The 51,134-nt window shown below is 45.2% G+C and overlaps 1 protein-coding gene and 1 pseudogene across 1 annotated transcript; one reads left to right on the top strand and one right to left on the bottom strand.

Moving 5' to 3' along the window:
• Positions 1–1,125: 1,125 nt before the first annotated feature.
• Positions 1,126–41,656, bottom strand: ZNF341 (zinc finger protein 341). The gene is made up of 15 exons (XM_090286253.1): positions 41,604–41,656; positions 35,537–35,647; positions 34,182–34,378; positions 31,047–31,196; positions 27,690–27,941; positions 24,538–24,733; positions 22,991–23,081; positions 21,651–21,844; positions 20,052–20,242; positions 14,832–15,040; positions 9,065–9,161; positions 7,372–7,504; positions 4,412–4,523; positions 4,090–4,157; positions 1,126–2,365 (listed from the first exon to the last, which is right to left on the bottom strand). Exons 1-15 carry the CDS (start codon positions 41,632–41,634, stop codon positions 1,833–1,835), a joined length of 2,565 nt encoding a protein of 854 aa, XP_090142379.1. The 5' UTR covers positions 41,635–41,656; the 3' UTR covers positions 1,126–1,832.
• LOC150003446 (large ribosomal subunit protein eL8 pseudogene) lies at positions 16,499–19,859 on the top strand (annotated as a pseudogene).
• Positions 41,657–51,134: the final 9,478 nt, after the last annotated feature.

The raw sequence follows: 51,134 nt of genomic DNA, 5'->3' as shown, positions 1-51,134 counted from the left end.
ATTCCAACAGAGCAGAGTGGCTAACAGCACATGGAGACAGGCCTCCCCAGCCTGAATCCCAGCTATGACTTACTAGCTGTATGAACTTGGGCAAAGAACTTTGCCTCTCTATGCTTCTGCTTCCTCATCTGTAAAATAAGAAAAGTAATTTCTCACCTAATGGGGCTGAGGTATGTGAAATAAAAGGCTTAGTATAGTGTCCATAATATGCCCATGTGGAGGCTTGAACATATCAGCGATTAGCACGATCTCCACCCTGGACCATTCACTGGCACCGGAATACAACAGGCCTTGCATTGTCATACCTCGAAGTCATTGCTCATACCTTGCCTCCCCCTAACTAGCCACACGTTAAAACACTGTATGAAGGCCCAACTCAAACTTTACCTCCCCCAAAGAGACTTCCTGTCTCTACCAGTCCCTCCCCTGGCTTTTATGAGGGCTGGGGACACTTAAAGTCCTCATCCCCTCAGCTGTGCACTACTGCCTCATTTGTCCCTGCCATTGCATCCTACCCGTCCTGAGGATGTGGCAAAGTCAGGCTTGCTCTGAGTGCCAGCCCTGGGCCCCAGTACAGATGTTGGAGGGATGTGCCAGCCTTCAAGGAAACTCAGTTATCAAACTGAGCCCAATAGTTCTGTCATATCCTGCCCTGTCCCATCTTGAGCCTCAGTTTCCTCTCCTGTAACTGAGGCAGTGTAGCCCAGCAAGGTGGTTATGAAAATGAATGAGGAAACTCAGCCAAGGCCTCTTTTCTCTCTCCCTGCCTCCCAATGAGCCTGGTTTGCTCCTCCCAGACTGCTGGGGATGGGGATGGGGAAGGGAATGCTTGGTGCAGGGGCATCTATGGCCATCCAGAGGCTGTTCAAGTTGGACCTCTGGCTCTAGTCGGAGTTTCTGATTCCAAAGGGTTTGGGGGCAAGGCCCAAGATCCTGTATTTTCAAAAGCAAGTAGAAACTCCTTCTGTTGGGTGTTTCCAAGGGCTATGTTCTGAAATAGTTATTCTGGGAACACAAAACCTCTCCATGGCTAATGGGGCAGCAAGGTCCTATGCGAGGGTCCATGGAGCCCTCAGCCCCCACACACCCTGGAGGGGAGAATGCTGCCACATAGGGACTGCCACGGCCTGAGCTATGTGGATACACATTTTGATAAAAACATTTATTGAGCACTTTCCCTGCGCCAGGCACTATGTGAACCCTTTGCATATTTCATCATACCAGATCCCCATGACAGCCCTCTGAGGTAGTATTGTTGTAAGTCTCATTGCACAGATGAGGAACACGGGGCTTAGACAGGTAAAGTGATGTACCCAAGGCCACAGAGCAAGTGAGTGATAGCACGCAGATTTGAAGCCAGATCTGGCTGATAGCTGCACTCTAACCACGGCATTTGAGTGCCTCCTAAATGCCTACATCACAGATTCATCTGGGGATGCTGTGAGGAACCACATGTAAAAAGGTACAGCAGATAAGGGCCCTGACCACGTCAGGCTGCCCCTAAGGCAGCCCAGAGCAGGATGGGCAGGCCTACCCTGTCCGCTCTGTTAGGCAGCCCAACCCCAAGCCTGGACCCAGCCAGATCCTGAGCGCCTCAACCTCAGCCATCTCTCTTACCATCACCCCTGCCTGGAAGCCATAGGCCCTGCCCCAGGTCCCAGAATGCTACAGAGCTTTTCAGAAGGATAGGGGACACAGCAAGGTGGTCACGGGCCAGGGTTTATGAGTGACATTCCAAAAGGTTTCCCGCTGACAGCTTGCTTCCATTGGGAAGGATCTGCAGTCTGCCCTCAGGGGCTATGGACCCGAAGGTGAGCATCATGCTGGGCCCATCACTCCGAGGCCTGGATGTATACAGGCACAGCAAGCATGGCACAGGGGCCATCAGCCCCTGCCTGCAGCTCTGCCAGTGCCAGGTTGGGGCCCAGCCCCTCGCCATGCCCAGGCACTACCAGCTCAGGCTCGCTGCCCACTGTGCCACCCACAACAATAGACAGCACGGCGTCCGGCTCTGAGAAGGGTGGCTTGCCTGGGGCAGCCTCGGGCACTGGCCCAGCACCGGCATCCTTCAACTCCTCCAGCCCCAGAGGGTCAGGCAGGGGGGTCACCACCTTGTGCCCACCACTGCTGCCACTGCAGGGGGCCACCCTCCTCCGGGAGGGCCGTCGGGCTTGCAGGTCCTTATCCTTTTGGGGGCCGAGGCGACAGCGGTGATCCTTGAGGTATTTGTGGCGGGAAAAGCCCTTGGCGCAGCCAGCACAGCGGAACTTGTAGTTGCCTGTGTGGGCGCGCTGGTGCTCGGCAAGGTGGGCACGACGGCTGAAGGACTTGCTGCACAGGGCACACTTGTGGAGCTTCATGCCTGGTCGGGAGGGGAAGTCAGTGAGAGACGCCCAGACCCTTTACCGTGGCCCTGCATGCGGAATAAAACCCAGTCTCTCGGCTTGCCTACAAGCGTCTGTGTGATCTGGGCCTGCTACCTCCAGTCTCATCTCTCACCTTCTGTCAGCCAGTCAGTGCCAGCCACACTCGCTCTTTTCAAACACATCAGGCTGGCTCCTTCTTCTGAGCCTTTGCGCCTGCTGTTTCCCTCTGCCTGGAACAGTCTGTTCAGTCCCCAAACCTTGGCTAACGTTCCCAGGTCCATCGTCTCTCTCCTCTCTGGTCTGCCTGCCTCACACTGGCCCCCTAAGACCATTCCCTATAGGGCAGCTGGTGACATCTTTGTAAACACATAAAGGATCATGATATTCCCTGCTCCAAAGCCGTTAATGATTATCCAAGTTTCCCACAAGCCCTGTGCAGTCCGACTACCCCTTCCCCGCTCAGCACCATCCCCTTCCTCCCCACAACTTGTTATCCGAGCTCTGCGCCTCCCTCCTGCCTTTCCTTGTCTCAAACAGCCCCAGTCCCTTCCCTGCCCCAAGGCTTTCCATTTGCTGCTCCCTCATTTCCTGACTCTTCATGCCACCCCCGCTCTTCATTCTCTGCCCCATCACCCTATTTATCTCCGTCTTTGCACTCGGCATACTTTGCTGCTACATACTTATTTGTCTGCTGTGTATTTTCAATCTCCCCTACCAAATCTAAGCTCCCCCAGGAGAACAGGGTGGGATTCCGCCTGTCTGATTCCCCCAGCACCCCTAGTGCCTCACACATGGTAGGTTCTCAACAGTCACTCACTGAATTAATCATTGGTGTCTCCACGCACACATGGAGTCAACTCCAGCCCACACTCAGCCAGAGCCAGAGCCCCCTCAGGCTCCCTGGCTTAGAGAGGGGCAGTGACTTGCCTGAGGCAAGTGGCAGTGCCAAAACTCAAACCCAGACCCTCTGTCTTTAAGTCCCGGACACAGTCACAGTTTTCAAACTTCCTTTAGTCACTAAGTCCTTTCTGTAAACCAGTGGTTCTCAACCAGGGGTGATTTTACCCCCCAGGAGACTTTTGGCTTGTCCCCTGGAGATATTTCTGGTGGCTATAAATATGGTCTTGGGAGATGCCACTGACAACTACTGGGTCGAGGCCAAAGATGCTACAAAACATCCTACAGTGCACAGGACAGCCCGCTAGGACAAAAAATTATCTGGCCCCCCAAATCAATGGTACTAAGGTTGAGAAACCCTGTTTAGACCAAATGGTATATGGAAAGCCAGCCAAGCTGCTCTGGAGAAGCTTTGTGAAGCTCCTAGGAAACTGAGGAGTGGTGTGGAGACCCCTGGATCTATATCCCAGCTGCCCTGCTCTGCCAAGGGGACCAAAGAATCTTCCTGGCTTTATCTTGGGCCCAGTCAGAAACTGATCTCCCTCCACACTGGATCCACACCTCTATCATACTGGGAACCTGACTGATTTACAGTTGTCCTCCCTCAGGTCAGCTTCCCCTTCAGCCTGGGGAACTATATCTGACCCATCTCTGTGTACTCCGAGGACCCTAACATAGGCCTGGCTCATGGCTCACATGAGCAAAAGTCTGTTGGCTGGAATGTACCAGACAGGGATAATAAGCCTTATGGGTTATCTGGGGAGCCTGCCCCAGGGGGCTTAAGCTGAACCAGACCGTCCTGGCAGGCCTGAGAGCCACTTACCAGAGTGGGAGAGGATATGAGCCTTCAGCTTATCGGGCCGGTTGAACTCCTTACTGCAGCCTGTGTGTGTCCTAGAACGCAAAGCCACTGGTCAGGGGATGCTCACCAAGTTCAGGACCCTCTTCCTGGTCCATCTGCTAGCTCCCTGCATGATGACCCTACTGTATCCTAATGGCCAGGAGAAAAGCAGGGTGGGGAGTAAAGCCAGCAAGTGGGGCCCAGGATAGGATAAAAGGAGAGAGCCTTCAGTCCTCAGGCCTGACAGACATCTTTCTGTCCCACCACTGGGTAAACATGCACCCTCTCCATGCCAGTCTCTACTCACGAGAAGGGGCATTTGTATTTCTTGAATGGCTCGTGGATCAACATGTGTCTCTTCAGTTTGTCTTTGCGGTTGAATGCGGACTCACACACTGAGCACTTATAGGGCTTCTCACCTGTAGAAGGAGACGTAGACAACAGGGATGAGGATCCCATGAGATGGAGTCTGAACATGGAGTACAGGGGTCCCTATTAGAGGGCAGCAGCCCCTCTGGGGAGATAGCCTAGGAGAAAATAGCCACTCTCATGCTTCATGACTTCATTTTGCCAAGAAGAGTAAGCCAATTTCAACAGAGTGGTCAGGAAAGGTCTCTTGGGTGGGCAACGTGAGGTGAGACCTGAGGTAATAGGCAGCAAGCCATGTGGAAATCTGGGAGTGAGGGTCCTGGACAGAAGGAAAGGAGGGGGCACTTAGGGTGTTTGAGGAACAATAGGGATGCCAGTGTGGCTGGAACTGAGTAGAGTGGTAGAGAATGAGGCAGAAGGTGAGGTCAGTGAGGCTTCCTGGCCCAAGAGGGAGGGCCTAGATGACCAAGGAAGGATTTCGGCTTTTACTCTGAGCCAGATGAGAAGCCACCAGAGGGACTGAGCATTGGAAAGACAGGATATGACTGAACAGTTTTACAGGCTCCCTCTGGTTGTGTGTAGACAATAGACTGGGGTGGCGCGGTGGGAGCGGGGAGGGAAAGAAAGGAAGGATGCTGATACAAGAAATGGGCAAGAGGTCAAGTACAGGCTATGTTTGGAATGTAGACGTGGCAGCCCCTGCCAATGGATTGGCTGTGGGGTATAAGAAGAAGGGAAGAATCTAGAATGAGACTAAGGTGGGACAAGTGACAGAGTGGGTGGTCATGGCATTTGATGAAATGAGGTCCACCATGGGGGATGGGATAATTACATCTTGTCCAATTGGATCCTTTCAACTACCCATGAGGTAAGTACTATCATTATCCCTTTTTATAGATGAGAAAACTAAAGTTCATGGTCTGTATCTAGCGGTTGAGGGAGCTAAGATTCTAGCCCAGTAGTGTGATCCAGAGTCTCCCTTCATAGCCCCAGATTGTTCTGCTGCAGAACCACTGGGGGTGAGGGGAAGCTCTCACCTGATAGGGGTCAGGGGTCATAACCTGCCCTTAGGAAAGGATTGTTACTAGACTGTTTTGATTTCCTGCCATTGTTTCCTCTCCATTCTCCCTCTGGAATAAATGAAGTACTTTTGAAAAATGCCATCCCCAAGCCAGCCATGAAGGAAATTCTGGTCCTTATAATGGAATGCTTTAAAGCCATTAAAAAGATTAAGGTCATTCGTGTTTCTTGATCTGGAAGTATCTCCTAGACATATTGCTAAGGGGAAAAGAAAACTGCAAAAGAACTTAATACAGTCCCCATTTTTGTTAGAAAAAAATACAATCCCCACACTCCAAAAATGCCCAAGCCAACATGTTTGTATATACACAGAATAAGCAGAAAGAAGATTTTGGGAGGGTACGTGCCAAACTGTCCATAACAATTAGGATTTGAAGGGAGAATTTAACATTTGATTTTATGTACTTCTTCTATACTGCTTCCATTTTTTACAATAAGCATGTATTACTTTTGAGTAATAATTTTTAAGAGAGAGTGACTTGGTAATACCTGTCAACACTCCTAATGCCTATACCTTTTTTTCTTCCTTTATTGTAAAATATACCTAATATAAAATTTACCATTTTAACTATATTTAAGCGTACAGTTCAGTGGTGTTCACACTGTTGTGCAACCATCACCATCACCTGTCTCCAGAACTTTCTCAGCATCCCAAACTGAAATGTGGTATTGCATATACATTTTAGCCTAGCACTTCTGCTGCTAGGAATGGAATTCACATTATAGGTGTACTACCAAAAGCTTGCCAAGGGACCCACACAGCATTGTGTGTAAAAACTAATAGCTGAAAAATAATTTGTGTCTATCTATAGGAAAATGGTTAACTAAGAGATGGTAAATACAGAGGAATACCATGAAGCTGAGAAAAAGGTGTTATTAAGGAACATCCGCAAGGTATATTGATAAGTGAAGAAAAAAAGGTACATAACAGAATTATATTACGCGCTTATTGGTGTAAAAGTAAGCAAATATTTTATATAGATGTAAAATAAAAGTACAATGATGCATGCAGGCTATGCCGCTAATAGCTGTTGTCTTGGGGGAAAGGAGCTGTTGCCCTTGGTAGGAGTAATTTTCAAACTGCAAACTGGAGTCACAAGCTGTTGGTGGTTATTTTAACAACTAAGATTGAACAAAAAATATTGCTTTGGGAAACTTTTGTTTCAATATATTCAATCTATATAGATGTATTTCCTGGGTTGCAATATAAAATGTATTTTTTACCATTGGTCATTGTAAAAATGAATTGAGAAACATTTGGATTGTCCATCTGAGTTGAAATGTGGGTTTATTTTCATTTATATATGCTTTTATATTGTCAAGGATTTTCTCCTAAGGTTTTCTCAATCTTTTGATCCTTTTCAATAAAAAAGAAAACAAGAATTTTTCATCTAATAGAAAAAATTATAAAGATTAAAAAAAAAATAAAGCCAATGTGTCTGGATTTGGGAACCAAAATGAGGGGGTCCAGTGCAGATTTGCATGCTAATTTTGTAGTGAGAAAAGCGCCCCCATCCCCAGGGACTCACGGTGTTCTGAGGGGACTGACACCCAAGGGGCAGAGCCAAAAGAAGCCCTCCGGCTTCCAGGGGTTGATCTCTGCTCTGGTGTTGGTGGGAATCTGTTGGTCACTTCAGAGGGCAGGTTGGTAGGGGGCCAAGAAGGATATGGGAAGAAAAGGGGGAAGAAGGGAGATGAGGAAGACAGCAAAAGGGAGATGGGGAGGAAAGCCAGAGAAGGATGGGAAGGAGAACAAAGAGGAGGTTGGGGATGGGGGAGGTGAAGTAGGCAGGAGTTGGTGGGGAGCTGGGTACCCACCTGAGTGGATGTGAGCATGCAGTTTGAGGTAGTGCTCCCGCCGGAAGAACTTCTTGCATACTTGGCACTTGAACCTGCCCCCACTGCCATGTGTGGGCAGGTGACGCCGAAGGTAGCGTTCACAAGTAAACACCTGGCAGAAGAAAGGAGTCAGTTTCAGGTGTGACTCACCAGCCCTCACCACCATGAGCTCAAAGGACTTCACATTTCCAGCCTTTCCTTATGGAAACAACTTCCTTTCTGCTCACCAGGGTTTAGGGCCCACAATGTCAGGCACAGCCCCTAGAACATCATGGTTCCCATTACTCACCCATAATCCCAGTCAAAAAATGCCTGCTCTGAGCTTTTGTCCCGGCTGTTTTTTCTACCCAGAGGGCCTTTCTCTCTTAGCCTGACAAATTCCCACTCACCCTTCAAGACCCAGCTCAGATGTCACTGCTTCTGTGAAGCCCTCTCTGACTCCACATTGCCACACCAGGCAAAGCAAATTCCGCCCTTGAATACAGACCCACATTTTTAAAGTCAGCGTTTAACCCACTGAATGAATTATAGCGCTTTGCTAATTTGGGGGCTCCAAGAAGACAGAAAGGGGCTTTCATTCCCCAGCACAGGGCCTGAGTCAAATGATTGACAAGTAAAAGAATAAATGAAAAAAATGAACAAATAACTAAGGAAATGAAAAGGTAATAATGAGCCAGAAAACACAGAAGCCATTCACTTTTTTCATTCATATGGTATAGAGAAGTGGTCAAGGGCACAGACCCAACTGCTGCACTGCAAATTAGCCCTACCACTTCCTAACTGGGTGACCTTTTCTGTGCCTTGGTTTCCCATCTATAAAATGGGAGAGTAATAATATGCTTATCTCCTAAGGTTAAATGAGTCGATTCATGTAAAGTGCTCAGAACAGCAGTTGCCACATCGTTCTTGCTCAATTTATGAATCTTTTACTTGGACCACAAATTCCAAAGCCAAAATTAGACTATATAATTAGAAATATCTATAAGGAGGCTGAAGTGGAACCAGGGCTGTCCTGGAAACTCTCCCATGTGAGGTTATAAGAAAATGAGTAAAACAAAGAAACAAGTTAAACACCCCAGGGAGATACAATCAACAAAATCCAGACTTTAGAAAACTCCACAGGACAAAAAAAAGGGAAAAAAGGACCAATAGTGTGGGGAACCTAGCTATGAAAAGAAACTTTGTTCATATCAACCAACTGTGATATACAGACCTGATTCAAACAAACTTTACAAAAATTATGATGTTTTTGAGACAACTGGAAATTGGAACATGGCCTGGATATTTGGTGATATTAAGAGACAGGCTTCAGTGAGGTCTTTCCAGATTTGCTAAAAACAAGTAATCATCATAAGGATAATAACACATCAGGAAACTGGTGGTCACTGTTCAGATGCTGGGCCTGGACCTAGGAAGGGCTTCATCCCATGTCAGCCCAGCACGGCCTAGCCTGGCCCAGCCCAACAGCAGCCCCAGATGGTCATGTGTGGTGTCTGAAGGGTAAGACAGGCCAGGCAGAGCTCTTGCTCTTCAAAGATGAAGTGTCATCTGTGGAGACAACCCCAAGCTTTGCCTGCATGAGGTAGGAGGAGAGGAGGGGAGGAGAGGAGAAGGAAATGGTGAGGTTTTCACTCCACCACCTCTTGCCCTGTGTGGTCGTAGGGGCACCCACCTTTTGGCAATGCGGGCAGGGGAAGTTGTGAGTAGCAGTCTGTAGGTGGTGCTCCAGGGCCTCAGGAGTTGAGTATTTGTTGACACATTTGACACACCTAAATGGGAAGGAGCAGAAGTGAGAGAGTAGTGAGCTGGACTAGCCCAGCAGGCTCAGGAATCAGTCACTCCCCTTCTGTAGGGTCAACATTAAATTTGTTCTCAAATTAGTCTACTCTTCTCACTCACCACTGTCTCCAACATAGTCCAAGCTGCCATTCTCTCTCACTGGGACATGTGCAGTAGCCTCCTCACTGGCCTCCCTGCCCCACCCTACCCTCTATAAGGCCCATTACCCACAGGGAGTCAGCAGTGCCTTTAAAAATCGAAATCAGCCCTAGTTGGTATGGCTCAGTAGATGGAGTGCTGGCCTGTGAACCAAAAGGTCATTGGTTCGGTCCCTGGTCAGGGCACATGCCTGGGTTACAAGCCAGGTCCCCAGTTGGGGGCATGTGAGGGGCAACCAATCAATGTTTCTCTCCCTCTCTTTCTCTCTCTCTCCCCCATCTCTCTGAAAATAAATAAATAAAATCTTTTAAAAAAATAAACATAAAAATGAGACCATATCACATCCTTGCTTAAAAGTCCCCACCTTGATCTAAAGGCCCTACTGGCCTGACCCACTTCTACCTCTCAGACTTCATCTTTATCTCCTGCCCAGCTCTCTGACTCTGCTCTAGCCACCCTGCCCTCCTTAATGTAACTCAAACACACCAGCCTGATCCCACCAGGGCTTTTGTACTTGCTGTTTCTATGATCTGGGACACTCTTCCCCAAGTCTTCTTCTGCGCAGCACCTTCTCATTTTTCATGTCTCAGCTCAGATGTCACCTTCTCAGAAAGACCCTCCCTGACCACCCTGTCTCAAGTTGCCACCCTTCTGCCCACCCCCGCTCCTATTATGGCACCCTGATTTATTTTCTTCTTAGCACTTATTACCCGGGATTATTTTATTTGTTTGCTTACTTGATTGTTATCTGTTGTCTCCTCCACCAGCAAGTGGACTCTGGAGACAGGGACCATATCTGTCCTTTTCACAAACTGACAATCTGTTACATAAAAGAGTCAGAAAGACAAGGACCCAGGCCTGGTTCTTTCCCATCTCTGACCCTCAGTTTCCTCATCTATAAAATGGTGGGAATCCCAAATGAACCTGCCTCTCGTTCATTGTTAAAGAGTATCGTGAGAGTCAAAGGACACAACTGTGCTAAACAGTTCTTAAACCACAAAACACTATAGACACAGTCTTTACTATAAACTGTCTTTGTATCACTGTGGCTATCATGCCTTCAAAATAGCAACTTCAAGCCACAAACTTCAAGAGCACCCCATTGTCTCCCCACCACGAAAACACTTGCCAGCAGATAAACCCATTTATGATGCCGTACCAATGAGTAAAGCCTAAGGTAAGTAGGCAATTCTTGCTAAAAACAAAAACATGGGCCCTGGCATCTGTATACCAGGACCACCGTGGGAAACCACAGGCAGGCTGCACCTGTGGAGGACAGTCTCATACCACATACTGAAAACAGGCTAAATGCTTCCGCAGCAAGACAGAAAGAGGAGGTGGGTGGGAAGAGAGCCACCAGAGGGCAGAAACCTCACGAGCTGGTGGCCTGCTTCAGTGGTGAGGAGATCCAGGTTTGCGTGGCAAGTAGTTTAGCAATACCCACTAAAATTAAAACTCCCTGCCAGAAACACTACCCTAACTTAGTTGTCATTCAAGGTCACATCCCCAGCAATGGGGAAAACCAGCGTCATGGGCCTCCTGATACAATGCACTGAGGACACAGCCTCACCTTGTGTTATTCCTGCTGAAAGTTCCAATCTTGGATCTAGACAAATCCAAACCAAAGACATTCCACAGAATAGCTAGCCTATCTATACTCTTCTAAAATATCAATGTCATGAAAGACAAAGACAGAATGAGGACCTGTTCCAGCTTCAAGGAGACTAAAGGGATATGACAACTGAGTGAAATGTGTGAGTCTGGACTGGATCCTGGGCCAGAAAAAAATTGTTTTTCTTTGTCTATAAAAGATGTTATTGGAACAATTAGAAATTTTTGAGTAAGGTCTGTAGATTAGATAACAGAAATGTATTGCTTTCACTTCCTGATTTTGATAACTACACCATGCCTATGTAAGAGGTTATCCTTGTTTCTAGAAAATATACACTAAAGAGAAAGGTAAAGGAGCATCATGTAGGCAAATTATTCTTAAATGGCTCAGAATAAGATAAAGCAAATGTCATAAAAAGTTAACTTTTGGGAAGTCCAGGTGAAGAGTATCTGTAGGAATTCTTTGTACTATTCTTATAACTACTCTGGAAGTCTGAAATTATGTCAAAATAAGTTGAAAAGGAACACTTCCTTAAAGCAATTGTGTGTGGAATGGGGAAGTGGGTCAGGGTAGACAGGGAATTCCTTTTCATTCTATGCCTTTTTGCGGTTTTTAAACATCGCATTGTATGCATATAACAATTATTTTTTGCAGTAGGTAATTAATTTTTTTTAAACCTACCTTTGCTCTTTGACCTGCAAAATCACTATCAGGAACTTATCCAGAAATGCATGAAGATGTATGTCCAAAGTTGTTCCCTGTAGCTTTGTTTATAATTATGACAAACTGGAAATAATCCAAGTAGCCCACAATAAGGAACAAGTTCAATAAATTACTGTAGGTCCACATATAATGTAATACTAAGTAGCTGTTTAAAAGGATGAGACAAGTCTGTGCTGAAATGCAACAATATATGTATTATAGTTTTATGTGTAAAAGTTTTACGTGACACCATCAAGTGTATAGTGTGAGTCTATTCAGTTTCAGTCTGTTGATCAGAAGTTGTGCAATAGGAAGATGGTATGATAAATTTTCACCAAATTCTGCGACTGTGTTTGGGATGATCTGACTCAACTATAGCCTGTGATATCTATATCCATGTCTATAAACATGCTTATTACAGACATGTACCAAGAGGCTAATGGGTGTTATCTTGGGTGACAGGGTTTTGTTTTTTGTTTTTGTGTGGGTTTAAAAAAAATCCTTTTCTCTGCATTGAACATGAATTTTGTAATTAAAAAATTAATAAATCATATTTTTAAAAAGAAAAAGTAAATATATAGCATATATACTACTGACAAGCATGAATTTTACTTGAGGGGTTTGGGGAGCCACCACAGTCAAGCCAAGGCAATATGGCCTAAAGCAGACCAGCCAGACCAATGGGGCTTGGACCCCTGAAAATAGGATGAAGACACCACATCTATATCTAAATTAAACAAACAGAAATTACAGCAATCATATTTACTGAGCACTATTATTTTCCAGGCACCATGTCTAAGTGCCTCATACTCATCTTACTTGATCCTAATAAATAATCCAATAGAGCAGGCACTATCATATACTCATTCCACACATGAGAAGATAGGCTCAGAGTGGTTGAATGCCTTGCCAAAGTCATCCATCAGGTTTGCAGTCAAGCTGAGATTTGAGCACAGACAGGTGGCTTCACTGCCTTTATCATTACCATGACACCACTTCACCTTTAGGCCACCCAGATAGTGGCCTGCTTTCTGCACCTTACTTTTGAGCCAGCAATTCCAGCAGCAAAAGAAGTGACTGACTGCAGGCACAGGCCATCAGCATTGGGTTCAACCCTCAGGCTGCAAACTACAAGACCAGAGCTATGAAACATCCAAGGTCCTGGACAAGAGTTTGAATCCCTGCTGATGTTGTAGGCAGGTCAATTCTCCTACCTGAGTCTCAGTGTCCTCATCTTCAAAATGGGATAATATCACTATGGAGTAAACTGTGTCACTTCAAAATTCATACGTTGAAGCCCTGAAGCCTTGACCCTTAATGTAATGGTATTTGAACATGGGACCTTGGAAGGTGATCAGGGTTTGATGACATTATGAATATGGGGTCCTCATGATGAGATTAGTATTCTTATAAGAAAAGACCAGAGAGATAGGGCACCCCTACCCCCATCTCTCTCATGTATGTGTCTATGGTATTTTGTTATAGCAGCCCGAGCTGACCGATACAACCTACATCCCAGGATTGTAGAAATCAATGTCCCTAAGTTAGAGCTTGGCACATAGTAGGTGCTCCATTCCTTTGACTTGGCAACTCAGTCCAGAGGACCACACAGCCAAAGGAATTACAGATAATCCACAGGTTGGAAGAGCAAAAACAAATGTCCTCTGAGTACAAATCTCCATCCTCTTGGCTGGTAAAAGCCTCACCTGGCTTTCCTGTCTCTCTGGCCCCACTTCCCAATTTCTCCCAGGGCCAGTTGCCCTACACCCCATTTCATTAGTCCCAGTTCCCCTGCCAACTTCTTAAAGCTCTTATGATTTCTACAAGACCCTCATACCTTAGCCCTACTTTCTCCCCCAACCTTCATCTAAATATCACTTCCCACTTCTACTGTACTCAACAGTCATTCCAAACCACTGCTATTTCATTTTATATTGCTATACTTGTTCTTCCTGCTAGGAATGCACTCCACCCTACCCACTGCCAACCTGGCAAACTCCTACTCATCCTTCAAAACCCAGTTCAGATACCTCCCACTGTGGTACTTCTATACTACATATGCATATATATTAGAGACATGCATATGTATGATATCTGTAATAGCATTTTATCACAGTATATTATAAACATATTTATATATTTGTCTCCCTAAGCAGCCCATGCATGCTAAACTCAAGGTCTATATTTACTTATCTCTGAACCTCATAAGTTCACCCAGGAATTACAGCAGTGGCCTCTTAACAGAGGTCATCAGCTGAGTCCCCGCAAGTACAAGTTTGTACAAAAAAGCAAAAGCCATTTAACATGAAAATATTCCCTAACGACTAGAAGGAGTCCTCAAACATATTCTTGCTTTTCACCAAGATCTATCTCCACATACTATGTGCTGGGCTTTGTGAGGTGGCAACACAGGGCAAGTACACAGCAAAATGACTGCAGAGCAAAAATGCAGGACTTACTAAAGTTACAAAAGGGATATTGGGTATCTACAAATAACACCAGCAATGAAGAGTCTGGAGGAGAGGCTGGAAAACAACTGAGGATGAGAAACTCAAAAGGCTGATCATAAGAATGATAGCTCCAAAGAGAATGATTTGAGGATCTCAGGATTAAAAGCATGTGGCAAAACTGAGGGAACCCTCCATCATTTCTGCCAAAGGGACCCCCTTTATGACTGTAACAGAAAACTAAGGTGATGTAAAGGACTGTCAGAAAAAATGACCCCAAATCAGAACTACACTTGATGCATTCCTTGTTCATTCTAAGAACTAGCATATAGCTTCAACTTTAACCTAAACTTTATCCATTATAAAAAAATAAACTTATTTTTATGATTTGTGCTTTCAAATGTGCTTGTTCATTCTTTTTTTCATTCTAAGAATTTGTATACCATTCTGACTGTAACCTAAATTTTGTAGATTATCAGACAAAATAACATTTTCATAATATTTTTAGTATATTAATAGAAAAAAATCAAATCTTTTTTCCACTGTAACAAGGAAAGACTGGTTTCCCTCTTTTAGGACGTTTTTTAGGATAAATGTCTGCCAAGTTGAAGAATGCTCTAAGGAGGGCTAGCGTCTTTGCTCCCACCAGTGCCAAGGCCCAGAACCCACTCTGCCGGGCTGAACCCCAAGGACGCAGACTGCTGGGCTCCCTGTGGGAGAGGAAGTGGGAGGACACATACTTGTAGATCGTGCTGTCCTTCTTGGGGCTGTGCTGTGGCAGGAGGCTGTGGGAGTACTGGTGCACGCCCAGGTCGTATAGCGAGGGAAAGTCCTTGCCGCAGAGGTGGCAGCGGTAGCTCAACTCCTCCTGGTGGCTCTTGATGTGCTCCAGAAATGTGTCGAGCTTTGGGAACGTCTGGGCGCAGCTTTTGACCACACACTTGTACACCTTGATGGCAGACGTGGAGCAGGTAAGGGGAGGCAGGAGAGCTGCCTCCACGGCCGCCCCCTGCCCTGTGACATCTGCCTGGAACACTGCTGGTGAATGACCCTACCTCTGTTCCCCTGCTCCCCTGAAGCTAGAGCTCTGGTTTTATTTTGGTTGGAGGGTCCTCGCCTCCCAGTCAGTCACAATGACCCCACTACCCTTTCCCCAGGCTCTGTGTGGTCTGGGTATATTTAGAAAAATTACCTACAGGGCAAAAAAACCCACGACCTTTGAGGTTATCTTTTCTACCTGACAGAAATCATTTATATCAGATCAATTTTGCACAAGTTAATAATATTAGAGCCTGAATTCTAATCAGTGGTAAATAGTCAAAACACTGTGTATGCCCCCAGAGAGTGAGATTACCCTAGGCAGTCTTGTTAGCAGTTCTCGAAATGAGGTCCCTGGATCAGCATCACCTGAGTACTTGTTAGGCTGCACATGTTCAGGCCACCAGACCTGCTGAATCAGATTCTCTAGGGATGGGGCCCAGCAATCTGTTACTGTCATATGCTCTCAAGTTGGAGAGCCACTGCCCTAGTATGACATTGGAAGACACAATGTCATCTTTGTACTGTATTTTCAGATGTGGGAAATTAATCAGATTTGTACCTAATTTAACACTCTTACTTCAGTATTACTTTTTTCTCTGAGAGTTACACATATAGGCATGAATATCAGTGTCTCATTCCCTCTTTTGAACTGATTTTGTCATCCTTCCAATTCCCTCATTAATGAGTTATGTAAAATTCTGACTCATGTTCACTGTGTTATTTACAGGCAAATTATGTTTTTAACAGTTTGAAAATTATACTTTGACAAGTGGTACAAACTCCTAGTTGCCTGCACAATTCCACATGCTCCTTCCTCCTAACAAAGTGAACCATGATTTGCTCAGGGTGGCAACATGCCCAGTTAAAACATTCAATCTCATTTCCCTGGCTCCCTTGCAGCTAGTGTCAGCGATGTGACTTTTCTTACCAATGATATGTAGGTGGTAGTCTTTAGAGAAGGCATCATTCCCAGAACAAAAAGGCAAAAGCTCCCTAGAAGAAATCCCTTTTGCCTTTTGCATTTGTCCTGACTGGAATATAGATGAGATGGCTGGAAATAGAGCAGCTACCCTGGAATCTTGAGAATAAAAGCCACATGCTAAGGATAGCAGAACAGAAAGCCAGAAAAACCCTGAGTCCATGAGAACATATCTGACCTGCTATATAAGCTTGATACTGCCTACTTATGCAGTTGTGATGTGAGACAAATAAAACCCTAACTAGTAAGCCAGTTTTCCCTTATTTGCAGCAGAATAATGCATTCCTAAAGGACAGAGCACATCCACTGGCTCTGACCAATAAGAGATGTTCAAGGAAAGGTTTCCTTGCTCCTAAAAAAGACAGAAAAGATAGCCCCGTTTTGCTCATGGATAAGACAGGGTCTGGACCTAAAAAGACTGGCCACCATTCCAGTACCACAGGTGAGCCATCAACAGAGAACAAGGTCACATGGTAGAGATGGTGGAGATGAGTTGAAAAGACATGGGGTCCTTGATACTGGGTTGTCAGCTGACTATTTCAGGCCTGGAACTGCCTTATCATGAGTTTCTAGTTATGTGAAATGACAAACTTCCTAATTGTTTTAGCCGGTTTGAGTCTAAGTTTTCTACAATTTGCTCCAAGGATATCCTAACTAACTCCCATCAACCCCTATGCTAGGAAGCTATCATAACAAAAAAATCAGGGATGTGAACAAAGATTTGATTACAATGATCTCACCATGGTTTTGTTTATAAGAGCAAAACTCAGGAAATAACCTAAATGTTCAACAATAGGAGATTTTTAAAAATGTAATCATTAAACTTATGTTTTCAAAAATAGTGATTTGAGATACATATTTCCCACAATTCCCTTTTCTTTGTCTCTCCTTCTGCCACCCAAGCTAGGAAAAGAAAAGAAGGGTAAGAAGAAGGTGGCTCCAGCCACTGCTATTGTGAAACAAGAGGCCAAGAAGGTGGTAAGTGCCCTGTTTAAGGAAAGGCCCAAGAATTCTGGCATTGGACAGGACATCCAGCTCAAAAGGGACCTCACCTGCTTTGTCAAATGGCCCAGCTACATTCAGCTGCAGTGGCAAAGAGCTATTCTCTATAAGTGTCTGAAAGTGCCTCCTGCCATAACCAGGTCACCTAGGCCTTGGATCACCAAACAGCTACTCAACTCCTTAAGCAGGCCCACAAGCACAGGCCAGAGAGACAAAGTGAGAGAAGTGGAGGATGGTGGCCTGGGCTGAGAAAAAAGCTGCTGGCAAAGGGATGTCCCCCCAAGAGGTCACCTGTTCTTTGAGCGGGGGTTAACACTGTCACCACCGTGGTGGAGAACAAGAAGGCTCTGCTGGTAGTGACTGCACATGATGTGGATCCCATTGAGCTGACTGTCTTCCTGCCTGCCCTGTGCCGTAACATTGGGGTTCCCTACTGCATTATCAAGGGGAAGGGGCAGCTAGTCCACAGGAAGACCTGCACCACTGCCACCTTCCCATGGGTTAACCTGGAAGACAAACGAGCTCTGGCTAAGCTGGAGGAAGCTATCTGTACAAATTACAATGAAAGATATGATGAGACCCATTGTCACTGGAAAGGCAAAGTCCTGGGTCCAAGTCAGTGGCTTGCATTGCCAAGCTGGAAATGGCAAAGGCTAAAGAACTGGCTACATGTACACTGTTGAGTTTTCTGTACATAAAAGAAATAAAAATTGTCCTTAAAAAAAAAGTGATATGAGAAAATACTCAGAATATAAATTAGCTTAAAAAATTGAAAGCACAAATCTTAAGAGAATTTATACTGAGTTAAAAAGGCCAATCTCAAAAGGCTACATACCAGATGATCCTATTTATACAACATTCCTAAAATGACAAACTTATAGAGAACTGATCAGTGGTTTTGGAGGGAGAAGTATATATGTCTAATAAGCAGCAGCACAAGAGAGATCTCTGTGGTGACAAAATAGTTCTGTACTGTGATTGTAGTCGTGGCCACACAAATCTATAGAGGCGGTAAGATGGCACAGAACTATAGAAACATTTCATTCCAATGTCAGTTTCCTAGTTTTGATATTGTGCTGTAATTATGTGAGATGTAACCACTGAGGGAAACTGACTGAAGGGTATAAAAGACCTCTCTGTGCTATCTTTGTAACTTTATGTGAGTATACGTTTCTTTTAAAATAAAAACATTGAAAAAAAAGCTATCTCAAGAAAAAGTATAATTCAAAATTATATGTATATATAGATCCTAATTATAAGTTTTAAAAATTACAGAAACTCCACAAAATACACTGGATTTTGTGTTGCATTCTTGGGAGACTGTATTGCAAGGTGGTTAACATGAAGTTTGGGGTCAAATGAACCTGGCTTTGAGCCCTGACTCAGTCACTTACAGGCAGTGTGATTCTGGATGGGTCACTTCACCTTTCTGAGCCTCTGGATATACTGAAAATGCCTATTCAAAGGTTCTTATGAGGAGTAAATAAAATATTAAATATAAAGCATTTAGCAGGGTATCCAAAATGTAATAAATAGCAAACATTAACCTATACATTATTTAGACTTTTCTGAATTTTCTAATTCTATATTGGGCACCTGATACTTTTATAAGGAGAAATAAAGTTTCTTGTAAAAAATAAACACTGGAATACAGTTACCATATAACCCAGCAATTTTGCTTCTACGTTTATACCCAAGGGAATTGAAAATATATGTTCATGTAAAAACCTGTACATGAATGTTCATAACAGCATTATTCATAAGAGCCAAAGAATAAAAACAATCCAAATGTCCATTACCTGATGAAAGGATAGACAAAATATGCTATATCCATACCATGGACTATTATTCTACCATAAAGAGCAATCAAGAACTGGTATATGCTAAAACATGAATGAAAGTTAAAAACATTATCTCAAGCCCTGACAGGTGTGGCTCAGTTGGTTGGGCGTTTTCCTGCAAAGCAAAGGGTTGCTGGTTCAATTCCTGGTCAGGGCATGTGTCTCGTGCAGGTTTGGTTCCCGCCCCCCGCCGCCCACACTGGGGAGCATATGAGAGAGAACCAATAGATGTTTTTCTCATATCGATGTTTCTCTCTTTCTCTTTCTCCCTCCCTTCCCCTCTCTCTATATATAAATAAAATCTTTTAAGACAAACATTATCTCAAAATACCACATACTGTATGAGTCCACTTATATTAAATGTCCACTATAGGCAAATCCATAGAAACAGAAAAGAGATGAATGGTTACCAGGGATTGCGGGCAAGGGGTGACTCCTAATGGGTACAGGGTTTCACTTAAGGGTGATGGAATGTTCTGGAATTAGTGGTGATGGCTGCACAACCTTATGAATATATTAAAACCACTAAACTGTACACTTAAAAGGGTGAATTTTATGGTATGTGAATTATATCTCAATTTAAGAAAAAAGATTGTAATCCTAAATTCCCAGAGGTAGTTTTTTAGACATTAGATCTTCTCAGGGTATTAAAATTTTTTCTTGCCCTGCCCGGGTAGCTCAGTTGGTTAGAACATTGTCCCAATATGCCAAGGTTGTGAGTTGGATTTTCGGTCAGGGCACGTACAAAAAGCAATCAATGAATGCATAAATAAGTGGAACGACAAATTTATGTTTCTCTCTCTCTCAAATCAATCAATCAGTTAATCAATCAAAGAATTTTTCTTGTCTCTGCTTCTTTCATTATATGACCATCAAAATGTGGGCTTCCTCCCGCAGCACCATAATGGCACAGTAAGCTGGCCCTACCCAGGCAGAGTAAAGGGGGAAGCTTGGCCCATCATAAGTAGTTAACAGTAGCTCAGACCAAATGAGGCCCACCCTTGTCCCTTTCTTGGCCATGTTCAAGATCCCAGCACCAGCCAAGACTCAGGACTAGGATGGAAGTGCCTCCCACAGACTGCCTACTGGCCACCTACCTGCTCATTCTTATGCTGGGTCATGTGGGACTTGAGCTGGAAGTAAGTGCTGAACTTGCTGGGGCAGAACTGGCACAGGTAGGAGCTATCAATAAGGACCACCTGCTTGGCCTCCAGCTTGTCCCCCTCATCTTCACCTGCTGTGGGCAAGGCCTGGGGCTGTGGGGCACTTGACAGCGTCTGGCCCAACCCTGTGGAGAAAGCCAGGGAGAGAAGTCACTGAGAAGAGAAGAGGAAGAGGTCAGGACAGAGAGCCACAGCATTCAGGAAGGATGCACAGAACATTTCCTGTGTATTTCACTGTGTGCACCCCACCATTCACCACATGCTTGGGGTTGGACACTGTACTCAAGACACTGCACTCACATTCATCTGGTGTGCACTGACACCACCATTCCATGTGCTAGATTACTAGAATACTTATGTTCTTATTGATGAATAACTATTGCCTCCAGTCTCTCCTCCCTGGCCTTCCCCTTGGACACTCTAGGCTTCTCCACATTTGTTAAAAATCCTGACCACCACCCCTAGCTGTACTCATCATGGCTCTCCAGCTCCTTGTTCTAATTACACTCATTTGTTTAGTTGTCTTTCCTTCACATTCCCTGAGGACAGGGGCCTGGCATGTAGTAGGCCTCTATAAATGTTTGCTAAATGGTTGAACCGTTGGGGCCAAGCATGGCAGGAATTTCAAAAGAAATGGAAAAAATGGTTTCTTCCCCAAGGAACTCACAAGGATTAAGAGTGCACACACAGAACGGATAAATACATAGTAGGGCTAGTTCTAACAGGGAGGTGATATAAAAGTGGCCATGGTTGCTTGTGCAGCAAAACACTGCCTTCATTAGCTGGGGTGTGGCAGGTGCTGCACAGGAAAGCCCCAGCCTTACACTGTCCAATACAGTGACCACAGGCCACATGTGGCAAACAAGAACTCAGAATTTGGCCGGTCCAAATCTAGATGTGCAATCAATGCAAATACATCCTGGATTCTGGAAACTTAGCATAAAAAAAGAATATAAAATACCTTATTGATGGTTTCTTTATATTACATGCTTGGGTTAAATAAAATATATGATTAACATTAATTTCATCTTTTTTAAACTTTTTATATAGCCATTAGAAAATTTTAAATTGCATATGTTGCTTATATATTTTTGTTGGATAGTGCTGCTCTAATTAAACTAACATTAGGGAAAAGGTCATTAGCTCAGACACAAGCGATGGCTCTGATGACAATTTTACAAATTATAAAGAGCTTAGGAAATCATCTGCCCATATATGCCAAATAGATTTCAATTTCTGATCAACTGAGAGTGACTGCCTAGAGCAATATACTGAAAATAGATTCTGAGGCAGTATCCAAGCTCAGCAAAAATGGTAAGTGATTGATTAGTGAGGTCTGCCATGGGTACAGCATTAGAGCAACACCACACATGTTATGTATCTGTCATGCCTCCTTTCATCTTATGCCCCATTTTATAAATGAAGCAGACTAAAGCCCAAAGAGGTCAAGGAGGTTGCTCCAGGTCACACGAGCAACAAAACCCAGGAAGCTGCAGAGGCGTGGCGAGAGTGGTGTTCCGTCTCCCAACCCACCTGTGCTTTCCTCATCCTCCTGCCGGCTGGGGTTCAGGGCCATGACCTGTACAGTCACAGAGTTGCTAGAGACGGTACCACCACTGCGCCCTGGAGGCCACACCTTGTGAGTCTGCATGTGTTTCTTGACATTAGACTTCTGGGCAAAGGCACGGCCACATGCAATGCACTGGAAGGGCTTCTCACCAGTGTGGCTGCAGGAAACAAGGCTTATCAGCAACTGCTGTGTAGGAATGAAGATGTGGCCTCAGCCCAGGAGCTCACGGCCACCAGGAAGGCCCAGACAAAACAGTTAGATATTGCTGTCCACCAGATTCTGCTGTCCACCATTCTGACACCATGAGGACAAGCTGTCTTGCAGAGGTAGGCAGGCCAGAGAGAGAAAAACCCTGTGCGCTTGGTGACATTACTGAGCTGCTGAATCAAACAGGCCTGGAGCTGCCTTTCTTCATAGCCAGCTCGTACTGTGAGATGAAACATTTCCTAATTATGTAAGCCCATTTAAACAGGGATTTCTATTATTTGAAGGAAAAAAATATCCTAGCTGTTACGGCACAGCACTTGTGCTGTAACATTATTTATATATATATATATATATATATATATATATATATATATATATATATATAATATATTAGTATTTACATCATTATTTAATATATTCCTTCAAATCAATTCTGTTTTAAAACTTAAAATATTTTAGGACAGACTAGCATCAAATTGAGGCTTTCTCCCTTGATTCTCCAAGGACTGAAGTAAATGAAAAAGACAATAATTTTCCCACTATGTCTTTCAGAACTTTTCTAAACCATACGCACAAACCACCTAAAATCATCTCATGTACTAATTACCACACTCTGAGAAACACTGAACAAGTCCACCCCTCCACAGAAGAAAAACCTGAGGACCAGAGGGGTTCCCTGCCTGTTCTTGGACAAGAGGTACTGTGGTTAGTCCTGAGTGAGCAGACAGAATCATATTCACAAAGCACGGCAGCCCTTGAAGCCAGCCCATTCTGCAGAGGTGAGGACGGAGGCACCCCTCCTGCCCTCAAAGCCCCTATCAGTTCAAGTACATTTCTCCCCCGACCTCGCCCCATTTGGATCCTCGCCATCATAGTGGGCAGGCCTCGCAGCTTTCACAGATCCCTCCCACTGTTCGTGGAAAAGAAGAGGGAAAAGCGGCCTGACCTGGACTAAAGTTCTGAGAACCATGACAGGACAGATGGGGCCTTGGTCACTACCCAGGCGAGGGTGCTGAGGAAGGAGCCTTGCTTCCACTGCAGATGGCTCCCCAGCCAGGGCTGTTGGGAGCCGCCTGCCCCCACCACGCCTGGGTACCTTCGGATGTGCTGCTGCAGGTCGAAGTTTTTGGTGAATGACTTGTCACAGTATGAGCACTTGAGTTTCTGAGCCTTTGGCTTCCCTGAAGCTGAAAGACAAAGTGGGAGGAGAGGGATGGTGAGGCTGGGGGTACAACTATGGGTGCCAAGGGCAACCTCCAGCCACTCTACTCCCTGGACCTGGGGCCAGAAATGTCAGACCCTGGGGGGTCTACACTCGCGGACAGTCAGGGGAAGAGACATAGGGCTCTGCATTCTCTGCTTCCTGCCAACCTCATTATTCTCTCCATCTAGCTACAGCAGACTCCTTGCTAACTTTGAAAGACCTCAAATATGGTCCCACCTCAGGACCTCTGAATTTGCTATTCCCCCTTGCCTGGTATGGTTGTCCCTCAGATAGCCATAAGGCTGTTTGCCTCTCATCCCCAAGTGGATTAGTAGCATCATTTCCCAGCCTCTCCCCAGTATTCTCAATCATAATACCCTGTTAACTTCCTTCCTAGACTAACCCATAAATATTTATTTATTCCCTGTCTGTCTTTCCAATTAAACTGTGATAACTGAGGATAGGCAACTCCTGGACCAAGATGCTAGATCCCTAATGCCTAACACGAAACTCAGCACATATTTGTGAAAGAAAAGCAGTATGAAAATAGTTGGCTGGAAGACCCTGAGAAATTCTCAATTTCTCTGCCCTCCTCACTCCCAAGCACCTTCTGACACTGTTCCCAACCCTATACTTAGCATCTCCAAAGCAGTGGCAGACAACTGCTGCATGCCTAATATCCATTCTCCCCTTCTTCTTTCCTCTCAAGTGCTCCACCTGAGAAAAACATCAATGTTCCTGGCAAAAAGAGATATTTCCCACCCTGACCGGTGTGACTTGATGGTTTGGGCATCATCCAGCAAAGCAAAAGCACAGGTTCAATTCCTGGTCAGGGCACATGCCTAGACAGGGTGCATACAAGGAAGCAGCAGATTGATGTTCCTGTCCCTCTGTTTCTCCCTCCCTTCCCCTTTCTCTAAAAAGAAATAAAACCTTGAGAGAGAGAGAGAGAGAGAGAGAGAGAGAGAGAGAGAGAGAGAGAGAGAGAGAGATTTGCTGCTTCCTTTGCCACTAGATATGCTCATGTGACTCAGTTTTAAGCAATGAGATATAAGCAAAAAGCATCATGCAGAACTGCTAGAAGCTGGAAGATATCCCTCTTATCCTTACTGCCTAGAATCTGAAATTGATGACTGGAGCTCCAGTAGCCATCTTACACGATGAGGCACCCTGAAAACAGAAGCCAGGTACCAGGAATGCTAGAGCAGAAGGATTAAAAACTGTGCGTTCCTGGTGACCACGATCTCCTGATTGCCTACTTCTGGCCTTGCTTTGCACAGGAGAAAAACAAAATTCTATCATTTTGAAGTCACTCTTATTTTGGATTTTTCATTACATGCAACCAAACTTATTCCTAACCATCATAAAAGGGAAGACCAGAACTAAGCAGCCTGTGGATAGGCCAATGCTGAGGAAAGATGCTCAGGCTGTGGGCTCACCTGCTGGGAGTCCACCGGCACCTTTGGCCCGTCGGGTCTTCAGCGCTGGTGGGGAGTCAAAGGTGGCCACTGTGCCCCCAGTGGTGTTGGTCATGGGGGCAGTAGGATTGGGTCCTTTTGGTTTGAATCCCTGTTTGCCGGGGCTGTACACTGGGGGGGTGGGGTATACTGGAGCCTCCACACACTGGTTTGGCACCTAGAAGGACAGCATAGTCAGGGAAAGAGCTCTGAGAAGGGAGAAGAAAAACCACCCCAGCCAAGAGGACCCTCATGGTGGCCGTGGCTGATCTCAGCCACTCCCCGCCTATAGTGCCACCCTAATTCCTCCACCTAGCTCAGTCACCCCAGTAACTTCCAAGACCCCTTTGAACTTCATGAAGTCAGAAGGCTAGAAGCAGCTTTGAAGCCAGGTTGCCTGGGTTCAAATCTTGACTCTGCTATTAAGTTTTTTAAAATCTAAGAGATCTTGGGTTAAGTCTTTAAACTCCTCTGTCTCATTTCCCACATCTGTAAAATGGTGCTAATCATAGTAGCCCTCTTATGGAGTTGTTGTGTGGATTAAATGAGCTAATGAGAACATAGAACAGTGCCTAGCATATGGTAAGTACTCAATAAATATTAATTGTTATTGCCATTATCACTGTTATTGTAGTTTGTTTGCACAAAAGAACCAGGAAATCAGAAGGGTCTGTGCCCCCAACAGCTACTCCACTTCTTAACTAACCCTGCCAGACACCATACCAGCAGGCATCCCTCAACTGAGAACTGACAATGAATTCTGAGCCACTTTAATTTAGTTAACATTAAGCTAACATCATGACACTGAAGCATTGTGAAGAATTCACCTATTCGTTCATCTATTTATCATTCATTGTCTTCCTGGGCTAGTCTATCCAAAATTAAACTTCCTATCCTTCTCTTCTTTATCTTTCTCCTTCGACTTATCATTCGCTAATGTTATGTATTTTACTTACTAATCTTCTCTATTATCTGCCTACTTCCATGAAGGCAGGGACTTTTATTTTGCTTCTGTTTACTGCTATGTGCCAGGGCTACAGCAATGCGTGGCACAGATTGAGCAATCAATAAATATTTTTTAAATGAATGAATTCAAATACGCATGCATGGGGCATCTGATGTGGCACCAGGTGCTTCTGCCAGATCTTGTCTGTTGGCACACCCTTCATGCTCTCCCCTGAAATACAGGGGTGGGAAACTTGGAACAGCATTTCCAGACTCTCTTGTCGGTATGGTTCTGAGCACAGATTAAGTTCTGCCCATAAGAAGCATGAGATGTAGAAAGCAGAAGGGAGGGAGTAACCCATTTCCAGCAGCTGTGGTGAGAGGCAGGCAGATTGACTCATGAGTTTTGGAGTCACTGGCTCAATTCTATGTCTCCTTCCCGAAAACCAGCCCCAAGGGACAGCAAGCCAGCTGGAATATCGGCAACAGAATCCTACATTGCCTCGCCTCTGGGTGTAGCAGTAGTGCCCTGACTCTCAGGACCAAGCACCAAGAGTGAATCTGAAAATCAGTGATGCCCACCAACTTGACTTTTGTTCCTCTAGCCCCTCCATCAGCTGTGAAAGCACCTAACTTCTTGTATTTAATCCCTCTGCCAGAAATACCTATTTTCCTGACCAATACCGCACTCAATAAATATTTGTCACATGAATGAATTACCCATCATTCAAGAGCAATTATGTGACTGCCACTGGGTTAGCTCTCATTATCCTCAGCAGCTCTGCAAGGGGAGTTCCCATTTTAGAGAAGAAACTGAAATCTATTTCAGATATCTACTAAAGGCCAGGTACTCTGCTAAGTGCTAAGGATGCAAAATCAAAGAAGACTCAGGCTCTGACCTCAAAAGTCACCCTCATCTACATGGAAAATAAAAAGTGGCAGCTCCCCCAGTGCTGGCCCCTCTGCCTACCATGCCATCACCCTCTCAGCATCTTACTGGCTTAAGTTTTCTTTTTTAGTTCAATAGTGTCCTTAGAGGAATTGATTTATTCTCCCAGACTAGAGTAAATCCTCTTGCAGCCTCTCAGAACATCACATGTCTAGTGGTAGGATTTCCTCACTGGTCTGGTTCTCCTTACATATAGATGCTACCTGACATGGGATGTCTATATGGCTGATTCTAGGGTGACTCTGGGATAATGTGACCTCAAGTGCAGGCAGGCTCCTTCTGTTATAACCATGCACCTAGCACTGGTGTCTAGGAAGATTCTGAACACTTATCCCCTTGAGAATAGACTACTTGCAGCTCAGAGCTCTTCAGCAGGGATTTAGTATGGTATGTATGGTGCGCTGGTTGCATAATGGCCTCAATCCTTTACCTCTCTGTGTGCCCATGCCCTTTGCAGTGTGACTGTGCAGCTTTTTCTATTAAGAGATGGCATCTGTTGCCTTATTTCTTAAATCTAAGCTAACCTTGGATGCGCTTTGACCAACAGAAGTGATGGTGTCACTTACAAGCGTAAGCCTCAGGAAGTCTTGAGCACTTCTGCTTGCACTCCTGTATCTCCACCACTGCTGTGAGAACATGCCTGGCTAACCCGCTGCAGGATGAAAGATGCATGGAGCAGAGCTGGGTTACCCCATTCATCCCACCCCAGGCCATGCTAGAGCAGCCAACAGCCAGCCAACCTCCAGACATGGGGGAGCCCAGCCAAGATCAGCAGAGCCACCACACTGACCACCACAGAAGTGAGAACAAGAAACAGTTTTTGCTACATACCACTGAAGTTTTGTGGATATTTCTTACAGAGCCATAGCTGACTAATATGCCTAGCTAGTTAAAAAAATATAAGAGACATATAGATAATTTTGGGAATCCTCTCCCCCAAAACCCAGGTATTCTCTGACCGTCCTGAGCACTCCCTGAGGGCAGCCTCTATTTATGCTACACCCTCCACTTCACACCACTTTCTCATGGTTTGCATTTTACATTTATAGCTATGATGGCTTCATTAAAGTCCTTCTCTCCCATGATGTAAGATTCTCCAGGATCCGGTTTTGCAAACCCCGACCATGGTACCTCCAGCACAATGTCAGGCACACAGCTGGTGCTCAGGAAAGGTCCAGGTTACCCATGATAACCATGACCAGTTTCTCCCCCTTCACCCCAACCCCCAACCTCTGCTCACCTCAAGAGGTGGGTAGGGCTGCATTCCCAATGCCTGGATCTCCACGGTTCCACTTCCAGCCAGGGGTGCCGTGGCACTGTACACCTCCACCACACCATTCCCACCGGGGTTGGGACGCCCAGGGGCACCCAGGCTCTGAGGTGCGGGTGGTGGGGGTTGGGGTGGTGGGGGTGGGGGCAGTGGTGGAGGTGGTGGAGCGGGTGGCGGAGGCTGGGTGAGGTAGCTGGGTGCAGAATGCATGCTCAGGCTGCTCTGAAATCAGAAGAGAAAATTAAAGCCTCTTGACACTGGCTGTCTTGTTTATCAGTGAAGGACATTTGCTTTAACTATGTGGAAAGAACAGCCATTCACAAGGCAGCTCAGAGGATAACGCTGAGGTGAGGGCAGGGAAATAGTTATGGGAGAATTCAGAGAAGCCATCAGCCAGGTGCTTCCATCCCTTTTCTTTATAAAAGTCAGTAAAAATGACCCAGCTTGTGCAGAAACAAGTTCATACAGCAGTCCTAATGTTGCTGCCTTTAGAAAGGCTTGCTTGTAGGGCTGGCTTTTAACTGGCATCTGAGAACCTGCCTTGCAGATGGTTTCCTATGTTGTTAAAGCTCTTTTGTCCACCTGGGGCACAGACCATACTGTATCAACTTGCCTAGACTGTCTGCACAAACAATGTGATTTATGGTGGACGCCTCCTTCCTATCTGGAAGCCTGGAATTTTAATCATTATGGCTGGGTGTCTGTGACCAATCCCCAATAAAAGCCCGAGCCTTGGAGTCTTAGATGTGTGTCCTTGGGCAGAAACACTGCACATGTCTTGTTGCGCTCCACTACTGGAGAAAGAAGTGTGTTTTGTGCAGCCTCTCCTAGCTGCCCCAAGAGGAGAACTTTGGAAACCTGCACCTGGATTCCTCTAGACTCCAACTGACATGTCTTTTTCCCTTCTGACCCTGCTAAATATCCTTTGGCTGTAATAAACCACAGCCATGAGTATAACCATCCTGAATCCTGGGAGTCTTTCTAGAGAGTCAGCAAACAGGTGGTTGGCTATGGACCCCTAAATCATAGCAATTGATTCTAGAAATTTATTCTACAAAGAAATCAAGCAGGTGGGCAAAATTACCTACACATGGATGTTATTTCAGTAGTTTTTATAACAGCAAAAAATGGCAACAACCTACACATGTCTATCCACAGAAGCCTGACTAAACGGAGGATGATCCATCCACATAATGGAATCCTTTACGGCTGTTAAAACAATGATGCTGAGCAGTATTTCATAAAGGGTGCTCCTTAGCCCTGACCTGTTTGGCTTCATTGGTTGGGGGTCATCCGGCAAAGCGACATGTCACCTGTTCAACTCCCATTCAGGGCACATGTCTGAGTTGCAGGTTCGGTCCCCAGTTGGAGTATATATGAGAGGCAACAGATCGATGTTTCTCTCTCACACCAAAGTTTCTCTCCCTTTCTCCCTCCCTTCCCCTCCCTCTTAAGTAAATAAATAAATAAATAAAAATAATAATAAAGGGTGCTCCTTTTAACTGCTCTTCTTTCAGTTCCACAGTCAAATATGTTTGGCAAAAAATTGGGATGACAAAATCAAAAGTATTTCTTGCCCAGACTGATGTGGCTCAGTTGGTTGGAGTGTAGTCCCATACACCAGAGGGTCAGGTTTTCGATTCCCGGTCAGGGCACATACTAGTCTGTGGGATCAATCCCAAGTCAGGGTGCATATGGAAAGCAGTCAATCAATGTTTCTCTCTCACATCAATGTTTTCTTCTCTCTCTCTCTCTCTCTTTCCTCTCTCTCTAAAACCAACTTTTTAAAAAAATCAAAAGTATTTCTTTACTGCAGGAAAAACCGAGAGACAAAGCAAGGGAAGAAGTAGAATGCCTCCAGAGGCTGCTCTAACCAGAGGTCCTTATTGTATTGGAAAATCCCAAGGAGCCAACTATTCCAAAGAACTTTTTGGGAAATACTGATGCAGAGTTATAGGCATAGAGAATGAGGTTAAACAAAAGGCAAAGTAAGAAAAGCAGATTCCAGAACAGTGCATATAACATGACCTGTTTATGTAGGTGTGTATACTATGAATATACAGGGGTGGACAAAAGTAAGTTTACAGTTGCACTGTGACAATCTTTTGAGTTAATAATGCTCTTATTGTAATAATAACTTGCATGTCATTTTCCAGACAAACAACTGTAAACGTACTTGTGCTCACCCCTGTATTTATTTATTTTTTAAAAGCTATTTCTATTTTTATTTGCATTCAAGGAGATCAGGAAGGCCAACATTTTGAGTGTTTTCTTTAGTGCAGGGAGTGTGGGTAACTGAATGATTGATTTCCCAACTTTTATTCTGAAAAATTTTAAACCTACAGAAAGATTACAAAAAGAATGCATAGAACACTCTTTATACTTCATCTTATTCACTCAGTTGTTACCATTTTGCCACATCTGCAATATTTGTGTGCATATGTATAGAGACATACATACACATATATTATTTCATCAAGCCACTTAGAATTAGTTACAGACATCATTACACTTGGTTCCTCAGATGCATCGCCTAAGAACAGAATATTCTCCTATATAACCACAATTTAATCATCACACTCATGAATTGAATATTAATATAATACTATTATTTAAAATATTCAAATTCCTCCATATTCTAATTTCCCCAATAACGCCTTTATGGCTTCCCCTCACCCCCACCCATAACCCAGGATCCAACCAAGAACTGCACATTGCAGTCAGATAAAAATATCTATTTTACAAGCTCTGGCTGCTGTGGCTCAGTGGATCGAGTGTCGGCCTGTGAGCCAAGTATCGCTGATTTGATACCCAGTCAGGGCACATCACTAGGTTGCACGTTAGGTCCCCAGTTGGGGGTGCAAGTGAGAGGCAACCACACAGTGATGTTTCTTTCCCTCTCTTTCTCCTTTCCCCTCTCTCTAAAAATAAATAAATAAATAAATAAATAAATAAATAAATAAATAAATAAAACAAAAAAACAAAAAAATCTATTTTCCAGACTGTGAATAATTAAACTTTTTTATTTTTTTAATTTTCTTGTGTATTTTTTAATGTTTTTCTAATGGACATGGAACACTTTTGTTAAGAATAAAAACAGGAATTAAAATAGCTGACTGTGGCTATGAAACTCCAAAGTCACATTCTAGGTCCCCACTAATGTGGCAGCTTTCCCACCCATAGCAGGGCTGGGCAAGGGGAGGCTGTCTCCTCAGCATGGGAGTGAGCTGGGACCAAGGCCCCTTCTTTCTACAAGAATCTGAATCTGCAGGAGTCAATGTGCAAACCTGGAATCAAGATCTCGTAAGAAGCCAGTCCCCTCCTTACCTGCACAGGTGGGGGGCCCTGGGGCATGGGTTGGTCCAGGGATGTGAAAGCTGACATAGCAGACATAAGCATGTCATCGCTCACCAAGATGTTGCCCTGCACCAAGGTCTGGATCAGCGGGGATGGGGGCACTGTGATGTACGTAGAGATCTGGAGAAAGAAAGAGAATGAGAGAAGGGAGGGATGGAAGAAGGGAAGGATGGAAGGAGGGAGGGAGGGAAGGAGTGAAGGGAGGAAATGAGGGAGGGACGGAGGTGGAGAGAGTGGGGAGAGAGAGAGAGAAAGGACATGCGTGAGGCACTGGAAAAAAGTGGAAGTCATGATGCAAAAGATCTGGATTCCGATGTCCCACAGACCTGAAATCCATTTCCACCTCTGATGCTCCCTGCTGCTGTGTGACCCTGGGCAAGTCACTCCACCTCTCTGAACATCCATTTCCCCATCTATCAAATGAGAATAAGTCACACCTCCCTGTAAGGCACATACTCTATGACCCAGCAATAATACTTTCTGGCATCTATCCTAGAGAAACACACATGTCCACAGGGAGTTCATGAACAAAGTATTCTGCATAGTGTTGTTTCTCATAACCTCAACGTCTCTCAATAGAGGAATGGGTTAAAAAAAATACAATATGATTGTGGATAGAATACTACATAGCAGGTAAAACCTAAAAGAATACTAGAATATAATTCCTGTGGATACTTAAATAAGTATGTGAAAGTATCTTAAAAGTTTGAGAAGGATATCCATCAGTAGTTACCTGGGGGCAGTGGAGAGGAATAGTGCCAAAGGTGCCTTGATTTGTAACACTTTTTTACAAAGGAGAAGGGAAACATGTATTACTTGCAAATATACAAATGAATAATAAAAATAATAATATGCTCTCAGGTTAATAGTGAGGATGAAAGGCAGACCTTACAAGAGAATGTCAAATGTGCAGTGACTGCTTCTCTCAGTAGATGGAAAGGGTGTTTTGTTTACCTTGGAAAGGTGGCTTTTCTTTACTGGCAGGCCCTGGGCATCTTCCCAGGTCACCTGTGTCTCTGTAGGACCTTTGGGGACAGCAGTGACTCAAGTCTCTGAACCCAGAGTCTCTGTTTAAATAGGATGTCCTTGCCTTCAACCAAGTAAGGACAGCCCAGGCAAGTTAGGAATGCCCCATATTATGGCCAGGAAAGGCAGGGTAGACCCCGGCTTACATGTTTTTCACAATGTCACATGTGCTAGGCTGAAATGAAAAATGGGAAATCATATTCACATCCATTCAAGCCACTTAGGCAGGGGGATTCATGTTTCTCCATAACCAACCGCGTGTGTTCTGAGATAACCTGTTGATTCTTGTATGTGCCCTTGACTAGGAATGGAACCTGCAACCCTGGTGTATGGGAACGATGCTCTAACCAACTGAACTACCCATCCAGGGCCTGAAGGCTTTTATTTTGATGACAGAAATTATGTCTATACAATGGATGAAGATAATGTTTTAAAGAAACAAGGAGCCCTGGCTGGGTAGCCTCGGATGGTTAGAGTGTCGTCCTGAAACGTTGAGGTTGCAGTTCGATCGCTGGTCAGGACACATACGACAATCAACCAATGAATGAATGCATAAATGAGTGGAACAACAAATTCATGATTCTCCCTCTCTCCCTGTCTCTCTCTGCTTGCCCTTCGTCTCTCTTTAAAATCAATAAATATAAATAAAAGAAAAAAGAAAAGAAGGAGACAAGTGGAAGTCAAAGGGAAATTAAACTCCTTGACCTGGCATCCTGAGACATGTCCAGCTCCCTTTATGAGGATTCTTTGATCCCTCTATGAGCCCCCCACCCAGGTGTCCTTGCTCCAGAATTGTGTTGCTAACTGAGGACTCTGGAAGCTTCTCCAGATACCTCCAGCCTGACCCTCTCTCCTGACCTCCAGACTTGTGTACCTGAATGCACCTTCACTGCCTCCACTTGCAGGTCCAATGGGCATCTCAAATCCATCATGCCAAGCTGAACTCCTGACATCCCCCCAAATCTTCTCCTAGCCTTTTCCCCACTTTGGTTAATGGCAACTCCAACGCTGGAGTCACACTTGATGCCTCTTGGTCTAAAACCCCACACCCAATCTATCCACCAGCCCTGATGGCTCCACCTTCAAAACATTTCCAAAGTCTCATCATTCTCCTGACCTCTGCCACCACCACCCTGTCTGGATTTGTACAGTAGCCCACTAATGGGTGTCCTGGCTTTCTCTCTTGACTGCCACCAAAATCTATTCTCTATACAGCATCTAGAGTGACCGAGTTAAAGTGTAAATCAGACCCTATCCTTCTTCTGCTCAAAACCCCCCAATGGCTCCCATCTCTCAGAGTGGAAATCCACAAGTCCCACATCATCTACCAAGATCCCCTTGTTGCGTCTCTGACCTTGTCATCTCCAACTGTCCTCCTCACACATTCAGCTCCAGCCATTCTCTCACCTCCTTGCTGTTCCAGGAATAAACCCAGCACATGCCTGCCTCAGGACCTTTGCACTTTCTGACCATACTTCGTGGAATACTCTTTCCCAGATTGGTTGCTAGACTCATTCTCTCACTTCCTTAGGTCTCTATTCAAATGTTACTTCTTCACTGAACTCTTCCCCAAGTACCATGTACAAAAATGGCAAAAACTCCCACCCTTGTGCTGGCATCCCCTATCTGTCTGCATTTAACAACCTGAAAAAAACCATAACTCTACAAATTTGTTTGGATACTATCTAACTCATTTAACTCCATGAGGATAGTGTCTTGATCTGTTTGTCCATCACTGTATCCCTAGTGCCTGCACAGTGCCTCTGATATATAGTGAGTGCTCAGAAAGATTTGCTGAATGGAGGAGCAAACAATTGAAAGAATACCTGGCCCTACCTGGTATGGCTCAGTGGACTGGGAATCGTCCTGTGAACCAAAAGGTCACCAGATCAATTCCAGGTCAGGGCACATGCCTGGGTTGTGGGGCAGGTCCCAGTTGGGGGAGTGCAAGAGGCAACTGATCAATGTTTCTCACATCTCACATCGATGTTTCTTTCCCTCTCCTTCTCCCTCCCTTCACCCTCTCTAAAAAAGAAATAAAATCTTTAAAAAAAAAAGAAAGAAAGAAAGAAAGAATACCTGGCGATTTGCAGGAGGTGGAGCCTGCTGGACTGCTGTGGGGGCTGCTGAAGGCGTGTAGATGCTGTTGGTGGCCAGTGAGACTGTGGCCAGGGGCGGGGCATTCCCCTGGCACTGTTCCCGCTTGTGGGTCATAAACGCCGGCAGTGAGTTGAACTGCTTCTTACACTTCCCACAAAGAAAGACATCCTCATCATCTAGGGGTCACACCGCAGAGTAGCAGGAGGGGAATAACAAAAAAATAGGCAGGAATAAAAGAGGGGTATTACAGTGAGAAAATGGGAGAAGTCCTGTATCTGGACCAGAATAACAGTATTCTGTGATTCCATGTGCATGGGTCAAGTGCCAATTTTGTGCTTCGTGGGAGCTTTCAATATCATGTAGCACCTGTGAGAGTATCAAGCATGTGCATGAAGGCATCAAAAAATTAGAATCAGGAAATAGTAAAGTGGGTTTGCTTCAAAGTTGAGAACTTCAGATTCTTTATCCTGTATGAATTTATTCATCAGTCACCAAATATGCCACGTGATGACACTCTGTGGCTTTGCAACCTGTTTTCCCCTATCAACTCATTCTATAAGGCTCAGTTCAGATGTCACCTCCTCCAGGAAGCCCTCCTAAAGCAGTGGCCACAGTTCCTTCCTCTAGATCCGCCTCTCATATCACACTTTCCCATCACCACCAGACTGTGAGTCCCCTAAGGGAAGAAAATACGTCTTGCTTTTCATCATAACTGTAGTATCTCCTGGGTACAGAGGAGGCCCTCAGTGGATGTTTGTTGAATGAATGGAAAACTAAATGATTAGCTAGAGTTAACACCACCCATTACTGAGGGCCTACTATAGGCCGTGCACTGTGCTAAGCACTTGACATGATGTAGCAGAAATGTCTAATTGTCATTTGACATTCACTCTCAATACAAATTTTAGTGGGAAACATGGCTGCCTATTAAAGACTATATTTCCCAGCCTTTCCTTTGCCCTCTCTGTGTCTTAGGGGCATGGCCTGTAAATTGGAGAGATTCATTCTCAGCCTGTTCTTTCCATAGAGGAAGGACTGAGAAGTGACTTCTGGGTCAAAGTTACAAGCATTGCCAAGCATCAGGGCTACTTGCCATTCTGGTGTCATGATCCCCACATTCACTAAGTGATTGAAAGAGGGTGTCCTCAGAGCTAAGCGGAGAAAGGCATTAGCCTCAAGATCCAGTCCAGGAGGAAGGGAAGATGGTTCAGACTCCAGAGGACAACCTGGGGACCATAGTGGGGAGTGCCCTCCCACATTCCCTCATGAGTATGACTATTTTATCATGGGGAGCCACTCACCCATCCCACTGGTGAAACTGAGCAGATACTCACCCAGTGGCTGGATAGCAGGGGGTGCATTGACACTCTGGCCTGTTGGATCAGGGACTGCTCCCTGGCCATCCAACAATGACTGGACAGCCAGGACGGTCTGATTATCCATTCCTGAAGAAAGAAATGAAACCTTTGGAAGGTGGTCCCAGCACCATGCTGACTTCACACTTATAAGCCAGACTCACAGCAAGCCTCCATGGTGCAGACAGCTGGCTGTGCCCCAATATACATGCTCTCCTACTTCCACTGCGATAGAACCCAAGACTTGGGCTGAAAACATCGTTCTAGAATAAAGATTATACTTCCCAGACAACTTCTGCAGCTAGGAAAGTCTAAGTTCTAGCCAATGGCATATATATGGCAGTTTCTGGGAAGTTTTCTTAAAAGGTGCCTGGTATTTGACCCCTTTCTTTGTCCCATCCTCCATTCTGCTTCTTAAAACAAGAATGTGAAGGTGGACTCTAGGCACCAACCCAGATCATGAGGAAAAGGGTACAGTACCATAGGGATTGCAGGGCAAAAAAAGTAGAAAAGTCCTGGGCCTCTGAGCACCTTGTAGAACACAGTCACCCTCGTTGCTCTGGACTGTCTTCCTCCTGACTCCCACATGAGAGAAATGAACTCCTAGCCTAGTTAAGCCACTGATAGATTGTGCTGCTCTCTTAATCATGGCCGAATCTAATCCTAAGTGATACAGCCCCTCTGAAAATCATGTTATCAAGTCTTCCTCATTCACATCCCACAAATTGCACAAATATGTTTGCACTAGGTGTCCTTGCTTCCCTCGTTTTCCAATGCATGCTTGTCTTTTTTATTCCTCAATAAATAGCATAATCATAATTTGTAGTCAGGGAACTCAAGAAGCAGACTACTTCCATGTTTTCCAATTAGTTGTCACTGTTGAGGGTCACAGTAGTCCACTTCTTATCCAGCCATGTTGCTATCTGGGAGACACACCTAAATGGACACCAAGGCACATTGCCTTCCTCCCAAATAAGTCAGAGGGTGCCTCCTTCTTTGTCTCCACGGGCAATGCTCTGCCTCCAATCTTTCAGCTCTAACCTGGACTCCTGCCCCAGCTTCTAATGGCAATGCAAATTAGGACCATTAGCTCATTAGCCAAAGTGAATATACTTTCCCATCACAATGCAGGCTGTGTCCCTCCTGAGGCTCGCCCTTCCCTTTTATCCCCTCCTGCTCCCTCAGAAACCACTCACCACCAACTAGCCCCTCTCCTGACACTGCCTGCAACCTCTCCTTTTCATGAGCCATGACACATGCTCAGATCTCTCCAGAATCCCCTCTCTCAAATGCATGTTCCCATCTCTCCTCTTTTCAACATCAAGGGTCTGATTACTCTCTGGTTCCCCTGTCCATCCCCGAATGTTTCTATTTTGAAAGGTTCCTTCTGTCTGGATTCTCCTCTCCTTCTTGTACTCTTTTGGGGCAACCTCCCTCACCCTCAAACTAGTTCTCCCTAACATTGCAGTTCATGCTTCCCTGAATGAGCTTCAGTAAATCTACTGTTTATGAAAACTGTTAACATTTGTGTGCAAATCTGTACATGAATATTGATAACAGTTTTATTTATAATAGTAAAAAACTGGAACCAACTCAAATATCCTTCAATAAATGAATGGGCCCTGGCTGGCGTGGTTCAGTGGACTGACCGCCGACCTGAGAATCAAAGGGGGTCACCGGTGCGATTCCTAGTCAGGGCACAATCCTGGGTTGTAGGCCAAGTCCCCAGTTGGGGGCGCGCAAGAGACAACCACACATTCATGCTTCTCTCCCTCTCTTTCTCCCTCCCTACCTCTCTCTCTAAAAATAAATGAATAAAATCTTTAAGAAAAAATAATAAGTGAATGGTTAAACTGGTATATCGAGGCACGTTCTCCCTCCTGGGAGCACACTCATGCCTTTCCCTTTCCCCTCTTCTTCCCCCACAGGTGTGCATCTCCTAAACTCTAAGGGACCCCACAAGACTTGGAACCAGGAAACCAATGGGCAGTGGCAGCTCATCCCGGGCTAAACCCCTGAACCTGTCCCCAAGACCCCTTTCCTCTGACTCTCCAGTGAGCTGCCAGCATCCCCACCTTGGTTTACTGCTTTCCCATAATGTTTCTAGAGAGCCAAAGCACCCCCACCTATGCTCTCTCCTGTTGCTTCTTCTTTCCTATTCCTTGTTTCACCATCCCCAGACTTCTTATTTTTTAAAACAATTTTATAAAATTAAAAAAAAATTTTTTTAGCAAGAGGGGGAGGGAGGGAGACAGAGAGGGACAGGAACATCATTGTATGAGAGATTGATTGCCTCTTGCACACCCCCAACTGGGGACCTGGCCCACAACCCAGACATGAGCCCTGACTGGTAATCGAACTGGAGACATTTCAGTTTGCAGGCTGGTGCTCAATCCACTAAGCCACACCAGCCAGGGCTATATGACATTCTTAAAATGACAAAATTTTAGAAATGGAGAATAGACTAGAGGTGGCCAGACATCAAGGATGGGGAGCAGGGGGAAGGGTGTGGCTATAAAAGGGCAGTATCGAATAGTGATGGAACTGCTGTGTGTGTTGACTGGTTATATTTGATAGGATAGTTTTGCAAGATATTATATTGGGGAAAATAGGTAAAGTGTATGTGGATCTCTGTACTATTTCTTATAACTGCATGTAAATTCTCAGAAAAAAATTATTTCAAAAGGAATATTTTAATTTAAAAGACACTGCCTATCATCCCGGCCAGTATGGCTCAGTTGATTGGAGGGTCATCCTGTACACCAAAATATTGGCAGTTCAACCCCCTGATCAGGGCACATACCTAGATTGTGCATTTGCTCCTCAGTTGGGGGGTGGTGCAAATGGTAGCTAACCAATCAATGTTTCTCATATTGATGTTCCTCTCTCTCTAAAAATATCAATAAACATATTAAAAAAAAAAAATACTGCCTGTAAGCCCTGGCTGCTGTGGCTCAGTGGATTGAGCATCAGCCTGCGAACCAAGTGTCACTGGTTCGATTCCCAGTCAGGGCACATGACTAGGTTGCACTCCAGGTTCCCATTTGGGGGCGTGTGAGAGGCCACCGCACATTGATGTTTCTCTCCTGCTCTTTCTCCTTTCCCCTCTCTCTAAAAACAGATAAAATAAAAATGACAACAAATTTACACACACACACACACAAAAGGATGTTTTTTAAAAAAAAATACTGCCTGTCAAAAGTATGGAGACAATGAAAAGATCAGTGCTTGCCTGGGGTCGCAGGGAAGGAATGAATAGGCAAAGCACAGAGGATTTTAGAGCAGAAAATACCCTGTGATATTATAATAATGGATACATGTCCTTATATATTTCTCCAATAGAATGCACAACACTAAGAATGAACCTTGAGGTAAATTATGAAATTTGGGTGATTATGATGTGTAAATACAGGTTCTTCCTTGGTAACATGTACCATTCTGGTGAGTTATGTTGACAGTGAGGAGGCTATGAATGTGTGGAGTCAGGGGGTATACAGGAAATCTCTACCTTCTTCTCAACTTTATTATGAACCTAAAACTGCTCTAAAAAGTAATAATCTTGCCCTTGCTGGTATGGCTCAGTGAATTGAGTGCTGACTTGTGAACCAAGGGGTCGCTGGTTTGGTTCCCAGTGGGTGCACATGCCTGGGTTGCAAACCAGGTCCCCAGCTGGGGGCGCACCAAGAGGCAACCACACATTGATGTTTCTCTCCCTCTCTTCTCCTGTCTCTAAAAATAAATAAAAATTTTTTTAACCTTTTTTTTTTTTTAATGCTGCCTATCTAAACTGAACTCCAATTGCCCTGCCCAGGTAGCTCAGTTAGTTACAGCATTAGCCCAATATGCCAAGGTTGTGGGTTCAGTCCCTGGTCAGGGCACATACAAGAATCAACCAATGAATGCATAAATAAGTGGAACAAGAAATCACTGTTTCTCTTTCTCTCTCCTCCTTCCTCTCTCTCTAAAATCAATAAATAAAAATTAAATAATGAAAATAAACTTAACTCAAACTAAATGTGTCACCACCACCCCTAAGTTTGCTCCTCTTCCAGCAATCCTCACTGATTACCACAGTCCACCCAGCCACAGCCCCTGGGGCACCCCTTGATTTTTCCCTCAACTTATCACCCCTCCCTCCCTGCATTTCTAGTCCTTCAGCAAATCTAGCCTATTCTGCCTCCCAAGTATCATTCAGATCCACTTCCTCTCCATCCCCAGGCCTGTCCCCCTGGCCCACGCCACCATCAGTTCTCGTCAGGACACCGGCAGTCATCTTGCTCATCGTCTACTGTCACTCTGGCCCCCTCCGGTCTGTTCTCAGAGCAGCCAGGGGGAACTTTATAAAACATACATCACATTGTGTTGCTCCCCTGCTGAAAACCCTTTCTTATCTCTTCACTGAATCCAAGGTAAAGTTCACAAGCCTCATCTCCAGCTGCTCACCCACGTGAACTTCTGTGACTTCTGTGAATCCTAAAAGACCTCTCTCCCCCGCAGAGCTTTGCAAATGTAGTTCCCACTGCCTGGGTCATCTCTAGATCCCCACAGTTCTGCTGCCCTCCCTATAGCCCAGCATGCATCACACTGTCCTAAGAACTGATTTTTCCTTTCTTTTCTTCATCACTCAATAAACAAACACATTCTTTTACTGAGGATTCACATGCAGTTAATTCAAACATTGTGGAAGACCATGGAACCTAAAGAGAAAGTAGGCCTCACCCCATTCTATTGGCCTCCCAGAGGGCACCACCACTGCCCCTGGCCCTCCACATCCATCACCATCAGAGCAGTGAATGTCGGCTGCGGTTATTTTCTTTACTATTTGTCTTTCCTACTACTCTATAATTGCTTGTTCTATCATTTCTATCTGTTCCCCACCGGGACTCGGAGACGCACTGTCTGGTTCAATGAGTATTCCTGAAACTGAACCTTTCCGATGGGAGGAGGGTTACACCCCATTTCATGGTAAGAACTCTGATCCTCCAAGAAGTGAAGGCACACGACTGAGGTCTCCTGGGGAGTTGCAGCACTCAAGGTCTCAGCCACATACCATTAGTCCGGCCTACTTTCTTTTCAGTCTGTACTCTAATTACAGGTACACTCAGCGTATCACGTCCCTCCAAGAACATCTGTGGGTCTGTATCCCCACAACATCAACTCTTTGCCCTGACCCTTAAAGTCACAGAGCCTTCCTCTACGACTTCCAGAAGTGTTTGCTGTCTCCAAAGGCCCACGCTCATTTTAGGATATTGCAGAGCATTGGACAATCAGCTGGCGCCCAGTGTTTGCTACTTTGGGTCTGAGAGCATCATGTCCCAGCCAAGCACACCTTTAGCACTCATCCTATCTTGGTCTTAGTTTATAAAACCCTGCACCCAGGGACTGTGCACAAACTAGGCCACAGATATTTGCTAGCTTTGTGAGCACCAAGCCCGGGCCTTGTACGCAGGTGGCGACTATCCTTTCCTGGTGTGAACCTGAGACTGTGTCACAACACGAGGTACACAGTCGGCGCTCAATACAAGTTCGTGATCGAAACGCCTGGCTTGGCGGCTCTGGCAGCCAAAGCCTTCCCACTGCACTGAAGCTCCCACTCCACGGTCCGCAACAGGACGCCACCTCTCCGCGCGACTCCAGGCCTGGTAGGCCCCACCCTCCCGGGCTGTTCCCTCCTGGAGAGCCTCCCGCGCTCGCCGGCAGCTGTTGCTGTTCCGGTCCGAGGCCCCCTCCCCGCTGGGCCAGCCCTGCCCGGCTATTCCGGTCCCGGTGCTCCCTCCCAGGGCTTTCTCTCCTCTACTGTTCGGGTCCCGAGGCCCGCCCCACCACTAAGCCTCTCCCGCCGCTGCTGTTCGATCTTGTGGCCCCCACCCCAAGGACAGGCCTTGATTCCCGCGGCTGTTCCCGCCCGCGCCCCTCCCCCCGGCTGTTCCAGCCCGGCGCCCTACGCCCCGCGGCCGCCACGCGCCCTGGGCCCAGCGCTGCGAGGGCGCGGCGGGAGGGAGCGCAACGCGGAACAGCCGCTTCCCCCGGCACTGCAGTCGCTCACCCTCAAGGGCCTCGAAGATCGTCTGCGCCATCTTGGAGCCGCTGCCGGCGGCACCGGAGCCGAAGCCGGGCTACGCGAGCATTGTGGGAGCCGCGGCGGCGGCGAGGTCGGGGCCGCCAGGGGGCGCCCAGGAGCCGCCGCTGAGCCCTCAGTTCTGGAAACCCCGCAATGGCCCGCAGGACCCCCACACCCTGGGGCTTCCCCAGCTCTGCCTCGGTGATCCAGTCACCGGCGCATGTATCCCCGCATCATTTGAAACCTGCAACTTTGCACACTGACCCATTGCCACCACACCGGAGCTAATTTCCCAAAATGTCTGTCTTTCTCTCTCTCTCTCACACTCTCACACACACGAGACCCCTCAACTCCACAACACTGCCCTTATTCCCACTGCACATAACTCCCACTTTTAAAAATATATATTTTATTAATATTACAGTAGTCCCAATTTTGTTTTCCCTTTGCTCACCTTTACCCAGTACCCCCCTTCCCTCCAGCAACCCCCCCCCTTAGTTCATGTCCATGGGTCGTGCATATGTTCTTTGGCTTCACCCTTTCCTGTATTATTCTTAACTTCCCCCTGTCTATTTTGTACCTACCAATTGTGCTTCTTAATCCCTCACCATATCCCCATTTCTTCCCCTTCCCCCTCCCAGCTGATAACCCCCTAAATGATCCCCACACCTATGATTCTGTTCCTATTCTGCTTTGCTTAGTTGGATTTGTCTTTATTTTTTAGATTCAGTTTTGATAGTTGTGTTTGTCATTTTAATGTTCATAGTTTTTATCTTCTTTTTCTTAAATAAATCCCTTTAACATTTCATATAATAATGCCTTGGTGATGATGAACTCCTTTAGCTTTACCTTGTCTTTAAGCACTTTATCTGCCCTTCCATTCTAATGAGAGCTTTGCTGGATAGAGTAGTCTTGGTTGTAGGTCTTCGCTTTTCATCACATTGAATACTTCTTGCCAGTCCCTTCTTGCCTGCAAAGTTTCTTTTGAGAAATCAGCTGATAGTCTTATAGGAACCCCTTTGTAGGTAACTCTCTGCTTTTCTCTTGCTGCTTTTAAGATTCTCTATCTTTCACCTTTGGCATTTTAATTACAATGTGTCTTAGTGTGGTCCTCTTTGGTTCTAGCTTGTTTGGCACTCTGTGCTTCCTGGTCTTGTATTTTGTTTCCTTCGCCAAATTTGGGAAGTTTTCCTTCATTATTTTTTCACATAAGCTTTCAATTTTTTGCTCTTCCTCTTCTCCTTCTGGCATGATTCGGATGTTGGCACATGTAAAGTTGTCCCAGAGGTTTCTAAGCCTCTCCTCATTTTTTTTTCAATTCTTGTTTCCTCATTCTGTACTGGTTGACTTTTTTTCTTCTCTATGTTCCAAATCATTGATTTGAACCCCCGCTTCCTTCCCTTCACCACTGGCTGTGTATGGATTTTCCTTCGTTTCATTTCGCGTAGTCTTCCCTTCTTCCCTTATGTGTTTGCTATACTCAAACATCTCTGTCAAGCCTGTGAACACCTTTATCGCCAATGTTTTGAACTCTACGTCTGTTAGGTTGGCTATCTCCTTGTTGCTTAGTTCTCCCACTGGAACCTTGATCTGATCCCTCTTTTGGGCCATACTTCTCTATCTCCTCATCTTGACAGGCTCCTGTGTTTGTGTGCCTCTGTATCTTAGGTAGAGCTGTCGCACCTGTTACGTTGGAGCCTTAGGTGTGGAGCCTTAGGTATTTGTCAGTACAGGGTGACCCGTTTCACTAAGTTGTGGTGCTCTATGTGAGGGAGGGGTCTGAGAGGGAACAATGCCACTTGCTCAATACTCACCCTTTTGCAGTCACTTCACCTACTTCCATATGGGACTTGTGCCTCTCTAGCTGTTGGCCAGGTTGAGGTTCCCAGAGTGGGTGGGTCTGTGGATGTTCTAGGACCGTGGGGGCCCTTTAGAAAAGCGGACTCCACTGAGAGACTGGTAGTTTCTTCCTCCGCTCCAATCACCACTGGTTTTCACAGCCAGAAACCAATGAGGCTTTATTTTCCTGGTGTTGGAATCGTGAGCTGTGAAGTCTGGTCTGGTGCTGGGAGCACTCCCCAGGTGTCTCTCCCTACTTTTTAAAATGTGTGACTGAGCTTTCTGCGGGCCTGCTGCTGCCGCAGATGCCGCCACCACACTGCATCCTCTCCTCCCTGGCTCCGCCCCTCCTACCTGTCTGGATGAGTATTTCTTCTCTTTTTTTTTTTTTTTTTTTTTTTTGAGTATTTCTTCTTTATATCTTTGTTTGTTGGATTTCCATGCAGCTTGATTATCTGGAATTTCTGGTTGTCTCTAGTTTTGAGGTAGTTGTATTCCTTCTTAGTTGTGGAGGGAGATACAGTATGTCTGTCTAGGCCTCCATCTTGGCCAGAAGTCAATATCCCCCACTTTTGCAACCTTTCTTCCCACCTCACCTGGACCACCCAATTCTGTCACAAGGACATCCAATTAACACAGGACCCCTGCCCCAACACTGCAACAAACAGAGTCCCCCATCCCTTGTCCTAGATTTCTAACCACCCCCCCCCCCCCACACACACACAGTGAGCCCTATCTCTGCCTTTTGGGAGCCATCTGTGACTGCTATCTCTGCCTGGTCTTAATCTCTCATCATCTCAAAGGTTAACCAATGGCTATTGCTAAACCCCTTATTTTCACTTTTTTGGGATTTTCATTTTTTCTTCACATATACCTTCCTTGCCTCTCAGGGACCCCATTTCCGTCACATAAACCCCCAGTACCTGCTTCAGCAACCTTCAGCTCAGCCTCATAGAAAGCCCATTCAGATCTCACAGGGATCCTCCTGCACGTCCTTCAGACCCAGGTCAAACACACCCATCTCACATCTTTTTCCCTGCTTCATCAGCTGCTCATGAAGGTTTACTATACCCCAAGTCTTATAATAGATTCAGAAATACACTGGTGCTTTCCCATGGAGATAGGGGTGGGGGAAGCAGACAAACATTAAATGTTTAAAATTATTTAATTACGAGGTATGATAGTGGTTTCAAAGACGTACACTAGGATGACAAGGAAGTATTGAGGAGTGTGTTGGGGGTGGGGAGAAGGAAGAAGGGAGGTGTGGTCAATCATGATTTCTCCCATGAGCCAAATATTCCTACAATTAAGCTACCATAAATTTGACTCTAAATGTTTTCATTATATTTTAGCCTCATCCGGATCACTATTTTTATTTCCTTATATTCACTAAAAGTAAAAAAAAAAATCAAAGCTCCTCTGTCCTTCTGGAACACTGCCAGACACTGTTCCTGATAAGTTGCCTTACAGACCCTCTGCTTACACATGACTCAAAGCTGATTTCTACCAGTAAACTCCCCATCTTGCCCTGAACACTACAACTGTACCCCCGACTGCTACCTCCTCCCCCTGCCAGTCTCCCCCTTGCACAATGAGCTCTGAGCAAATGTCCCTCACAGAGAACCCACCCTCCTTCCAGACTCTATGCCCTACCCTCTTTTCTGGGAACCTTGGAGACATAGGCCCCACCTCAAGTCCTAAATTATTCTTCCCATTGCCTCTCTGGCAGGAATGAGGCCAGTGTTCCCTCCCCCCTGCCTTTCCTTTAACGTCCCCATTGATTTAATGGCCTTAGATCCTCACCATCTCTCCCCTGCCAGAGTTTCTCAATATAACTGATCTTTTTTTTTTTTTTTAATAATTTATTTGTTTATTTTATTTTTAGAGAGAAGGGAAAGGAGAAAGAGAGGGAGAGAAACATCACTGTGTGGTTGCCTCTCACTCGCACCCCCAACTGGGGACCTGACATGCAACCTAGTCATGTGCCCTGACTGGGAATCGAACCAGCGACTCTTGGCTCGCAGGCTGACGCTCAGTCCACTGAGCCACAGCAGCCAGGGCATAACTGGTCTTTTTAAAGAATCATTCAAGTAATACATTAGTAGATTCATATTCATTTTTTAAAAAAGATTTTATCTATTTATTTTTAGAGAGAGGGGAAGGGAGAAAGAGAGGGAGAGATACATCAATGTGTGGTTTCCTTTTGGGTGCCCCCAACTGGGGACCCTGGCCCTCAACCCAGGTACATGCCCTGACCGGAAATCAAACCAGCAACTGTTTGGTTCGCAGGCTGGTGCTCAATCCACTGAGCCACACCAGCGAGGGCCATTCATATTCATTTAACTAATTTAAAAAATGTCCAGTACCTATTGAGGACACATCCATGAACAAAAACATAAAAATCTTTGCCTTCATGGGGTCATAGTTCAGTAAGTGAGATGGGCTGTAAACAAGAAATAAAAGAACTGTTCCATAACTTTAAATATTTTTTTCTAGAAGGAGGGAAGCCTTCTTTAGACAGGGTCGTTAGGGATGGCCTCTCTGGGGAGGCGGACCTGAGAAATGAGATGGAGTCAGATGAAAAAAAGGAAACAAGAAAGATAGAGCTTATTAGTTATCTTACCTTGGGCAAGTGTAAAGGCCCTGTGTTAAAAATGAAAGGAGACCAAGGACTGTAAAAGGAGCTCTGGGTACAGGGAGATGAGGAAGGATAGATGAACAGGGCCACTGGGGGGCACTGGACAATAAAAGATTCTACTAATACAAGCCTTAGCAGCTTTCCATGTATTTTTATATATCCAGGTGTATATACAAATAGTTGAATTTTATTTGCTCTTCGGGCCTTTGCACTTGCTGCTCTCTCTTATCAAAATGACCATCTTCCACCCTTGTTGGAACAGTAGAAGCTTGCCATCTTACCTCTTATAAGAAGCTTTCCCTGATTCCCTGGATAAGATCCCACCCCTCCCTAGCTATTCTAGTTTCTCACAGTACTTGGTATGACCCCTCTCATATGATAATCTTTAGCCCTTGGAAGTTTGCTTTTTCTCTACCCCCTAAATAGGGAGTCCCTGAGCAGGGGAGGTGCTTCATCCATTCTGGTTGGAACTCAGGTCCTGGCACAGAGGTAACCTGGGAAATGCTTATTGACTGACTAACTGATGGAACAACCGAATGAGCTTTTAGGGAGGTTCTCCAGCAGGTTCCCCAGTGAGGCTTCCCCTCATTCAAACTTTCAGCTCCTTACCCCTATCTCTTCTTCCACTAAAATCTATCTGTCCTATGTCCCATTCCCTCAGAGCCAACTGGTTGACACTGAACCAAATTCAGTCACAACTTAGAGACTCTTGGAGTATGTAATGATGGTTGTTATGTGCTGAGTAGTGTCCTCCAGAATTCATATGTTGACATCCTATGTGTTGATTTCTTAGTGTTAGAAACAAGGACATAGTGACTCTCAAACCAGTAAAAAGTCATTAGTAACAAAGGGCAAATGTAATTAAAGGGTCCTAAGGGCAAATGTAGTTAGAGGATCTCTGAGAAGGGAGCTGACAGCACTGGCATATCTACAAACCACAGAAGGGGCATTTAGATAACCGTGTTAGATTGTAACTCCGGAGTAACCAGTAATGGAGAAACGGGGAAGAAGGAGAGGGGAGGGGGAGCTAATTGCGTTAGGGCGGGGAAGCTAATCGCTCTCACTTTAGGGTGAGGAAGATAATCACTTTAGGGTGGCAATTTCAGGGTGGAAAAGATAATCACTTTAGGGTGGCAATTTCAGGGTGGGGAAGCTAAGACTATAAAACCAGTTTCCTTTGTCTACTTGGCTCGCACATTCTCCTGGCTGTGAGGGTGCACCCGGCTCTACAGACTCGTGAATAAAGGCCTCGTTTTACTGCTCAAATCCTGTGTCCCAGTTTTTATTGTGAGCGTTTCTCACATTAGTACCTTAGAATGTGACAATGTTTGGTGATAGGGCCTTTAAAAAAATAATTACAGTAGTCCTTCTCTATATCGCAGTTGACTTATCGTGGCTTCACTGTATCGCGGGATTTTAAAAAATATTATATTTATTTATTGTGAATTTTTCGCTATATCGCGGGATTTTTGCGGTACTGTATAGGTATGTTGTTAGTTACATAGGTTTAAGAGTGTAGAATATGTTTAAGAACATAAGTAGTGTTTATAAAAGTGTGGAAAAGGTTAATAAGGGAGTTGGAAAGGTTAATAAGGGACTGGGAATGGTTTATAGGTGTGTAGGAAGGGTTTATAAAGCCTTGACATATATGTATAAATACTAAAATAAATATAAGGTTCCTACTTCACGAATTTTTACCTATCGCAGGGGGGCGTCTAGAATGTAATACCCGCGAAAAGTGAAGGAATACTGTTAACATTAAATTAGGTCATATAGGTGGGCCCTAATCTAATATGACTGATGTCCTTATAAGAGATTTGACAACATAGGCTGAAGGGCGACCATTTGTGAACATGGTGAGAAGCTAGCCATCAAAAATGAAGGAAAGGCCTCTAAAGGAACCAAACCTCCAAGCACCCTGATCTTGGACTTTTAGCCTTTAACTGTGAGAAAACAAATTTCTGTTGCTTAAGCCACCCAGTTCATGGTACTTTATTATGAAAGTCCTAGCAAACTAATAAAGTGATAAAGATAAAAGACTCTGAACCAGGTCTGGATTCCGGTCCTGCTTCATAACTTATTAGCTGTATCATCTTGGGCAAGTTACTTTGCTTCTCTGCATCTCAGTTTCCCATTTGTTAAGTGGGCCATGATTATAGTTCCTACCTCATAGAATTGCTATGAGAACGAAATAAAGTGCTGGGCAAACAGTTTTTGAAACACAGCAAATAGTACTCTGTAAGAGCTTGTTAAATAAGTAAATTTGATTGCTTGGGTAAGATGAATAAAAAGGCCTTGCCCTGAGGAACTCTGAGTTAGGTACAATTAAAAAGTATCTTTAAGGAATAAGTGTTCCCATGTGGCAACTCTTTACCCCAGACTCCTTGAGGAAAGAAACTTATCACCAAGAGAAGGGTTGAGCAAAAGATAGTGTTACAGAACCCCTGGGCTACTCCAGTTGAAAACAAACCCACGGGCTCTTTAGTTAGGGGCCCGATTGCCCGCCGCCAAAATTATAACTCTCAATACCAGAGTTTAGCGAAAAGAAAAAGAATTGTTTATTTAACAGTTATATAGATTTAGTTATTTGCGGATTTCTGTTGTTAAGTCTTATGCTCTTTAAAATACCCACAAACACATATCCTTGCCTCCCCCCCTTCCAAACCAGGCTAGTTTTAGGAAAGTCACAGAAACCGTTTCCCTACTTTCCAAACACAGTTCAGCTTTACCAGCAGCTGCCAATCATTCAATCCTGATTGGGGAGGTCCTTTCTGTACTGTGGTGCCCTCCAGCTCTCAATGCAGAACCACCTGGATTCTCAGCCTCCTTGCAAACTGCCTTCTTCCTGCAAACCGCGTGGATCTTCTCTCCTTCTCAAAACTGCATGGCGAGAGCCTCTTAAAGCAGCCTGGAGACCCCTTCTCCAAGCCACATGGAGAAGGCCCCTTCACCAAGCCACGTGGAGGGAGCACACGAGAGAGAGAGCGAGACCCTGAGAGCGAGCATGTGAGAGAGAGAGAGCGCGCGAGCCAGAGCAAGAGCGCGAGTGAGAGCCCGAGTCAGAGAGCGAGAGAGTCTGAGCTAAAATGTCTGCAGCTGCTTATATATCCCTGACTGCGTCATCTGACGCAGTGGGCGTTGCAAACAGTTCTGACCATTCACAGACCCTTACGTAGGCTCTGTGTGCTTTCCATACCGTCCCCTGGTTCAAGACTCCTCTCATCTACCTGAGGCTTTGGATGCATTAAAGCCATTTTGCATAAGAAAGACATTGGCCACCAGCCTCAGGCATGTGGAGGCATTCTGAAAGCTGCTTCCTTCTCCCCATCCCCAGCAGCAAACTCTGGGGATTTTTGGACTCCCCTGTTTCTGTAACAATAGCATCCAGGAAGAACTTGCTGATCCAATAGTTTCCAAACAACCCTCTCCTGATACTGGACCATGTCAGGGTTTGGTGACTAATTTTTCATGGGAGTATTAGGTGACCTTTCTAGAAGTACTGTTTGGTTCCTTCTCAAATTTTCCATATTTTAAAATATTTTTTTTGTTCTCTGTAGCTATTTTCTAGCTTTAAATATTATGTGTACAATTTTTAAAAACCTGTGTCTGTGAATTATAATACCTGAGATCTGTATTGATCTGTTCTTCCCATCTCTTGTGTCTGGTTTTTCTTCTTCATGAAGTCTTGGGTGCCTGATTTTCTCTATGTGCTGATCATTGTTGGAGACCCCCTTCATACAGAGACTCCCTGGTGTCGCAGATGAAATGAAGACTTACCAGGCAGCTTGTGCTAGGGGAGAAAAGGCTGACAAATGTCTGAGAGACAGATGCCTCAATTTCCTTCTTCCTGGGTCTTTTATTGAATGCAGTAAGCTTAAGGGCATATAGCATGCACTTAAAGCTCATCAATCAGTGTTAAACAGTGCTGATTACAGAAAACAGATATTGTTCCAGGATAACAATTGAAGAAATGTTGAGATCTCCCTCAGGTCAGGGTGTGTTGAGCACAAAGGCTTCAGATGGCCATAAAATAGGGAGGGTAAGTTCATTTTGAGTTAAAGTTAAAACCTCTGCTGCTGGTAAATAAAGCGATCAAGAGAGGCAAAAGAACAAGGCAAGCTTCAAAGGACATAAAGCATTTTCTCATGGTCCAATTCCCACCGGGCCCAATGGCTATAACATTGAGGCACATGTGTTAGGGATAAAGAAGCAAGCCAGTGACTCTCAAACTGTTAGAAATAAGGACATAGTGACTCCCAAACCAGTAAAAAGTCATTAGTAACAAAGGGCAAATGTAATTAAAGGGTCTTAAGGGCAAATGTAATTAGAGGGTCTCTGAGAAGGGAGCTGACAGCACTGGCATATCTACAAACCACAGAAGGGGCATTTAGATAACCGTGTTAGATTGTAACTCCGGAGTAACCAGTAATGGAGAAACGGGGAAGAAGGAGAGGGGAGGGGGAGCTAATTGCGTTAGGGTGGGGAAGCTAATCGCTCTCACTTTAGGGTGAGGAAGATAATCACTTTAGGGTGGCAATTTCAGGGTGGAAAAGATAATCACTTTAGGGTGGCAATTTCAGGGTGGGGAAGCTAAGACTATAAAACCAGTTTCCTTTGTCTACTTGGCTCGCACATTCTCCTGGCTGTGAGGGTGCACCCGGCTCTGCAGACTCGTGAATAAAGGCCTCGCTTTACTGCTCAAGTCCTGTGTCCCAGTTTTTATTGTGAGCGTTTCTCACAAAACCAATAGGAGATAAGTAACAGATGAATCATGGAAAAGGGGTGAGGATATGACATTCTGCAGTTCCTCACACATATCTCGGATCAAAAGCAGGAAGACTGTTGCCACCAAACACAGAACTGGGAAGATGTAGCTAAATAACTTTGCAAATAAGTTGGAGATAGATCTATAACTAGATTACCCTTGTGAGAAACGCTCACAATAAAAACTGGGACACAGAACTTGAGCAGTAAAGCGAGGCCTTTATTCACGAGTCTGCAGAGCCGGGTGCACCCTCACAGCCAGGAGAATGTGCGCC

This window comes from Furipterus horrens, unplaced genomic scaffold (assembly GCF_987537825.1).
Source record: "Furipterus horrens unplaced genomic scaffold, mFurHor1.1.pri manual_scaffold_8, whole genome shotgun sequence".
Lineage (NCBI taxonomy): Eukaryota > Metazoa > Chordata > Mammalia > Chiroptera > Furipteridae > Furipterus > Furipterus horrens.
This window is presented reverse-complemented; position numbering and strand designations above follow the sequence as displayed.

Excerpts from the sequence above, each read along its gene's own strand:
- ZNF341 (XM_090286253.1), bottom strand. The coding sequence starts at position 41,634 with ATGGCGCAGACGATCTTCGAGGCCCTTGAGG. Across the intron at positions 31,197-34,181 it reads CACCTCCTGCAAATCGCCAG|ATCTCTACGTACATCACAGT; the intron begins GTATTCTTTCTT and ends TTCTTTCTCCAG. Across the intron at positions 4,158-4,411 it reads AAATACAAATGCCCCTTCTC|GACACACACAGGCTGCAGTA; the intron begins GTGAGTAGAGAC and ends TTTGCGTTCTAG.